Raw genomic sequence first — 71,941 nt, forward strand, 5'->3', positions numbered from 1 at the left:
CCTGGGATTGCCACGACCCAGATGTAGGACCTTGCATTTGGCCTGGTTAAACTTCATGAGGTTGGTACGGGCCCACCTCTCCAGCCTGTCGAGGTCCCTCTGGATGGCATCCCTCCCTTCCAGCGTGTCGACGGCACCACACAGCTTGGTGTCATCGGCGAACTTGCTGAGGGTGCACTCCATGCCACTGTCCACGTCACCGACAAAGATGTTGAAGAGGGCCGGGCCCAACACGGACCCCTGAGGGACGCCACTCGTGACCGGTCTCCACTTGGACATTGAGCCGTTGACCACTACTCTCTGAGTGCGGCCATTGAGCCAATTCCTTATCCACCGAGTGGTCCATCCATCAAACCCATGACTCTCTAGTTTAGAGAGAAGAATGTCGTGCGGGACAGTGTCAAAAGCTTTGCACAAGTCCAAGTAGATGACATCCGTTGGTCGACCCTTGTCCACCGATGTTGTCACCCCATCATAAAAGGCCACCAAGTTGGTCAGGCACGATCTGCCTTTGGTGAAGCCATGTTGGCTGTCACCCACCACCTCCTTGCTCTCCATGTGCCTTAGCATGGTTCCCAGGAGAATCTGCTCCATGACCTTGCCAGGCACAGAGGTGAGGCTGACCGGTCTGTAGTTGCCCGGGTCCTCCTTGTTCCCCTTTTTAAAAATGGGGGTTATGTTCCCTCTCTTCCAGTCATCGGGGACCTCGCCAGACCGCCACGACTTCTCGAATACAATAGCCAGTGGCTTGGCAACTTCATCCGCCAGTTCCTTCAGGACCCGCGGATGGATCTCATCAGGTCCCATGGACTTGTGCACCTTCAAGTTCCTCAGATGTTCTCGAACCTGGTCTTCAAGTACAGTGGGCGGTGGTTCATCCTCACAGTCCCTGCTAGTTCTTTCCACAGCTTGGGTGGTAAGACAAGAGGCTTTACCAGTGAAGACTGAGGCAAAAAATTCATTGAGTACCTCAGCCTTCTCTATGTCCCGGGTAACCAGAGCACCAGTATCCTTCCGGAGGGGGCCTATGTTCTCCTTGGACTTCCTTTTGTCCCCTACATACCTATAGAAGCATTTCTTGTTGCTTTTTATATCCCTTGCCAAATTCAATTCCTTTAGGGCTTTAGCCTTCCTCACTTGATCCCTGGTCACTCTTACAGCTTCTCTGTATTCCTCCCAGGCTATCTGTCTCCGCTTCCACCCTCTGTAGGCTAACCTCTTCATTTTCAGTTGGTCCAGGAGCTCCTTGCTCATCCACGCCGACCTCCTGGTCTTTTTGCCCGACTTGTTCTTCGTCGGGATGCACCTCTGCTGAGCTTGGAGAAGGTGCTCCTTGAATGTGGACCAACTTTCCTGGGCCCCTTGTCCCTCCAGGGCCGCCTCCCACGGCACTTTGCCCATCAGGTGCTTCAAGAGGCCGAAGTCCGCCTTCTTGAAGTCTAGGGTACAGAGCTTGCTGAATGGTTTCCTTGCTGCCCCATGGATCTTGAACTCCACTGTGTCGTGGTCACTGCAGCCAAGGCTATCCATAAGTTTCACATCGCCCACCAGTCCCTCCCTGTTGGTGAGCACAAGGTCAAGCATGGCACCCCTCCTTGTCGGCTCCTCTATCACCTGCAGGAGGAAGTTGTCATCCACGCATTCCAGGAACCTCCTGGACTGCCTGTGCCCTGCCGTATTGTCTCTCCAACAGATGTCAGGGTGGTTGAAGTCCCCCATGAGGACCAGGGCTTGTGACCGCGAGGCTGCTCCTATCTGGCTATAAAGCGCCTCATCTGCTCTGTCCTCCTGGCCAGGTGGCCTGTAACAGACTCCTACCGTAACATCCCCTATCCGTCCCCGTCCTCTAATCTTGACCCATAAGCTCTCTGTCAGCTCGTAGGAAAATGCTTGAGCCTTATTTTTAGCCAAGGAAAAACAAGACCAACAGATTTATCACAGAAAGCAAGCACTGAAGCAGAAACAGAACCCTCTTCTTAAGTCTCCCTGTGAGTTTTGACCACTAGATGGTGCTTTCAAAAAGCAACAAGTGAAAAATCAAAATACCAGCCATGGTCAACATGCCAGTACAGAGAGAAAAAAGTCTAACAGATGTAACTAGAAGCATATCCCATATGGCATTCAACTACCAATCCTAAACTTCTGCCATGACAAGGCCACTTCGTGGTTCTGTGATTAAGAAAGGAAGCCTTAACACACACTGTCATCACAACAGTCACATGACCCACAACAAAGTATTAATAAATATTCTTAGCTCTTAATTGCTTCCAAACAAACAATACTGGGGCATGGAGAGAAGAAAAATCAACTAGTGCAGCCTCTGGGCAAGCAGATGTCCTTTTGAGAACATGAATTTATTACACTGAAAGGGACTTAAAGCTATCTCTATTACCACCTGTCATATTCCATCCAAGGAGAACACTGGATCACTGGGCTCAGTGGTCTGGGAAAAGACAAAAAAGTAGGTGTTTGTCCTTGCGAAGAGACACAAATTAAGAGAGCTTTGCTGGTTATTTCCATCATTTAGAACCTCAAACAAGCAGTATCAAGAATTTAGCAATCACTTTAAAAACCCATCTAACCCTGCTCTACAGACACAAACCTCATCTGGTTGGAAGCTTCAAGTGGTGTGGCTTTGCCTTGTGCTTTAATCAGGAAATGAATAGAACATGGTACAGGAAAAATATATACATTTTAATTTCAGCCTTTGTCTTATCGTTTGTTTAAGCTCGTCCAACTGAGACTCCTTGCACTATACGCCCCTGGTGGCATTCCATTTGAAACAAAGGCATATTTCAGGGAAGTACCTCTCACAAAGAGGTATTGATGAACCAGAAATCAGAGTCTGGACAAATGACCGTTTTTCTACAAACACAGCTCTATTGTTCCAGCTTTTTTTCTCCCGGAGAATAAATATTTCATTATTCAAAGCAGTGGCTGAAAAGCAAATGACTCCTCCTCCTTCTTCCCCCACTGTTCTAGAGAAATTCAACTCAACCGTTTCCCTGACTCCTCTCTTGCAATAATTGTAATAATGTTTTAACTTTTTTCTTGTCCACAAATAAATTACTGTGAAATAGAAAACCACAAACACTAGTCTACTGCTCCTCTATGGCTTCAATCCATGAAAGCCCAAGCCGGTTATGACGTATACAGTGATTTCTGTGACCATTTGCCCACCACACAGTAGTTCCAGTTTGCTCTTTGCATTTTTATCATCTGTACTTAACTCTGGGTCACGCCCTGCCACTACCAATGCCTTGATTTTCACTAACACTGTCTCTTCTGGTTTGGCTTTTATTCCCTGCCTCTGCCTCCTCTGCAAGGAGCTGCTTCAGGAGCCCCCTGTCAGCTCTATCACAGATATGAAATAAAGGGAGGCACCGCTTCTGTCTTCTCTCCAGCCTTCGCAGATTTCAACACCTGATCTGAGTCAAGACCATAACACTTGAACTCAGCCTCTAAACATCCGCCTTCTGTTCCCCATCAACCCCTCTGCACCTGGATTTACAAAACAGGCTCAAGATGCAAGTAGGTGTGGAGGGACATTTACACACTGATGCCCCAAATCCACACCCCGGCAAATATGGAAACAAAGCAGATGAATAGCTTCTTCGTGTCCTGCATCTCAAGAGAAAGCTGAGGGGAGGCCTTATTGCTGTCTTGAGCTATCCATCCGGTACAAAGAACGAGCTAGGCTCTTTTTGAGAGTGCACAGTGATAGTGTGAAAAGCAACAGACACCAAGGCCAAGACAAAAAAAAATTTATTAGCTACCTGGGAAAAACCTGTTACCATGAGGGTGCTCAAACACAGGGTAAGGTGGCCCAGATCAGCTGTGGAACCTCCATCCTTAGACATGTTCAAAACTCAAGTGGTCAGGCCCTAAGCACCCAAAACTAGTACCATCTCCTCTGGGCAGCAGTTGGACTAGATGACCTCCACACATACCTTCCAACCTAGATTATTTTACCATTTTCATGCTCAAAAACCTCACTGTTACTGGCTAGAGCTACTCTGGATACACAGAATTTCTACGACTTTACTCCAAAACTTCTACAGGGGCAACATTGAACAACAAACTCCTCTTCTGCAGAAGGAAGATTCGTTAAGGCTTCCAAATATTGAAATGTAGACATGAAGCATTTCTATACAAGACTTGGGTACACTTCTTAATCCACAGCACACAAAACCCCCCCAAAAAGTTGATATTCATGCACAAAGAACAAAACAAACGCTTTCACCACAGAGAAAGGAGAAGTTATATTAACTGCAAACTGATCAAGCTTTGCTATGCCTTCCCACTAAAAGAACCAACATTCAAAAACTGCTGGTGGAACTACAGTGCAACAGGGATGGTTCATTAAATGACATATTTTCCTCCCTAAACGTGCACGTTTGATTGGCTGATGTTCTATCATTTCTCCCGGATTAATAGGAAAATGGGACAAATTGAAGCATAACAGGTCACTGCTCCCAACATCATCATCCTCTCGCCTGTATTTACCACAGTCTTGCAATGAAACTAACAAGTTTAAATTTCCCTTGGCAAAACATTCAATATGTTATTCAAGGTTCCCAAGAGGACTTGAATATTAATGTACACCATGAGAGACACTTAATAGCTCCAATTAAACCACTCAAGATTCAGTAATGGACAAGGCCCTGCAGAAGAAGAGCATTCCAACAAGGAGAAAAACAGGCAAAATGTATCATTACATGACAACATCCACACAAGACCGCAGAAGATCTTTAAGATTTCTGTGCTAATCAACAGTGTCCGCTCTCCACTCCATCACGAGTCGGGCCAACACATCTCCATCAGCAATTCTCTCCATGCTACTATTCCTGTCCGATTTTGGTTTCCTTGTTAGTTCATAAGCACAGATGGGGATACCTAATAATAGATTGTTTCTAAGCAGAGATGTCAGCATGGGATAGAAAACAAATTTTTCTCCTTTATCACTCCTTTTCAAGCAAAATCAAATTGAGCTCAGATTTCCCAATTCTAGATCTTAAAGGACTCCAGATTCCAGATATAAGACTTCACTGCATTCCAATTAATACACCTGGTCCATCTTATTCTCTAACTTAAGAACAGAAAGTGTATGCTCGTGACTGCTTTCGAATAAAAAGGTGGAAACAACTGCATTGCTCCAGCAAGTTTCCCAAAAAGAAAACTGAGTTAACTTAGATACAGCATCTGCATAGGATTGTTGTTTACGCAATTACAACAATGTTTCACTGTAAAGTTATAGGGAAGAAACTGCAGTTTCACGAAAAGCGAACTATTCATCAGTGTAGGAGATGGAGTGCCACATTTATGCAAAGTGAAATTAATTAATTAATTCATGCCACAGTTATGCAAAGTGAAATTAATTAAATTCTCCATAGGTCACAGATATAAGCAAGATAGAAGCTAAGTACTTCCATATCCAGACAGCTACATTTGAGAATGTATTCATCTGAAGAATGCTAAGCAACTAAACTGAGAGGATTAATAAAAGACAAGTTTCCTCTCCAGCAGGGAAAAAAGAAAAGATACCTGGAAAATAAAAACAGACCAAACGCCTATCTCAAAAGGCAGAAGAACACATTTCAATAACACAAAACATTAGTTGTTTTCTCCAATGGTTTAAAACCAATTTTCTAGAGTTACTTTGTATGCAATATCAACAGTGCTACATACATGATACTTGAGTAAAAATCATTTCCTCCTTCTGCTTAATAGTCTTATTTTAACACAGCTTTTTGACATTATGCTGTTCCGATTTACATCAAAACTATTCAACATATGAAAGAAGTTCTAAGGCTAGTGCATGGCACTCACAAAAAAACTTGGACAAATATACACATGATTACTCATTTGAGACCTCTGGCCTGAAAGAAAAATTACAAGCATGCCATCAGTAGGGGAAAAAAAAGAACCCCAACACATTTCCAGTGTCTATAGATAGGTTAGCTATGCATTTTATAACTTCAATTCTCTTTAGAGCTTGTTGGAGCTCTAATTTTTGAGACTTATTTTCCTCTAGTTTTGAGTAAAATAGAAAAACATTCTTGATTTTCTTTAGAAATTTCTTCTTCATCCTTGTCCTGGTATTTGTTCACCTCTTCAATATAATGGAAGAGGGCTAAACTGAAAACCAAATGAACAGAGAGCAGTCTGGAGACAAAAGGACTTTGAATTTGCTCTCTGTTCCAAAGCAGATGCCCTGCCCTGAATAAATGATTGTATACATTCAGGCCTACAAGCCGCCTGGTTGCTTTAAGCCCCGGGACAGCTTAAAATAGGTTGAAGAGGAACAGGGAAAAACCTACCATTTCAGGAAATGGTACCAGATACACTATTAAAAAAGATAAAGTAATACAAAATTAATATTTGAATAATTACCTGCTGTATTTGTGAAAAATTTTAAGGCCACTTCGACAGAATGGGCCAAGTAAAGCTACCCACCAGGTATTCCAAAAGCACTAGTTACAAAAAGATACAGCCTTACTTGCTAATGGCTGTGGTATCTAAAAGGGATTTTGATGAGGGAATTGCAGAGTATGGATGCGTTTCTTACATGAGTGGAAGAAATGACACCCACTAGGATGCCTGGACCATGTCCATGTGATGGAGGGACTGGTATTTGGTGCAAGATGAAAAAAGGCTTCTGCAGCATTCATGAGAGAAGTTGTCAGAAAGCTTTCTTTACCAGGATTGCTTAAAAGCAAGGAACAAGTCAAGTGGTTCTTCAGATGTACAGCAACACACAAAGATGAAATAAGGACAAGGAAATCTTGTCATGATGTCTGTTACTGTAACAACTGAAGAACAAAAAGGAGTAAGTTTGTGGAAAGCCTACTTCTCTAAATGAAATCTGAAAACGTCCTCTGACTTTCAAAATGGTGGATGATGGCGATTTCAGTATGGAATTCTTCAAGTATATCATAATGCTTACAGAATCAAACACACAGATATACAAACAAGGAATTTATTTTGAATATCTGTCATGAGGATACCGTGGTGGCTACCCCGACACAGGGAAACAACTTCTTGGCATGTGGTAGGTACACTGAGTGATTTTGGCACACCTCCCATCACACCCAACATAGAAGTTAGGACAAGATCAACAGGCATGGCTAGTGAGGGCCCATGGATAACAAAAAAAATCAATACTGGAAGTGCTGACTTATCAGAGTACTGCACAAGGTTGGTATCTGCTCACGGCACCTGAAACACCTCATTGTCTCCACACTCTCTGGACTCACATCAGTGCCCGTACTTTTATCACTGAAGCAGTTCTGATCAATCAGGCTATAGGGTTATTTCATTTCATAGAGGTGAGTGGTAATCACTGTCCCCAACCTCTCCCAGCTTTGTATATCAACAAGACAGTCTATTTATATTACACAGTCATGTGGCAGTGCAGCTTGAACCCAGGATCTTTGCTCTGTACCCCTTGTAAATGTCCTAACAAGAAGGCTGAAGAATCCTGTGTTCCTCTCCCCCACCTTTCACCTTTTTCATCTTTTAAGTTTCTAATCAGCAATTCAGGATTGATAGGGACCTCCTGGGTTAAGACTATTATCCTACTATTGCACAAAGTCAATCCTACAATCTCTTTCATAGACTTACCAAGCTCATCTTAAAGCCAGAGTACTTTTGTGACCAACAGAAAAGGCACTAAAGGGAAGAGTTATGATCAGTTTACCAGAGACTACAGGCATGCCTCTACAGCACCACCCTAGGAGATGGAAGACGTGTTCCGACAGCTATAGAAGGACATGAATTCTTTCCCACAAATTCTAACACTGCTTAGCAAACTTTTGGAGTAATGCTTATTGGTTTTTTTTGGATTACCAAGACATAACCACAGTGAGCCTAGTATGAGCTATTCATCTTTTCTTACCTCTGAGGTAAGGGGAAAAAACAGAGAGAGGGCAGTGGATGGAAGCTAGTCACCTCCTTCAGACTGAAAGGAAATGCATAACTCTACCTAAAAAGAGATTAATAACTATTTATTTTGTCAAACTTTTGCTACTCTACAATTAAGACTACGAATACTCTCTTAACAACCATGTATAAAACAGAACACCCAACACACACATACACACACTGTACCACACCCCTATCAATTATCCCAGTATCAGATGACCAGCTCCATCTCAGTTCAATTAATTACTTGCCCTAGTGCTTACTGTGGTTCCACCCATGAGCTCTATTGATTCTTCTTGCCTTTCAGGTGAAGTAAAGAGAGCAAGCTACACACACAGAGCTTCTGGGATGCGGTGGTAGGTGTGGTAAGACTGTGCTCTTATTAGTGACATATGTTGAAAGCACCAAATAGAGTAAAACACTGCTGGACTAATACATTTGTTTGGTTGTTGTCCTTTTTTCATGCTATTATCTTTTTTATGGTCACATACTACTAACCTTTTCTGCTCTTAACAGGAAAATTACACAAGCCACAGCTTACCATCACATAGCATTTAAGTCATAACTGTATCAAGAAGTCTAATCAGTGCTTCCTACAGCCAGTTATCAAGGAAATATAAAAACAGAGTACATGTAGCCATCTCATTGATTGTTTTACTCTCTCTGCAGTCAGTTTTTCAAGTCACTACCTCATTACAACCTGTAGATAACACATAACAGAAAAACATCACTTAGTTCTGAAAAGGCATCTTGCAATAGGGAGATATGAAATTAGTACTACCTCCAAACTTTTAAAGTATTTAAAAGATACTTATTTTCCCTTCTGAAAATAACTTCATTGTAGCAGCATTTTTAATTGCGTTTTTATGTTTAACAAAGTAGTTAAACAAGCAAGCCCCATCAAGTAATAGGCCTTAAATACATTTTAATGCTTTAAAATGACAAAAGACTTAATAATATTTATTACACACTGCCTTCCTCAAGCTTGAAAGAATCAAATCATAGCTCTTACCTAGCTTCATCACAGATCTAACAACCCTCCAGCATTTGAACCTTCATTTGAATAATACCAATAGCATTTCCATTTGCAGCTCTAATTTCAACTCCTCCAAAATTAACAAAAATATCATACCTTACAAGAGAAACTTATGTATCAAAACAATAATAATAATACAACAAATGTTGAGCATGATTTTGTATATGCAGGCTTTTATATACTTAACTTTTTTTATGAAATAGAAATTAAAACAATTTTGTCAAAACATGAACACAAACACCTATCTTGTTATCACAACACCTCTGTTAAAACCATAATAAGAAAGCAACTGTTACACGGTTTAAAAAGCAACTGAATATGCAAGATGAAAAGAGTAACATTAAAATACAAGAACTACACAGTCACACAGGTTTTCAACTGACTTAAGTCAATCTTAGCTAATCATTAATCAAACAACTCCCCAGAAAAGGTAAAAACCAAACTCCTATTCCATAAATCAATACCTACACCACACCTAGCAATTTTTGTCTGCTTATTATATTCCAACCTTACATACATATCATATTAACATTTCCAAACAGAGTTTAATTCTCCAGAACCACTTTTTATAAAAAAAAAAAAACAAAACATGTTCATCTAGTAACAGGAAGAAAACTAAAAAGAATCTTTACATTGTCCTGCTACAAACTTAAACACAGAGCTGCTTAAATCAGTACAAAAATAAAAACAAAGACCTCAACTCATAAGATCACACACTCTCTGACACTTGACAAAACAAGACACACCTTAAGAAGGAACAAAACCCCTTCAAATCACCCAGAAAGTTCAGTTACTGCAATATTACTCACCCAGGATGCTCAGTTGTTGTATCTAGGTTCACAACAAAACTCTGTATTTAATCATTGTGTATAGACTTGTTGCCCACAAAGCTTCTCACTGCTTTTCTAAGGCCACTGACCCAGCCTCCCTCTATAACTTCCTGTGGTAATAAAGAAAATCAAGGTCAGCTGCTTTTCCAGAAGAGCTTTCTTTCATCTCTTTCACCTGTTTCAATCCTTGCTGTACTTAGTGTCACCTGGTTCGTGGATGACAGGATCTAACAGCTGTGTATCTATTGTCTCTACTCCATTCACGGCTTTGCAAATCTTCACCATATTCTCCCTCTGCTTTTTCCTTTCCACACAGAAGAGTTCCAGTTTCCTTAGTCTCTACTCATAAGGCAGGTGCTCAATCCCCTTAAACACTTTAAGTGCTCTTCCCTGCACCTTCTTTAACTACAGTATGCCCTGTATAACAAGGCACACCGAAGTGGTATGAATGGCTTTAACACTTCTCTGCATTCAAGTGTTCTTAGCACGTGGTCAACAAACGCTCAGGACAAAAACCTCTTCAGAAAGTGACAGTATTGCCAGACAAGGAATAAGAAGAGATGAGATCTCTTTTAAGTTTGTTTACAAATGATTGCTTTGGGGTTTGTTAAAATTTCTGCTCAAGGAAACAGAACATTATGTTTTGTAAACACACAGGCTGCGCAGAGAAAACAGCTGCAGGTGCATCACAGGTTTCTCCCCTGAAGTGAAAAACTAAGTGAGATGCCCCATGCTCTGCTGCTACCCGGGTAGGCATCAGTTAACTAGAAATTACCACTTCACATTTGCAAGGTCCACAAAACACAGTGTAATCACACAGTAGTTATTTTCTGTTGGGAAGCACCATCCATAAGAAATATACCTATGCAATATACAGTTATGGGAGTCCCCTATATAGATAGAAGAAATGTCACGTTAATCATTAACTCTGAACACAGTAATTTTCAATGAAATGTTTTATCTGACCTATGCCGGTCTTCTGAAGACAGGAAACTAGGAAGGCAGAACATGGATAAAACAAGCAACTCTGATGTGCTGACAGGAAAGGTAGAAAGCATGGGGATGAACAAAAAAGCTCCTAGAAGTGACATTCTCTCCTGAGTTAGTATTAAATAGTATACAGTCATTAAACTCTAAATACTACCATCACTGTGACACATGTCCAGTACAACATTCCACGAAAAAACTCTTAAATTAATTCTTTTACCAAGGTCTCATAAATAATTTTAATAAAATTCCCCAGGTAACTGCACCAATCGCTACTTTTCAGCATTGCTACTTTCACAGCAAGAACAGCTTTATTAGAGTTGCTACCCAAAAAGAATACTCATATGCAGAAGATACCAACATATTTCAGGGAAGTCTGAACAAAATTTACACTTGGACCAAATCTAGGCTTAATCCCACTATTAACCTAAGAATGACTCTGCTCTATTTGGATTTTACTCAATCAGTTACCACTGGGATAAGAAGGTAGTTTAGATATGCAGAGGACCCACCTATTTATTACCTACGGTCTTCAATCGGCATTACAGTTTGAAATTTATTTTGCCTGGAAGTAACTAGAACTTGGAAAACAACAGTGGTTCTGTATGCTTGATTCTGAGACATTGAACTTCAGAACCTCATTTTTAGAGGCTCAACACTTACCTCAAAGCCAAAGGCCACTACTAGCTTGTAGGATTTGAGCTTCACACGCTGAAGCCTAACACCGAATTTAATGCTAACTAGATGTCAAACGGAGCACGAGATTTAATGATTTTATATGTGAGAAACAGAAGACCTTTTAAAAGGCTCTATAATGAAGAACATGAGAAGTTCTATGTCCCAAATAAATTGCATTAATTTGAATGAAAGTAAAGCTTCATTTTCTTTCACAAGTCATCTTTACTAGAATGGAGATCAATTTAAAGCTTACGTTCAGTTTTCTTAACATGCATTTCATTAACTTATAATTCAAATTTCATTAACTTTCTTGGTTTGTCCGATGAAACTGAAACCTTCACTTTCATTAAAGAAGTAACTTGATTTGTCAAGTCAGAAAGACTGCCTGAATTTTTTTTCCTTTAAAATTCATTACAAAAGCTTTAATGAAAAAAGCATTTCCCTTGGTGGGTCCATAAAAGACTTTGGAGCTTATAACTTAAAGCAAGTAGGAGAAAAATTTGGATTTTCAAAAGTGTGTGGCAGGTAGGGGACAAATAGTGCTTTTTCATAGAACTTGGTTGTCTGTCAACCGTGGCATTATTATTATATTTATTACATCGTATTTACTTTTACTTTTATTATATAATAATTGAATAACAAGGGTGGGGGGTGGGAAATCCACACACACCCAAAACACACACACAAAAAACTAATTACAGAATTACCGTTCGTATTTAAACTTTTCAGGTGGCAGCTCAAGTGGCTATTTGCAGGTTTTTCCCAGGGTGATGATGACACATATAGGAGCGTTATTTTCTTTTTCAGCTCTTCTTCTCCAAGTACTGACAACAGCATTAAGGAGCTGCCCACCTTTTCCTGAAGAAGAAAATGATCATGTATCATTCGTGCAGCCCGAATCAATCAGACAACTGTAATTAGCTCGAATTAAGTAGAGTCGAGGAAAAAAGGCTTGGGAGTCTTTGAGCACTTGTACTTTGTTTTTGATCAAAGTCAGCTGGCAAGGAAAAAGGAGGAGGCCCGACGTTAGGTCACGGCTCCGGCGAGATACCCTTCAAGCTTTACGGCAAGCGGAGGTTCAGATTTCCCTGGGGAGCTGCTTTGTGCCTGCTAAACCTTCTACGCTTCGCAGCGCGCACCTGACCGCATGAACGACACCGTGCGCGGCTGCCAGCCAACACGAGAGGAACCCGCGGAGCCCCGAGGAAAACAGGACAGCGGCAGGGAGCACCTGTGCCACCCCCGCGGGGGCAGAGCCTCCTCTCGCCGTCCTGCTGCCGCCGCGGGCGGGCCCGGCGGTGCCTCCCGGCGCGCCGGGAGTGATTGGCGGAGGACGGCCCCGGTCCCACCCGCCGAAGGCGGGCACAGCGGACTGGCCCCGCTGGGAGCTCCCCAGCGTCCGAGGAGCCGGGGCAGTGCATGGGGCGGGAGGGCAGCCGGGGAGCTGGACGGCAGCGCTCGTTGCCGGCGAGGGACCTGCTGGCAGCATCTCGACGGCGGCGCCGGTGTATGCGTCCGGCGGGCGGTGGGGCGGCAGCGCGGCGGAGTGGAGCGGGGGCAGAGCCAAGTGATGAGAAGTTGAGGGAGGACGGAGCGAAGGTGCCCTCTCCTCTGCTCGGCCGGCGCCGCAGGGGCAGCCCAGCCCCGCAGCAGGTGCAGCAGAGCCCGGACGGAGGGGACAGACGGGCCCGGCGCCGCGGCAGAGGGGCTTCGGCTGGAGCAGCGCCTCGGAGCGGGCCGGACGGAGCCGCGCAGCCCCCGCGCCCGCTCGACTGACGGAGAAGAGCTGCGAGCGGAGCTCCGAGCCGCGGCGAGCGGCTCGTTACCAGAGGCAGCAACGCGGAGAGACGGCCCTGCAGGGAGAGCGGTGAGGGGGCGCGGGAGTTACCCGCGGGGCAGCGGGAGGGCGAGGACCAGAGGGTCCGTGTCCGGGCGGTGGGTGAGGAGGAGGGGGGCTGTCGCTTCACCTTGGTGCTTTTTCCAGTTCCCCCTTTCCTCTCGCTTCCCTCCCTGCTGTAACGCCAGAGGAAGCCCCGGGCGCCTTGCATCGCCCCGCGGCGGAGGGTCTGGAGGAGAGCGGGCGGCGGGGCGGGGAGCCGCGGGCTGACTAGAAAGCAGCCGCAGGGCAACGGGCGGCCGCGGCGCCGCGATGTCCGCGAGCAAGGGGAGCGGCGCGGAGGGGACGCCGTGACCGGGGAGCCGCGTCCTTGCGGGGGTGCCGCGGGGCGTCGTTTCTGGGCGGAAGAAAGGACACCTCGTTACCCGCCCTTACCCTGAGGTGAACCGGGGCTGCTGCCGCGGGGCCACGAGGGGTTTGGGGGCGGCGGGGAGCGCGGCCGTCCCCGGGAGCGCCCTTCAGCGCGACACCTGTGCGGCGTGCGCGGCCTTTGGGGACGGGCGGGCGGCCGCCCTCCGCCTCAGGCGCCGCAGCGGGGAGAGGCGGCGGGTCTCACCGCGGGCGCTGCGCCTGGAGCAAGTTGAGCGCCGTTTGTCCTGGGAGGAGGAGGAGGAGGACGAGTCCGCGGCGCTGCGGCGAACGCTGCCGCCGGTGCCGCCCCTCAGCAGCGGGCGCGAAGTTGGGATGATGGAGCGAGCGGTGACAGAACGTGCCGGCTGCGGGGCGCGCGCGGCGGCCCTTGGCGCCGCCGCCGCGCGCGTTACCTGCCGACCGGCCGCCGCGCTGAGGGGCGGGAAGGCGCTGCCGCAGGCCCGGGGGGGCGGCCGGTGTTGTTCAGACACCGCGCTCGGTGTAGTTCGGTCCCGGCGTTCCGCCGTGCTCCTCCTGCGGCACCGGGCGGGAGCGGGCCCCGCGGTGTCGCCGCGAGGAGCCGTCCCCACGTTACGTAAGTCGCGCCGGCTCGCGGAGGCCTCGTGCGCGTGTCGGTGCCCCGCCGCGGGCGCGGAGCGGGAGTGAGGGGAACGTCTCCGCCGGGTTGGGCCCGGGGCGCGGCGGGCGCTCCGTGCCTGGCGGGGAACCGCGCTGCGTGATCGCCGCTGCGCCTCCGCTCCGGGTTCCGAAGGAGGAGAGCGGTGGAGCGTGGCCTTGGGAGGGAACGCGGCGGGAGAGCTGCGGCGTTCGGCCGTCATTAAGCGGCGTCTTGTCGTTACGGCTCCGGTCCGTGCTGGGGTTGGCGCTGCCTGCGGAGCAACGGGGCATCGTTCAGCAACGCGCTGCTCGTCGTTGTCGGGATGAGCAGCAGTGGCGAACTTCGGTGGTGGAGAACCCTGGAAGTTCCTCACCCCCCAGCAAGCACCTTGAAAGTCGCAGTTTTGCTTTTCATATTTTGACTTTTTTGGGTATAATTCACTTAATACCACTTAATTGCTGAACGTTTAATCTAATAACTGTCTTGGTTGCGTTTCCTATCTTGAGCTGTCTGCCTGGTTTTCCAAGAGATGATCACACAAGCTCACCTGTATATGTGTCAGCTGAGTTCTATAGCACCAGCATGACATAGTATGCAATTAACCCTTAATTCATGTTTCCTTGTTTTTGTTCTTTTGTTTTCGTCATTGCTCCAGGCCAGACACTGGATACTGCAGTGACTGTTTTTTAAGAGCAATTAACTAGTTCGTGCTAGAGTGTTACGTTATTTCAGGTGGCTTTCATGCTATTGTGAAAATATTTGTTGAAATACAAGGAAATGAGTATTTGGCCTGAAATACTTGCGTTTTGTTTTTCACTTTTGCACAACATTTACCATCAACAGAAAGTCTTTGCAGGAAGCAAGGGAAAAAAAAACAAGATTAACTTTTTGTTAGGTGTCTATATGGACTTGAAGGTGAGAATCATGTTAGAGTAATTTGTAATCATTACTTAAATTTTATGTTGTTAGAGCACTGTAAGCAGTTGGGTTGTTCTGAAGCAGGAGTTGGATGGAGAAACCTGTAGCAGTAAGGAGGGTGTGAGGAGAGGGCATGGGAGACAATCCCCACATCCTGGTTCTTTGCAGGGTGGTGTCACCTGAGCTCTGACAGAGTCCTCTCCTTGCCTGTGCAGGTGGAGTGGAGAGCAGCTGACTCAATAAGGAAGTGGTAACGAAGCAGTGGATTGCATTTGCACACTGGTTGCAACTTCAACCTAGAGGATGGCTACCAGCTGTTACAGTTGATTGGCAGTCATTGTAGCTACAGCTTGGGCTTCGTCTGTGATAGAGGCAGGAGAACTCTGTCATAACTCCGAATTGGAACCCTGTGGTGAACTTGGCTGGTTTAGTTTTTTTTACAGAAGTTGAAGGTAGTCAGAACTACCATGTTCATGAAAATTTAATGCTGTATTTATCATGTCTAAAAGACTTAAGAGGTTGTTATCCAAATCAGCCCTTGGAAATGCGAACTGTGTTAGTTGGTTCTATTGGAGGAACTGTGTTGGGTTAGTAAATGAATGCTGTGGGTCATGATAACGTGGTCTAATTTGTAAAGAAAAACTAAGAGAACCTGTCGTAATTCAGTGTTGTGTATGACTTGCTGCAAGTCGACTTGGTTGATTTCCAGCAGTAGGTTTTATTTCCAGGAGTGGAAATGCAATGAAACTTAACAAAGCTGTCTCAGTGGTAGGTGTGTTAGTAGGTGCGCAGACACAGGGTGAGGAGGTACCATAGTAAAGCCTCATCCTCCATCAGACAATGTCACTGAGGGTGGCTTTGTTTATGGCCTTTTGTGTACCTGTTGAGACTTGTGTGGAGGATGTTTTGCTGCAACACTCCTCCTACCATTTGAGGAATGTTTTGTAATTAATTATACTGCTAATTGTAACAACAATGCCTGTGCTGACTTTTTCCTGATTGACCTACCTGAGCATCAACTGCTTTACTTCTCGATTTAAATGCCAAGTGATTTGTTGCCTACACCTACTTTCCTTTGTTTTTCACTTCAGGCTCTTGAAAGAGTTTATTTCCATGTGGCTGTTAAAGTCAGGTTGCTTCCTTTAGAATAGCACTAGGAATTCAGCTCAGTTTACTTGATCTTGAGTCCCTTGTCAGTTACTTCCTAGAAAATGACACTATGGTATTAAAAGCTATTGAGGTGTTTGTTGTAAGATGGCCTTCAAGAGATGTTTGCTAAATGAAATATATTTTCTCTCCAGTTCCTAACTTTTAAACACAAATGCCTTTATTTCTGTTTCAGTACTAGAGGGATACTGAAGCAGAGAAGAGGATTGCGCTTGAGAAATGCTGATGCATTAGAAGCATTTGAAATCATTCACTACCTTCTGTGTTGGGATTTTTATTCTTCAAAAATTTTCAGTGTGGTTTTATCTTTTTTGGTGTTTTAGAAAGAATCTTTGGGCTGAAGACTGATATTCTGATGCAGCTGAAAGTGTTTCTGTAGAGGCATTGTAGAGGGCTCTTCTCCCTCTTTTCCAGGAAGTAAAATAGACCAGAACTGTTAAATTGAATTCTCGGTCCTCAAGTGTGTGATGCTTTTTCCATTTCCCCTAGGACAACTTGGAGTGAATTGCCAAGACTTATGACCTCAGGTTTCTTGAACAAGGGTTAAAGACAAAATATTGGTAGTAATTTATGATGCTTGGAATGTTTATCTTAAATCCTCAGTGTGCAAGGTCCTGTTAATAATCCTTGTAATGAAGAAGTCTTGAAATTGTCTGGAGCTTTGTGAAGAAAACCTTTTAGGAATTGATCACTGCTGTTTTTCATTGCAAGTCCATTAAAATATTTTTCTTCATAATGTTTTATCATCTAATAGGAGAAGAATTTTCAGGTCTTATTTTTGCTGTTATGTAGTCCAACTGTGCTATTGATGAATAATTTTTTATTTTGCTAATTACATCAAAGATTTTTGTGCTACAATTGTTGACTTGGAGCCATTGTGTTGGAATAGTAGTGAGCTCTTTCTTTTGGAAGCTTTTGAAAGTTTTGTTTTTTAAAATAGAATTTTGTGTGTATTATTTCTTAAATATGGTCAGAGTTGACAACAGTATGGTTTTATGTAATAACTTAACTGTTTAGCTGTTAGAAACATTAAATGTAACAGACTAGACCTGGGACTAAGGGATGCTTATTAGATCAGTGCCAAGTCCTGAGCGTTTGGATCATTAGAATAATTTTTAGAAAAAGAATAGCTCCTAGCCCAGTTCAAAAAGGTGTTTTGGTATTTGAAGAAGTGATGGTCAATGGAGAAAATAGCGCCAGACTTTGCATTTCTACAAACAGTAAATGTAACAGTTGTGATTTAAGGGATTTGAAAGACAATGTAGATAACTGTTTAGTAAATTAAACAGTGTAGAGTTGCAAAAAGTAGTTATAATCTAATTTATGACTATTGCTCTTAAACAGCACTGTTCTGACACACATAATTTTGTTTGTTTAGGAGAACAAGTATAGCTTTTCTGTTTGCTCTATGCTGGTTGTTGGTTTCTATGAAAGGATGGTTCAGCTTCATGAGACAAGTGAAGTGACATTTTCCCTTCCTACTTGATAACCGAAGGGAGAGTTCATGGGAGATCTCGGATCAGCTTTGGGTTGTGACCTGCGTTGGAAGTGGGCCTGTGCTTTTGGAAAATCAAACCAAAAAATTAGGAAGATTGTGTCTCCTTGTATTTAAGGGGAGGTAGCAGTGTGAATGTGAAAGGTGGAGGACCTGCTGAGTTCCTTAGTTTAAGGCACTGTATTCTGTTAGAGAAATTTTCAGCCATACATAAACACCAGTCTTGAACAAGTTAGTTCATATGTTTGATACACCTGAGGATTGACTGCATAGCTGTAGCGCAGCCTTCAGACATGCAATTCCAAAATTCAAGGCCTCATTAGTGAAGATATTGATTAAAATCTAGTTATGTGTGCTGAATTTAGTGACTCTTCACCCCTTCTCCTGCGCTGCTCGAGTTGGAAGTTATTTGATTTCAGTCAAACGGATAAGGCTTTGCAGTTTAATGCCAAGGGCACCAAATCATTAAAAAAAGGCATTTAAAGAAGAATTGCAGAAACTTTCAATGAAGGGGAGGCACTAGCATTAAATAAACCATGGCCAGTACTCATGTGGTGTTACTTATTTGCCCTTAAGGTTCTTCTCTGGACATGAGTGGTGGTGTCACAATCAAAAGTTCAAAATGAGAAATTCTTGATTTCAGAGGATAGTCGAGTATTTCCTAGTTTACACTATGAACGAGATCAGAGAACCATTATCTCTATGAAAGAAATGTGGGTTATAAGAGGAATTTTGGCCAGGACACTGCTTTAAAAATTGAAATAATTTAAATAGCTTGTAGATGCACAGCTTTGGAGGCGAGGTGGGAAGGATGGCTGAGCAGCCCACACGGCTGTCACACCCAGAAGTGGAGGGGGATGTGCTTTCTGCAAGATGCACTGCCTGGAGAGGGAATGTGCTCTTCCGAATGAAGTTGTCTCTCCTCTGGCTGCACCTGTCCTTGAACCAACTGAGAATGCAGATTCAGTTATTCATTTGCATCTGTTTTGTTTCATGGGAAATCATGTCCTCCCTCGCCCCACCAGAGTTTGATTAAATATTTTTGTCTAAGGTGAGACATGGGAAATAGAGGAATAACAATGCAAACATAGGAGATGTTGTGCCAAATACATAAACGTTTTGTACTGCTGGAAATTCTATGATTAAATATTACTTCAAGTGAGCTTTTAAATTGGTTTCTTCCTACTCATTTAAGCAGCTGTTACTGAGTTGTGGTGGTAGTCTACATTGTACCTGTTTGTGGTTAATAAGATTTAGCACTTTTAAGTGAGACAGTTATTAGGGAAAGTAAATGCTGGATGCAAGTTAAGTGTTTATTTTGTAAGTTTACTTGGGAAGCCACTTCTGCCAACTTACCATAGTATAAACAGGTGCTGAGAAGTATTCTTTTTTATAGCAAGGGTGTGTTCAACTTGGACCTTGGTAGGAGTGTCTTGCTTAAGAGCACTCGGGACGAGGCTGCTGCTGGTGAAGAGCTTGCAGATGAGGTTTGGCTTCGGCAGCACTCAGGACAGCATGTTCCATAGGCAGCGCTGCCTCTGCAGGAGTTACCCTTGGGGTAATGCAAGGGTTCACCAGCTCTGGTGCTTACAGAGCCGGTAGGTCACGACTGCTGCGTAGAAGGGTCTCTGGAAGGTCTTGTAAGAATTTCCACTCAATGCGGAATTATTAACAAAATAAGAGCAGGTAAGCTGTGGTTATTTTCGTCCAAGTCCTGAGTACCTCTAAGGACGGAGGGTCTCCATCTGCTCTGATAACTTTTTCTGGTGCCACACCACAGGTGCAATGGAAAGTATTTTTCTTGTGCCAGTCCGAACTTTTTCAGCTGCAATTAATGGTCCCTCCAGTAATGGCAAATGCGTGTCCAAGGAATTTGGTTATGAAGCTACAGGGCAAGATCTGACAAGGTGGATTGGCTAACCTGGAAAAAAATCCACACTCTGATCACTCCAGTCTTGTTGTAAAGAAGTGGGTAGGGACATAGATGTGTACATGTAGAAGCACTCAATATGTATCTGACTGGTTTAATGTTGATTTGTTTTGGTTTTACATCCAGATCATCCTCTGTGAATCTTTATCTTGACCCTCTGCAACCTTTAGATCTGTGTCTCATTTTTCCTTAATATTTGTAAATTAGCAGACTGTACTTAAGTCTCAGGTTGTCTATGGAAATTCACAAACCTTATTTTTAGACCCTTTCCTCTCTGAAGTTATAATCCAGCCTTAGTCAACTACTGATACTCAAAATAGGCAGAAAGTTTGTGTGTTTAAATATATTTACACAGCTACTGAAAAAAACCCTGCATCTTTTCTTGCTCTTTAAGTGTAGTCTGCACCTTTCAGAAGGTTCCTGAGTTGATTGCTGTCTCCTGTCACTGTGAGTGATGTGATCTTGCTCTTAAAATCAGAGCCTGAGGATTAAACTACATATTGAGAAAAGCTGTTAGATATGGTATTGTAACCTTATTTTAACAAGTGAATTCTACTAGGAGCTAGTTCAAAGTAGAGACTACAAAACACAAAGAGGCAAGCAAAAGACATAATATTCTTAAAAAAAACCCTACCTGTAAATTTAAAAACGTAACCTAATGGTTAACAGACTGAACAAGTGGAATGTTGTTCGAGTGTGTTGTTGCTGCGTACAGTCTTGAGCAATTGGATTATTTTAATTGAGCTGAATGAGAGCAAAACATGATTAAATCAAGTATTTTAACTTTATTCCAAGTTCTATTTCGCATGGCATGAACAAACCTGCTGTAGTTTCACTTGTGGTTCTGTTTGTGTGGCTGGTTAAAATGTCGTTATTGGCTATAGGATGAAGTCAGCAATGGAACAAAGAAATTCGTTCATGCTTCTAGGTGTCATGTGGTGGCGTGACCAGGGAGAGCTTGTACCAAGCTGAAGCTAGCTGCAGTGAGAAGTGAAGCATCCCCAAACAGTTACTAAAGTTACCCAAAGTCCCAGTAAAATGTATTGAATTTGAAAAGTAATGTTTCAGATCCTGAGGCTTGTTCAGGAGGCAAAATTCATGCTTGTGTGATGGTGTTACATAAGCATAGGCTCTGTTTGTTGCACCAACAGATTAAGCTTACTACAACATTGTGCTTGGAAATTTCTTGCAGCCCATATGTCAGAGTCATTTCATCAAAGGAGAAGCCATTGCTGTTGAATGTGTTTAAAAGCAGGTAGAGCTGGTTTTTTTCTTTTTTCCTTTATCCTTTCTTCTTTTTCATATTTAATTCAGCCAGTATTTCAACCTGTCTTTTGATGCTAATGAGAAGGAGAAGGCTTCCTGGGCAGCTTCGAGCCTTCAGTGGCATCTTTGTCTCCATCAGCTGCTGTGGTACTCGTGCCCCCTGCTCTCTGCAGGTAGAATGTTTTCTTCTTTTTCCTTCTGCGCTTACTCCTGTAGCTCTTGACTGGGCAACATGAAACCTGTTGTGCTAAGTTATTCTTTTACTGGGCTGTTCTGGACAATGGAGTTTCACGCAGCAGGAACAGGGCCAATGGTTTGTGAGCCAGGAAATAACATTTTAAACAGCATGGATGTCTGTAGGTAATACGGAGTAACTTGTTGACTTCTCTGTTAATACCCTCCCCACCCCCGGTGTCACAAGGTTGTTTTTGGTTGCTTGCTTTCTGCTGCAGAATGACTGCAGCAGGTTGAGAAACGTTGCTCTATGATCACAGTACTTGGAGGAAAGATCTCCACAAGTTGAGGGGAGGATGTGTTGTTCATCAGACGACCTTCTCAAGTTGTTTTACATCAACTAGACACGTATCTCCATAAGGAATATATGTCTCACTCTCAAATTAATGGCTTTTTCACTATATGTAGTCAGCATCTATCTTTCCAAGACGTTGGAGGTGGAGCAACCATGGGCAGCAAGGAAAAGACCTGCATAATAGAGGGCGATGCGGAGAAATCAGAGTCCCTTGCACACTGGCTCGGGTTGTGTTCAGTTGAAGGTGCACAGGTTTTGGAGCAGGGTTTTAATTTCTCAGGTTTCTGCCCCGTTCTCCCTTTCCGTCCTGAGGTTCAGGATGGCACACCAGCTCCCTTGCAATGCCACGTGCGTATGTGGTCAGCTTTGTGCTGGCTCAGGGCCCCAGGTAATAAGCACAGCCTGACCGGAGCTGTCCTACTGATGTGTCTCTGCCGTCTTCCCCCTTGCTCCCAGTTCTGGGATACAACGCTGGGGCCGGGAGCCTGTTCTGGTCTTGCTGTAGTGTTTTGGACCTAGGCCAGCAGCAGAAGGGATGGGATGTTTTTTTCATGCAGCCATTCTAGATCTGGATAAGCCTTACAGAAGAATTTGCAATAGCAAATTTTTTCATTTGCTATGAAAATATTTTCAATTTGTTAACTGAGTCTTAAGAAAACATTGACAAGTAGACCAGTATTTGCAAATGCTAATCCCTGCTGCATAAGGTGAAAGATTTACAGACGATAAGCGTTGTAAACTACCCTGTTTGAATTGCTCAGTGCACAGCAGGACAGATAACTTGCTCTTCTTGCTCTTTTTACTTTTGGTTGGGTTATTAAAATATATTATTGAGGTGTTTAGAGTTGTTTTAATGAGCCTATTTGATAGGTCTGCAAACATTAATGTTTCATAGGGTGTAAAATCTTTATGCAACTCCTGCAGTTAGCTGGACTGGATCTTGAAAATGAGTACTGGTAAAAGAGACATTTGATAAAGTATATATTTTCAACTGAATGCTGTTTGCTCAGTTCCAGTGCACAGTGTTCAGATACGTAAATCATGTACAGGGGAATGTACCTTTGCCCTGTTGTAACACTCTTGGTGTTATGAAAACATTCTATTGGCTTTTATTCCTTGGCTCTCAGGTAAATCTTTGTGACTGATGCTGTCAATACTGCAGTATCATAATCTTAAAGTATGTGGACCTTGCTATGGCTTATAAATTACTGAATTTAACAGAGGGAATGTATTACTGTAATAACTTGAAAAATGGGATATAAGTTTAGCATCTGTTCAAAGAAAAGATAATCTTTATAAGCCTTTCTAGATATGACCATTCGGTTTCAGACCTGTAGGATGGTTTTCCATCACCATGAAGAGTCATTTGAAGCCAATTTTTCAGAAAACCAGTGGCAAGGTGCTACCCAAGAATATGTTACCTCAGTCACTTGCTATAAATTCATCTTAATGGGACTTTATGCCTTGCGTAAGACTTCGGTTCCCATGTAACTTCTTAAAGATCTATCTGGTAGCATGTCTACTTAAAATTTTTTGTGTACTAACTTTAAAATCTCTATTTTTGAAAGAAGAATACGTCTTCTCTTATACCTTGAGACCTTTTCAACGAGGATTTCTAAAATCACTTTTCCACAACTCTAGTACAAAAGCTTAGGTACAACCCTTTCATCTTGGTTAAAACCTGTTAAACAAGTAAGTTTTTACTAAAAGGTATTTCATAAATTGCATATCCTCTTGACTCCCTCTTACCTCCTTTCCTGTTGGCGTAAGTGATAAGCAAGTCTCTGACAGATGATGACAGGGACATCATAATGACCGTGGATCTTGTCTCTTTTATCTGTGGATGTGACGTTTGTGTACCCAATAAAATGCTTCAGTCATGCGATAAAAGGATATACTTGTTTAAGAAATTGTGCAAAGTAAATGCAGAAGCCTGCCCTTGTTCATGTGTGTGTGATAGCTTACTAATCGTTTCCACTAATTTCTTAATTTACTCATTTGATTGAAATAGGAGGCTATAGTTGCAAGCCAAATCTAACCACTTATCTAAAACGTTGCAACACAAAACCCACAAATGTAGCATGCTCTGCCTCAGCAATTAGTAACAGGATGTGTGATAGGAAAAACCTAGGAATATAAATCCGGAAGTTGTGCAATAAGTGTTACCAGAGCCTTTTCCTAGATAGTGGGATGGTTCGCTGCTCCAGGGCTCTGTCTTCACACATTTCGGGTGCTTTTGTGTTTTACAGCCTGTGAGTTGCGTAGTAGCAGCTGCTTCCTCACTTTAAACTGCAGTTTGCTGCCTGAAGTCACCTTGTGGGGCTGATGTACTTGAATGCTCCTACAGGATTATGGAGTAGTATTTCCTATTACCTACAGAGTATGTACAGTACGGCAAGCAGTAGTACAGGGTAAGTACATACTCTGGAGTTGCCAGCTCAAAGGGTTTAGGACTGAAGCTGTAGTTCCAGTTTGAAGAACGTTGTCTGTCTTACCGTTGTCTGTTATGTCACTGATGAACGTCTTCCTGTGTCTGTGATAATGTGATTGACTTCTGAGACTTGCTGTTACGTATCATTTGGTCAGTGTGTTTCCGCACTCTGATGCTCAGCAAGCAAAATACTGATGTGGACTGTTATTCAATCTTCAAGAATGTTTTGAGGAGGACCTGAAAAATTATTTGTATTGTTTGAAGAGATACCTCGGAAGATGTCACAAACAGAAAGACAGACCTATTTTTTTTCTGTTCATTCTTTCTCAGTTTTGAATGAACGTGCTGCATTCATGCTTGTGTGTCTGCATATATTTTGTCTTGAGTATCAGCTGCTTGTGTGTGGCTGGTGTAGCTAGGAGTTGGTTTGGTTGGTATTTTTATCACTGAATTGTCATGTAAGCAGTGTTGGAGAACCTTTTATTTGTCTTGGAGTATTTCCTTCCTTTTTCAGGCTTATATGTAACTCTAAGTGCTTTTTGTCAGCTGTTCCTTGCTATCTTAGCCTTGATAAAATGCTTTGCTTACAGGACCTTTGGTCTTGCAACTAGCATTGTAGGGCTTATTCTGTATTTGTTTAATTGAAATATTTACAAGCCTGTGAAGGTTGGGTACCATGATTCATCTGTAAAACTGAGTTTAATAACAGCTAAAGCAAACAAATGTGCACATAAAATAACTTAATGTCAATGGGATTTTGAGTTGGAAGGGCAGAACCGGAGCTTGACTAAATCAAGTAATGCATCAGGTAACAATCTGAGGTCTGTGCTCATTTCGTTCTCCCTTTTTTGTCCAAAAAGTATTCTGTGTTTCTGCCTTTTCTTCCAGTTAGCTCAGATCACTACTGTGAGATTTTGCAGAGTTTACAGCTCTAGAAGCAGGGTTTGTGTTCCCCCTTCTGAAATACTGAGGTTTGCCTATTGAACTGATGGTATAGAGGGAGGACAACACTGTGAGCAAGATGAAATAACAAATCTGCATGTTCGCAGAACTCTGGTGACTGTTTGCAGTACGCACCGTTTGCTGAAACGTGTACAAATCCCAGTTTCCCCTGTTTTGGATAACTCTACTCCTCTGATGCACATCCTTCGTTTTCCATTCGATTCTAGTCATTTCACTGCTAATTAGTATCCATGCTTGGCTTCGTCAGAGGTGGAAGTCCAGTTAGAATCATAGAATGGTTAGAGTTGGAAGGGACCTCAAAGATCATCTAGTTCCAACCCCCCTGCTATGGGCAGGGACACCCTCCACTATACCAGGTTGCTCAAAGCCTCATCCAACCAGGCCTTGAACACTTCCAGGGATGAGGCATCTACAGCTTGTCTGGGCAAACTGTTGCAGTGCCTCACCACCCTCTGAGTGAAAAATTTATTCCTTAAATCTAATCTAAATCTGTCCTCTTTCAGTTTAAAGCCATTGCCCCTTGTCCTATCACTACATGCCCTTGCAAAAAGTCCCTCTCCAGCTTTCCTGTAGGGCCTCTTGAAGTACTGGAAGGCTGCTATAACATCATCCCAGAGCCTTCTCTTCTCCGGGCTGAACAGCCCCAACTCTCTCAGCCTGTCTTCATAGCGGAGGTGCTCCAGCCCTTAGATCATGTTTGTGGCCCTCCTGGACCTCCTCCAGCAGCTCCATGTCCTTCTTGTGCTGGGGACTCCAGAGCTAAACGCAGTATTCCAGGTGGGTTTTCATGAGAGCAGAGCAGAGGGGCAGAATCCCCTCCCTCGACCTGCTGCCCATGCTGCTTTTGATGCAGCCCAGAACACAGTTGGCTTTCTGGGCTGCCAGTTGCTAAGTCTGCTCTGTTCAGTGCCTACTGGTGTTTGTTCAATTGTCATGAGTCATTGGAATCCTTTGGTAAGGTGAGAGTGCTCAGCAGCTGGGAAGATGGCTCCTTTGCTGAGGGTACAGCGCTGCTCTTGAGCACAAAGGGCACCTTCCATGGCAGAAGTCCTGGTCTTCTGCCCAAACCACTCAGGTCAACTCAGCAGACCTTAGTGCATGTAAAGAAAGGCTGAAAGGAAAGGGAGAACTTGAAAAAGCTCATTGCGTCATTGAACTCAAATCTCTGTAAAACCTGGTTTGCAGCTTTAGAAGTCAGGAGTGTTACGTCTTACGAGTGAAGGAAAAGGACTCTCTATTGTGAAGGTATGTGTAACAGCCTAAGAGCTGTTGACTTGTTTAAGTAGTGATAAGTATTTGTGCGGTTTGGATTCCACCTGGGTTGCCTACAGAGGTGCTTGAGAACCTCTTCTGTTCTAGATCTCACTGCAGTGGAGGAAAACACTGACAATGGTGGTGCTGGCTTGAAAATGCTGATTTCTGTGAGATACAAAAATAGTAGGCAGGCAGCCATGGTAGAAAGCAGAAAAACCCAAACATGCCTGTAACTTTTAATTAGAGTCATGAGCAGATTATTGAAGATGGGCAGTAAATCTGATCTTTGGTATGCTTTCCAGTACTGTAATTAACTGTTACATTAATTACTAATTGGAGATATTTTAAAACTATTTTTAAGATGGAAATGTAACTGTAGTATTAGTTCAGTTTTAAAATATTAGTGGAGATACTAAGGTGGTTTAATATAATTTATATCAAGATAAGTGTCATTCAGTTTCTTTGCATGTTGCCCAGTATCAGGCCTTTGTGAACAATGAGGGGAAGGATCTTCCCCCCCTTAATTTGCCCTCTGAAAAATCACCAATTTCTATATAGTCATGCTTCATGTTCTAGATCCTGCTTGGTCTTTCTGGGTGCATGGAAAAATCCTTTTTTTAAAAAAAAAAAAAACAACTGGGATTTAGACCTGTTTTGGTCAGCTGAAAACATAGCTTCACCAGTCCTCTGTGCATCTGCTTGGTGTTCTGTGACACTTTAAAACTCTTACTTTCCCTTTCATTTGAAAAAAAAAAAAAAAAACCAACAAAACCACTTGCAGGTTATTAAGTTGACAAGGAGCTGTTTGAATAGGTTTAATGTTTAACCTGTTGGTATTTCTTTAGTCTTTAACTTTTTCTTGCTGCACTCCAATAGGTGAGCTCTTAACAGATGGCAGCTGGTTTCACTTGTGTAAAGCCGCTCTGCATCTCTTTTTTTTTTCTCTGTACCAGTTTAAGCTTTTAGGGCTTCTTGGCTTTGATTTGGTGATAATTTCATGGGGTGTTTTTTGTTTGTTTTTTTTTGATTTTTCTTTTCACCTTCTGTTATAAAAGGGTGTTATATACCAGCTCAGACATGAAAACCATCTTATTGAATGCAGGCAAATCAGAAGCAGAAGGACTTACAGGTAGAAAATGGTTTTATATTGTTCAATTGGTGTGTTGTTGCCCTGCTGATGACACAGAGCACCTATATCTTCCCCTTCTCCTGGTCTGCGAAATGGGACTTGTGGTTGTGATGAACTGGCTTGCGAAGTGCTGTTAGGTATTGCCCTTGTTCCTGCTAAATACAAACCTTCCAAGCTCTCTGCCTCTGACTGGGAGGTGAAATGATGAGGCTTTGTCCTGCTGGTTCCTGCCAAAAGTTCAATATGAGGTCAATTCAGCTATTTCCCCAGTAAAAATGTCACTTAAAAGGCACTTCTCTAATACTATTATATGTTTAATACCTCTACGGCTTGGCAGGTCCTGTACATATATTTTCCTGTCCCTCTGGAAGATGATTGCGTTGACAAGGGGGGTTGCATTGTACGCTTTGAGAAGTGATTATTTTATTGATCTGTGCTGAAGGTAACACAGGATAAAAACTCCCTGGGGAAGCGTCTTGCACCATCTCTTGATGCTGACAGACCTCAAGAGGAGAAAAAATAACGTTTGGTAAAATGTGTGTAGCTATATTGACAGATTTCTGTGTTAGCTAGGTAATACTTGATAGTACCTTCATGAAGAGCAAAATAGCCAGTGCAATTCCTGTTTAAAATGTTGTTGCTGGATGAGGCTGGGGATAGGAAGCGGTGGGGTGATACCATCATGATCCCAGGCAAGTACTGCTTCGCTTCACATGGCTTTTGGTGGCATGTGCGTAACCCAGGCTGTGGAAAACACACCTTGGGGCTAAGGTTTGGATCTTCCTGCGCTGTGCTCCAGGCCTGTTTTGGGTCATGAGATCAAAGTACGGCCTGCCATGCCTGCTTCTGGCCACCTGTTGGACCATGAGTAGCCCTTAGGCTCCTGGAACTTTTGATTTATACCACTGATGGAAATATTAACTCTTCCCGAGTTTCCCAATCCTATACTTCGATTTATGGTTTTGTAATATTGCTGTTGTTGACAGGAGCACGGACTTAATACTGTGGGAAGGCTGACAGCATGGGGAGATGTAATCAATATTGGATTTTTTCCAAGTTGGATTAATCATTTTTTTTGGACTTATGCAACCCTCTGCTGAGGCTGGAAGCCAGTGAGTTTTATGGATGGGAGCCAAGTGGGATGGTGAGCGGGGCTTAGTGCTGGCACGTCCTTCCAATGGGAGCTCCTGGGAGGGCAGCTGAGCTCTGTGGGCTGCTGTGGTTTTCCAGAAAACCTCCAGTGAAAGCGAAGGCCTAAACTAAAAAGGCAATTTAATGCCTTAAACTCTCCGGCAGGCCAGGCCTTCATGCGGGGAGGTAAGCTGTTTATCATCTAGTAGGAGTGCCTTTTCCAGCTTTATTGGAGAGTGAGTAGGATTGCTGTTTAGTTGGATTTAACTGCTATTACTTGCTGAGGAGGACATGTTTTAGGATGATCTCGAGCACCCTAGTTGAAGCAGCTTAAAAACCAAATTGATCTCTCCTGATGTCCATGATAATGGTGCAGTATAGTGACCATATCATGCTACTGGTAATAATTGCAGCAAATAATTTTCTCCCTCTTCCCCTGAAGTGTTACCTCTGTAAAATTCAACTTTATGCTTAGAAACAGTGAAGCCTCCGAGTACTTACCAGAACGTTGCATCAGCCTGTGGATGTGATGGTTGTGTGGAGATCTCAATAAATCCTCCACATTGCCATTTTCCTCATTACTTGCCCATGGGTGCCATAAGGTCTTGCTGTGCACCTTTGTGCTGTGGGCTTTGTCTTGGGAAAGAAAAAAAACAAAACCCCCCAAAAAACCCTGTGCATCTGCCCAGCCTTTTTTGTGTGTACATACTTGTGTGCACACAATGCTGCTGGTGATGAGTAAAAAATGATAGAGTTCTCTAAGTGATGGTTGTTCATCTCCTAGGGTGTGGCAAACACTTTCTGAAGGCAAGTGTGGAGGAGGCTTCAAAGCCTTTTCTAAAACTTTTCACGTGTGGAACTTGATTGAAATAGTCAGAGTGCATTGTGGTGGTTTTCCAGCTTTACTTGGGCTTGGTGCACGCTTGCAGATGCTTCCAAGTCAAGCTGCTTGGAGAGACGAGTAGGAGAAAATTGAGGCATCTTCCAGCAAGCTCAATGTTGTATAGTAGTAATACCAATGTGAGGTGATCTGGTGGTGAGCTGGTAGCCTGCATAACATGAAAAGAAAACCCAAACCAGCAAAAGTAAACCAAGTCCTGAAAAATCTGTGTGGGAGGGTTCGAAGTAGACTGCCAGGAGATAAAGCCTGAGCGGCAGCATTCTCTGGTTTTGTTGGGCTTCTTTATGAAGGACACTGCAACAGGCTCAGATTTCACCATGGATTGGTTTGCTATGACAAAAGAACAGGTATTTTGGTTTGGCTTGGATTTGTTAACTCTGTCCTTAGAGAGTTCAAGTGACTGAGGAGCTTTCTGACCTGCCCTCTCCATACATTCTTCTGGTGCAGATAGCATTTTATAGGCTTTACTCAGCAAAACATGGGAGGGAGAAGTACTTTCCCTTTCCCCAGCCGCCTGCTGCTGTCAGGAGCTGTGTATGTGTTGGTGATGGCAGTGGGGCTTCCATTATAGGTTAGAGTGTGTGCTGGAGTGCAGATTTAAGTAGGTTCGGAATCAAGTACTTGTAAAAGTGCCTCAGTGCAAGTTGAGATGTTCAAGTACGTACTCCTAACTGCTGTTATTTTACTCATTCTCATACAGAAAGTGTAATTTTTGAAAGCTCAACATAGTTAAGTTGGTTTGACTGTAGGATCTTCCTTCCAGATTTTGATTTTCTACCCCTGTGTGTCTGATCAATGTTGATACTAATAAACATTGGATGAATTTGCATGTCCTTTTAGGAGAAAAAATTTTCATCTTCTCTATTCGCGTTGGCTTATATGGAAATAAAATGGCAGAAAATGTTATCCTTAAATCGGAATAGAGAGTTGCAGCTTGAAGGACAGCTTGAAAGCTGTGGGTGACTATCAGACAAGACCTTGTGGTTAGAGGTGCTCTGAACCACATTAACAGTCATGGGAAGTGTGGGGATCTCAAACTATGAAATTAAACTGGTAGTATTAGAAGTTCCAGATGAGGGGGCAAGACTGCTTTGTGTCTATGAAAGAGTCAGCTTATATCCTATGCTCTGAAAGTCACCAGTGCATCCTTTGGGTCTTGTGTGAATAAATATGGGTTTTTCATCTTTGGGTCTTGATCTTATCTTCATTTGTTTAATGTATTACAGTGATAATAATGCAGTTTTGTTTTTAAATATCATCTCAAATGTGGCAGGATCCAGCTTTCAGAGCTGACTTGAAGATCTTAGGGCTGTTCGTTGGCACATACCGTTCGGAAGTGGTGCATGCGGTATCGGTGGACAATACCAGCCTCGTTGTCTCAGTTGGTTTTCCTGCCGTTTAATGCTGGTGCTGTATTGGTACCTGTGTTGGAAGAAGTCTCTTGTCTACCCTTAATGCCAGATGGCAAGGGAGAGGAGGGGAAAAGGCTTATCTCAATGCTACCAAATGCACTCTGAAGCTGAGTGGCTTTCTTGTTCCCTGTGACAACTGCCAAGACATCTTAGAAATGGGGAGATGTGATTAGCTTTCATGGGGCAGCCACACAGTAACTTCAAACTTCTCAGGAAGCATACCAGCCTGTTTTCTGTTGATGTAATGCTTTCGTTTCTCGTTTCAGCTATGAAGCCGTACGCTCCAGCTTTCATTCTCCTGTGGAGTGCCGTTGGGATGGCGAGGGCTGCCAAAATCGTCATTGTGCCGCCAATTATGTTTGAAAGCCATCTTTATATTTTCAAGACTCTGGCCTCAGCCTTGCATGACCAAGGTCACCAGACAGTGTTTCTCCTCTCTGAGGGCAGAGAGATTCCTCCATCTAATCACTATAGACTCCAGCGCTACCCAGGGATCTTTAACAGCAGCTCCTCGGATGATTTTCTTCAGTCCAAGATGAGGAGTATCTTCTCTGGGAGATTGACAGCCCTTGAACTGTTCGATATCCTGGACCACTATTCCAAGAACTGCGACTTGATCGTTGGCAACCAGAACCTCATGCGTGCCCTGAAACAGGAAAAATTTGATCTGCTCCTGGTAGATCCCAATGAGATGTGCGGATTTGTTATAGCTCACCTTCTAGGGGTTAAATACGCTGTCTTTTCCACTGGCCTCTGGTATCCAGCAGAAGTGGGTGCTCCAGCTCCCCTGTCTTACGTTCCAGAATTTAACTCGCTGCTCACAGATCGCATGAACCTATTTGAGAGGATTAAAAATACTGTTGTTTATCTTATTTCAAGATTTGGAGTCAGTTTTTTGGTTCTGCCAAAATATGAAAGGATAATGCAGAAACACAAGGTTCTGCCAGAAAGGTCCATGTATGACTTGGTGCATGGATCCAGCCTCTGGATGCTTTGTACTGATGTAGCACTGGAGTTTCCGAGACCTACGTTACCCAACGTTGTTTATGTGGGAGGAATCCTGACCAAACCGGCCGGCCCTCTGCCAGAAGTAAGGTTTGCTGAGCTTTACAGTAATTTCTACGGTGTCTGGTTGACCTCATATGATGAGTGGTGGTTCTTAAGCAATGGATTTCAAATGGGATCTATGGTCTTCTGTTTTCGATGGGTGAAATAGACCCTTGAAGTCACGGGAAGTAGCTTGGTGTGGTGGGAAGGGAACTATGAGATGCAAACACATCAAAGTGAGGCTTTTGTGGTTGCAGAAAGTATCTTTCGAGTAAGGTGCTTTATGGTTCAGTAGAGGTAAAAACAGCACATGCCGTCTTCGAAGTTGTCTGTAGCTTCGAACCAAGTGTGGGTTGAAGTTGGAAGAAGGGAGAAGGAGTTAATACTGCTTATGCTTAAAGATAACAGTGATAGGTTATACTATGTAATTTTATGGTATTAGTGTTTTTATGGGGATGTTGCTTCCCTTGGTTTGGTAGGTAAAAATATCTTTAAAACTAAGTGTATATAAGGATGAACAAGCTCCATATAGGCCAAGAAGTGGAGATAATGGGAACTGACATAAATGGCACCATTACTGTACTCGGACATGAATTTTTACTGTACGCTTACTGGCCATCAGGTACTGAAATTCAGACTGAAATAGTGAGTGACTGGATTCATTCCAGAAATCCTGTCTGGGCAGAAAAATAATCAAGTTGGATTACTTCAGTGTTCCATGTCACCTGTGATAGCTGGTATCCGAGACAGCTTCTGTTCAGCAACACAGTGGAGTGACAGGCAGCAAAAAACTTCACAGAAAATCATGCCATTTACACTTGTATTTATAAATATGTAAACAATTAGATCTTGAATTGGAGATGATTATCAACAGAAGTTTCTGCCTGGATGATAAATAAGTACGCAGACCTGCAGTGCTCAACAGGTTGTTTCTGAAAATGCCATGTTCAGCCTTGGTTTTTTGCATGGAAACTGCCAGGCCCACTTTTCATCTATGTTAGCCTGCAAATTAGTTGTGGAAGCCTGAGTTTGTCGTTTGTTTATGGGATGTTTTTTTTTCTTGTGTTTTTTTCTTTTCTTTATTTCTTTGCACTGTTGGTTGTGTCTTGACTTAACAGCACCTTTTTTCACCAACTCTAGAAACATCAGACAATTGTCAGATTAGGGCTGCAGGATGTGGCCAGCTGTGCCAATTCCCTCAGCTGTTTTTTGTTCTTTCCCCTGCTCAACTATAAATGCATCTGAGCATAAATGCAGGCTCTTGCATGGCATTCCAAACATGCTAGTAGTTATATCCAAACAAATACTATTGTCTCTTCTCCAAGGCTTCATCAGAGATAACTGTAACAGAGATGCTTCAAACGGGTTCTTCCCGCGTGTACATAAATGTATTTGTGTTTAGAGAGCATCAAGCTGCCCAGATACCCTGAGAAAGCAGCCTAAAGGTAGCTCTGTGCTGTCTAAAGAAGTTCAGCCCTATTCTCTCCAGGAAAACCTTGCTGGCTGGGTTGTTTCAGCTCTTTGTTTTCCAAACTGACATTTTCTTGTTCTGTGAGAAGAAAAATGTCTTTGTTGCATGATGAATTTGGGCACTGCGTCAACACTGTCTATTTTTTGTGTCTGTAGATTGGTCCTTAGGGTAAAAAATTAACTGTCCCCAAAGCAGATACTTTCTTTGCTGTAAAACGGAGTGCAAGACAATGAAAGGAGTAGTTTTCTTTACATATTTTGCTATAGGGATGTGTATGTGTATAGATAAAGAGATCTACATTTGTACACAAATATATGAATCTATATTTGGAGCCTTTTGAGAAGATTGTTCTGTGTACTTGCTAAATTTACTCTGGAACCATAGATGCTAACCAGTTAACAATATCTAACGATGCAAGAAGGTAGAACAGGAAGTCAAAGGTTCGATATAACCAGACTGTCAGTGATGCTGAAATACACCTATAGGTAGAATAGTTGTGGGCCAATACTTAATACAGCGGGAGGATAAAAACCCCTGTAGTTATTTGTGAACTGAGACATTATTTACTTTCTCTCCAGTTGTATCGGGCAATTCATTCCAAGAACGTTCTAAGTGTGGGATTTGATCTAATGTGAGACACAAAGTGAGTGCTTTCATCTTTTATCATGTAATTTGTCTGTGCCTAAACTGTTAATGCATAATCCACACTGGGATGTGTTGTAGGTAAATTATTGGGCAATCAGTTTGATTTTACTGAGCAGTTAGATAAAATTTGTAACTGTTGCTTTATTGTGTCAGATAAAAATTGGAGAGCTAGTGCTGCAGCTGTGTTTAGCTACTGCTGCATCTCTAAGGCAGGAGCCTTGGCTAATTTATTTTCTGCAGCTTTTAGGCTGCTGCATTAAGGTAAGACAGAAGCAGAGCTGGTTCACATTTCTGTGCCGGGCTGGAAATGGTGATGCTTCAGGAGCTGTCTCAAACAAGAGCAGTGTTGCTGCCCAGAGATGATGATGAGAAGAGGGGTATGTGGCTGGACATAACAGCTTTAGCAGCTTAAAGATACTATTACAGGCCATTCAGGTCTCTTCTTCAAAACTGCTTATAAGTAGCCTAGTCTACTTGATCTGGTAGAAAAGTGCTAGGAAAAATCTTTGGGTTTTTTCCAAGTCCAAAATACCTGCTCAACACAAAATACCTAAATTAAACTTTTTTAAAACAAAACTTAACCACCAAAACAAACAAGGGATGCTCTGAAAACAGGGACTGCAGTGAGAAGGCAGCAAGTCTGTCCTGGGAGGGCCAGCCACAGCAGGAGCTGGATTTCAGCCTTGGCTGGGCTGTAGCCCTGGCATGTTTGGTGGTCCCCAGGCACCTCAGCCCCTGCACTGCTGTCTTCTTGGGATAAACGGTTAATTTTTAGGAGGAGAGAGGAGGGTGAAAAGGGAAAAATTTGTTTAACCAACTCAGAAATCCTCTGCATAGCTGAAAAACCTCTAGTGTTCTGCCAATAAGTAGTGTCTTAAAGGTGGAGAGTAATAATTAAACAGAGGAGACGCAAGTTCAAGGCCTTTTTAGGTGTTAAGGGGTGGCTGTTGTTTAATTGTAGGGGCTATGGCAGCTCTGTTTTGTGGTTGTTCAGAGTCTGCTCCTTTTACTTAAACTTTCTTTAAAGAAAAGTTAGAAAAACACAGCTTTAAAGGTAGCACGTAGGAAGGGGTGCTGAATATGTCATTTAACAAACCTGACTCTTCTGCACTGTCGCTGTCCCATCTTTGTTGGTGTTCTGGTTCATGGGCAATCAGAGGGCTTTATAAATCCACCCATCATCCCCACTTAACTGCGTGCGGGTTCCCTTTGTGGAGTATTATTGGTGCAAGTATACGAGGCTTGTTTTGGAGGCTGTTAAGCTGGAAGCTTTATTGTCCCTGCACACCAAATGCTTACTGGTGCCTGATGGGAGACATCGAGTCTGTAGCAGGGTTTGGCCTTTTGGAGGGCTTTGAGTGACACGCTGTGTGGCAGGACGCTCCGGTTGGGGACCACAACAGTCGTAGCCGGTCAGGCTGCTGGAGCATGCGGAGTGTCTGCGCAGAGCCTGTGCCGTGCTGGCACTATGCTCGGGTCCCTGCAGGGACCGTATGTTCGCTGTGCGTCACCTGGGAAGGGAACTGGCCTTACTGGGGTGTGTCCTTAGTGCCAGAAACCTGCAGTGGCTGAACAAGTGGTTAGCTCGTGTGGCAGGCGTGGATTTCAGCTGAGCTCTGCAGCAGTTACCACTGCAGCACGCTGCCAGTGTGCCTTGGGCTTGCAGCCTGCCCAGATGCCTCCAGTCCTCCTTTTTGCTCTCCCTGTAACGCAGCGCCCCGATGTCCGTCTGTGCTTGGCGCAGTGTCCCTCCACGCGCTGGCAGCGATAGGTGTGCTGAGGAACGGGAGCCAAGAGCCGGCAAGGAGAGGAGTAGAGTGGGTCCTTTGGAGGTCACCTCTCCGCCTGGCTCCCTGCAGCGCCTTGCGGCATGGGCAGCTAGGAGACCTCCTTGGTGTAGCAGGGTTAGTCTTGTCCTTTACAGATCAGCAGCACCTCAGTCAGTGACTGAAATTGCTGATGATGGCACATTTCCTCCTGTGCTCTTCTGATCGGTGCTGCAGGTGGATGGGGCTGAGGGGAACTCGAGTCACTGTGTTTCGTCGGGGTGGAAGGTCTGATGGTGGCTTTGCCAAGCTCAGTGTAGGCGATAGGCACCATGCAGTTGGGAGTTGTCTTCTCTGGGAGCTAGCGTGCTTTTTGCTGGTTAAAGTGTGTGTATTTAGAAGGTGCTTCCTGCATAAATAGTGTGCTCTGTAAAAGATGAGGAGATGGTTCATGCGGCTGCACCCTGAACCTGTAAGTGAATAAAATCTTACCTGCGGATGAGACAGAGCACAGGGTTTGTGTAGTTAACTCCAAAAAGCGTCCTTTGAATTGCAGAGAGGACTGTGTGAGCAGAATCGACCTTAAAAGATGCATAGTTGAAGACACACTGAATATCAACTCGTGAAGGTCGTGGCTGACTTAAACTATGAAGTGTGTGGTGTTACCTGGTAGTATTTCTCAGAGAGCTGGCAGTGGCCATTAGGAGAGTAAAAGACTCCTCTGCCTCTTGCTTATTGCAGTTCTCCAGAGCCATCTTGTGCAGCCCAACAAAGCTGGCTTTTCCAAGTAACACGCCTTTTAAGAAACAATGGGGAAACCTCTGCCATGTGACTCGGTTGATAGGTAGTTAGGCATTAATCAGCCTGATAAGATATGTCCTTGAATCAGGGTAGAAACAGGATGGGTGCTGCAAGCCTTGGGAAACACCCTGTCCTAGTTGAGGAGCAGATGGGGCTCTGGAGATGAGCAGGTGTCTTCCCTGCAAGAAAAGCTGCTAAACAGTGTGTCAAAAGGACTCTTTTCCATCAACCAGGTGATGATGGAGGTGCATTTGGATGTAGGTTGGATCCTGTGGTTTGGATGTAGTTGTACTTGAGATCATCTGTGTCAGTGTTGACCAAAAAATAAAAAAAAAAATCTCAAACCAAAATGCTATATACTCTGTAGTTTCTATGTTGAGCTGCTGCTTTTTCACATGTGCAGTTTTTGAAGTTTCATCATTATCTCTGTGTAACACCATTTTTTTTCAATGCTCATCCTGAAGGTGGTACTTCGGTCTGAATGCCATTTGTCATTGCTAGGAACAGGGAAACAAATGATGGTTTGTTGTTCATTCTGAGTAAATGAAATCTATGCTACAAAGAGTGTTCACGTTGCAGAATGAGAAGCTGTCCTTTCAGCCATAGCTGTCAACAGACAGTAATTACAGTAACTTGCTCCTCCCTGTAGGTCTCTTATCTAATCTTGTTATTATGTAGATCTAGATTTATGTAACAAATCGGTGGCTTTGAAATATCTTCACTGCAAGTTTTGTGTTTTTTTTCTGGGACTTGCTGACTTTTGTATGTTTACTAGGCATGTGTTAACTGATACTGGTATTTCCCTTTCAAATTAGGTGGAAGAATAAAGACCTTTTATTCTTGAAATCAGCATTTTCTCCTTCGTTCCAATTCAAGGACCCCATCTAGAAGCTCTTGCAGACTTCAGCAGTAGATTTCGGCACATAGCATAGCACTGTCATTTTCTTTTTTTTAAGTCTGGGGAACAGTTCTTATAGAGCTACTTTTGACAGTGAATTTCTGGTGACGTGAAGCAATTCTAGAGCTGTTTTAAAATGCATGTGATGGTCAAGTGTAGAGACAGAATGTCTTTTAAGGATGATGAGGCACTGGGTAAATTCTGTGCTGATCCATATGATCATGTATTTTGGCTCTGAAATATAATTCCACATAAAGCTGCTTCTGCCCCAACAGTCTGTTTTGCTACACAAGTAAGAGTTGTGTGAGCTCTTCAGGTACCCATAGCCATAAAACTGCTGTAGTTTCCAGCCTCAGATGGCCCAGTATGGCTTGGTTCATGAACCATGTCTCTTCCTGTTGTACTGCTGCATTTTAATTTCAGAAATATACATGATTCAGCGTCTACCTGTGCAGCGTAAGACACAGGGAAAAGGATGCAGGGCTGATTTCAGAAGTTGGTTATCTCTGGTAAAACTTGGTCAGGAAGGCAGGTCTTCCAAGCAGACATGCCAAATGTAAGGTGGCATCCAGCTATCTGATGAGTGAGCACCAGACCTTTTCAGCAAGCCTGTGCTGTCCATCCAAAAAACCAGTGTACTTGGTTCATGGAAAGAAGTATGAGACGGTTATTTAGTCCACTCCAATGATTGTGTGTATTAGGATTGGAGAATGGTTAATATAAACTATATAATTTAATGGAAAGGTTAATGTAAGCTACTATTATGAAGAGGCTGTCTGGTATTAAATATTCTAGTTCATCATTTTTGTATTGGAGTGCACAAATGAAGGAGACTTAGTCACTCTGGTTGTGTGCTGATATTTAACTGTGAGGGTCACTTGCAAGTTTTTAAGACAGATTTCTGAGTAGGACAAATAATGAGCTAGTGCTTTTCCTATGGTCTACTCTAGCACACTGTAGAGTAATTCGAGATTATATGGAGAAACAAAACATAGGAACTTATTTCCAAAGGCTTACTTTTTTCTGTAGTCTTTGAATGTGCTTGAGTTTGAACACTGTTTGTGTAGTCTGAGACACTGGGACGTGTTCAAAGCTGATGTTTAAGACCAGACAGCCTTATTATTAATATTACTCAAGTAAAAAAAACACCTTTGTAATCAAGCTGACTGTTCTTTCAGATGTCCTAGTTGCTTAAAGGTTATTTAAGTGAAATGGATAGCTCGTGTTTGGCTAGTAATCTGCTTGGGCATTTATATACTCTGTGCCTGGCTATCCGTGTTAGACAGCACCCACTGTTTTGGGGGGTGAGGTGTCTGTGGCAGGGGCCTCCTGGAGAGCATGGAGGCTTCTGAGTAAGACATGAAGGTGACAGATGGGGAGAAGGGACAGTCCCATGTCTGTCTCCCTGCCCCAGTGTTAGTGGCTGGGAGCAGGTGGTACGGAACCTATTCTGTGGTGGGGCTTCAAGCACCTCTAACCTGACCTTTGAGGAGCGCTGAGTAAATCAGTCATGTACCTTCAGCTTCTCTGCCTAAAGTAGTAATGCCATTCTCCTTAAAAGCTTACCTTCAAGGAAATCCTAGTTTCAAGGAGGCAATTCCTGTTTGGCTGAAACCTGCTGTACACCAAGTTCTTCAGTGCCCAGGTTCAGTGGATGTACTTCACAGATGACCTGAAGTGAACTTGTCTTTCATATCCTGACAGTGAGCTGCTTGTAGGTCGCAACAGCACCTTGAACAGAAGTGTTGGTGTTACCAATGTCATCCTAATATCTTTATTTTTTTTGTTTGTTTTTTAAAACTTCGGGGTAGAATTACTTTTTAAGACGGCAATACCCTTCTGGAACTGAATATTAACCTTCACCCGCTGTTTTGCAGGTTTCACCTGCTAAAGAGGTGAAAAGGGGGAATTGCTCAGTGGGTGCTGGTGTGGTGCTTGGTCTCTCCGTGCTTTTTCAACAAAGGTGAGGGGCCATGCATGCACCTGGATGGGACGCTCCTAAGATGTTGAGTGCAATTCTGGTCACCCCAGTGGAGTGGAGGTGCAGAAGAGGAGGTTAGGGAAGCTTTATTGAAGGATGTGAGATCTTAACACTGAAATGGAGGCGCAGAGCCAGCTGATTTTAAGCTGCTTAAAGGAGAGGTGATGCCTGATGGCCTGTTTAAAATACATAACTACTATGTAAAAATATATATTGTGTGCATACATACATGCATATATATATAGGGGGGTGTGTATATGTATAGATATATATATTTAAAAATATCAAAAGAAGAGGGAAGGGAGGTGGTAAGCTCCAGGGAGAAAAAAACAACTCTTTGATCTGAAAAGGAAAGGAAGAAGAACTTGCCATTTTTAAATCAAAGCTGCGGGTTACAATTATATCTGCTACTATCTGCAGGGCACAGGTGTCATACTGGAACAATGAAAGGAAAAATTCCCCTAAAAATCCCTCCTAAAATCATTTTATAATGTGGATTTATGGATGGGGCTGTAGGTCACTATCTGTAATGCAGAGGTCTGGATTTAAATTTCAGCTTTTCAGTTTTCTTCTTACTGTATTCACTGCAATTTAATTTGACCTGATGTTCTGTAGACAGAATAAGTAAAAAAGGTCTCCTTACTTAAAAGTGTCTGTTCTTAAGTGTTACTTGTACGGCTTTTCTCTTACAGATGCAACTACTGGAACTGTAGGAGGATTGGCAAAACCTCAATGTGCATTTACATTTAACAATCAAACCCTTCTGTGTATACTAGTGAGTTACGTGACAAGGCTTCAAGCTTAGCAAAGTGAATTTTTGGGGTATTTTTCTAACAGACTATTGCCTCTGGGGTAACATCAGCCAACTTTTTAGTCTGAATCCTGGATTTGAGGATATCTCTGCTGCGTCTGCTACTCTATGCAGCGATTTTGAATAACCTCTCTTGAAGGTTAAGCTTCTTACTTTCGACTACCTTCCATTCATTTGCAAGGCGAGGCTGCTTTCCCAGGGTGCTTGCCAAAGGTCCAGTGAGTAATGGATTTTTGACGGCAAGTGTTGCATCGGGAAAGTCCTTGCGTGGCAGTTTTCTGGTTGACCTCTAGTTTTAGGCAGACTGTGTTCTCGGAGCCTTCATTGGATATGCCTGTAACTCTAGAGAGGGCTGAGATGCAGGAGAAAAGACAAAGGCTTGTGGTGCTGTATTGCTTGCCTGCATTTCTGAGTCTGAATTTAATTCCTCTTTAAAGTTAAATGGACCTAAACATTCTCTTGGTATTGCATGTCAAATGGGAAAAGGCAGTGGAGGTCAAGGGTAAGAAAATGCAACTATTGAGACATTGAAAAGGTTCAGAGGGCTTAGAAGACCTTTTTTCATTCCAGGTGCGTTTTGTTAGGCCAAATATGCAGTGTATATATATACTGGGTAATTAGTGAGAAATATGAAATGAAAAAGTCTATTTCAACAGGAGTGAATCTGTCTAATATTATTGAAGCAGCAATTGATCAAAAGCGTTGTTAGATTAATATGTGATGACAGTGCACTTAGTCGTGCTTGGGGTCCTAATAGAACACAGTTCAGGTCTTTCAGTTAGTTTCTCAACTGAGAGCGTTAGTGTGGCTTTACCCAGCAAGAAAGTTTAGTCCAATCCCATAATCTGAGTATACTTTTTATAAAGTCTGCACAGTGTTGGCTTTGGAATTGTCTTAATCTATGCTAATATAAACTACAAAATATGAAAACTAATATCAATTAGCTGCACGGACTTTGCATATGATAGATCTCATGAATAGAATAAGATGGATCAGCATTTCCATAGGCTCAGGTCAGCCAACATCAGTATGTGCAGGGAAGACAAGCTAGAAAGCTGGTTGAGACTGGACAAATACTGTGCTTTTTCCGTTTCGTTTTTAGAAGTCTGTGTGACTTCAGACAGCAGAATGAATGGAGAAGAGAGGGGAGCAGACCAGAAAAAATAGATTGAGTTCAAGTTCACAACAGAGGAGGTTGGTGGCTGACAGTGACTTGTACCTGAGGAAATAAAACAATTAACCTGCAATTAATATGAAGGGGAATAGTGGGGTGGGGAATGATCTTATCCTGGTTGGGAGCAGCATGGCTGCTGTTGAGCAGTCTGAGCCTGATAGGAGAAGAAACAAACCCTGTGTTTGCCTCGTGGCTGTGGTTTTTAAAAGGCAGGAATTCAGTTAGTGGAAAAACAACCTTCAGAGGGTGACATGGACGCTGGTTGATGCAGAGATGTTGGGCTGAGCTGGCAGAAGGCAGCCGGATGTGTCGAGTCAGGGAGGTGTGCGCTGTCCTCTGCTCGGTGTGGGTGGGTGTTCGCTGTGGTGTCCATGTCCTTTGCTTGTTAGTGGAAATAAAAAAAACCCACCCCACTCTATTTTTGCTTGTAAACTGATTTACCACTTCACAGCAAGCAAATCCCAACAGCATGCTTTCCCTGAAGCAGTGGCGTTTCTCTGGGTTCGCTGTAGGCTGATGTGTTAGGGAAAACTCTCAGATGGTACGTTAGGGCCCTGTTGGAGCAGTGATAGGGAAGGGTTGTCTAACGGCATCTATGTCATCTTCAACTGTGTGTGCTGAAATGTTGTTTTTAGTAAAATCTGAAATGAAGTTAAAAATGTATTAATATAGCTTTTAAATATTTCATGTGAGAAGTACTATTTAGAAGAGTCTAGAAAAGTTAGGATGCTAATAAAAAAAGGCCTGTTCACCTTTCTGTTTATTTATCAGTGAGTCTCTCCTTTCTGAAGATGGCTTCGTGTGGCTTCTTATTTATTTATTTGGAAATAGATCTGGGTTTGTCTACTCGAAGCAGCATTTTGCAGTAGAAGTTGCATAGTATGCCTGTGCTCTCCATGGGGGAATGGTGGTTTGAGACCATATTCAAAGAACAGACACTTGTGCTATCCCGCATTTGAATCGAGCAGCTGAACAGGGAAAGCTTCGGATATTAAACCCGGTTATGTTTGTACTTGTGTACTTTGTTTATCTGAAACAAAGCTCAGTATTAGGCACCACTGGTTACTGCCAGCTGGGTCCTCGCTCTGCGGGCACAGCTGTGCATTTAGCATCTAAGCCTGCTAAGAATAGCTAATTAGAAAATCAAACAGAACAAAGCTCACATAGTAGGGTGGGCACAATAGCATTCCTGTCTGTGAATGGTAAAAAGATTTATTTTATTTTTATTTTTTTATCCCTCCCCCCCATGCCTATAGTACAGATGAGATGAAGAAGTGCTTATTTTCCTTATGCAAGCACAGGGAGAACCTCAGTTGAAGACCAGTGCATATTCCAAACCTTTCACTCTTCAGTAACAAAATGTCATGGCAATCATTACCTACAGGCAGCCGAACTCGGAAAAGAGACCAAGGCAAGGTCATTGTGTCTGCTCCCGTACACAGCTCTGGAGTACATGCTGCCCCCCTGGAAAAAGGAGAAGCCTGTTTAGGCAGAGTGTGAACAGTCTATATGACCAACTCACGGCAGCTTTTTAAAAGGAAATGTGTAACTTCTGAGAGGGGCGAAATGGCCACCTGGCCAGTCTGCCACGGGGAGAGGTGCGTGCCCAGGGAAGGCAGGAGCAGGCTCTGTCTGACCGCCTTTGCTGCTCTGTGCCAGTGCCATACCTCTCCGGGACATGTGTAAGGGTGATTAATGGTCACTTAATAAAAAGATTTAGAAAGCGTACCTGATACGGAATACCGTTGAGGACAAATCAGTACTTCTTCTGGGACTTGATGTGCCGGGATCAGTCCGTCAACATCAGTGAAACTAGAGATGGGAATGAACAGGCAGGGAGCTTCAAAAGACAGTTCATTGTTCCAGTCTCTTTGTCTTCCACTGTTTTGCCCAAAGAACATGCATTTCCATAGTTAACATGGAAATGGGCAGAGGCCTGACAGGGTTTGGCACTGTAGGAGTTGCAGCTCCCTCGAGCATTTCATACCTTAGCATGGTTTGATTTCTTTCTTTAAATCACTGGACTCCATTGAAAATGGTAATTAATTCACATATGTATTTGATGTTTTGTTGGTGCTTTATATAAACTTGTAGTTGGATGAAAACCACAATTGAGTTCAGAAACAGGTTTTCTGTCTTTGACACGGGCTAACCCCATCTGAGGTGGTACTGTGCCTGGTGAGAGGCTGGGCAAGGAGGGGAGCCATGCGTGGAGCTGTAGGTGCTCAGACTTATCCTTCAGAGGAGCCTCGCTGCTGGCTGTGGAGATGGCCTGCAGAAAACAGCCTCCCTCCTTCCTCAAGTCATTTTGGCAAATACCTCTACTATCCCAGACTTTTCAGCTATGTTTAAGCCTTGTAAAATTTGTGGAAAAATCCTGATATGCAGCAATGTGTCCAGCTTAATGCTTGATTTATGTCAGCTTATTTTCAGTGTGAATTTACAAAGAGGAATAATTATGTTTTCAATATTTCTTAAACTACAAGTTATGTGAGCACCTGATATAAGTTTTTTTTTTTCAAAAGTTGATGGAGAAAAGGGGGTTACAATTGTTAGGAGTTGGATTCCTAGTTTGGAAGGAGAAAGCCAAGGCTCTGTTTCTAAGCTGCTGGTCAGTTTAAGTTTGCAGATTAGCCTCAGCAAAGCAGTATTGTCTGCTGGCTGTGCTAGGACTGCAATAAATTGAGGCAGGAGTGCTTATTTCTCCGTAACAAACTGAAAATACTTACTTTTTTGGGGAAAAAAGTGATCAGGTGCTCTCAGTCATGGAACGAGAACCATTTAAAGCAGTGCTTGTCTTTCCAATGTCTATGTAAAGTCTGAATTAACTTCCAAAGTCAAAGGTGTTTCCTTCTCACTTTGGTGTTGAGTTGAAGTTTGAAGAAGAGTTTGAGGAAGGCTTAATCATGTAGCTTATCATGTAATAACCCCCCTCCCCAGACGTTTGCTGTAGGTTTACACTTGAAAAGTGGTAATTACAAATATTGTGTATCTTTTCCTTACATTGAGAAAAGGGCACTGAATTTGCAGTGAAGCTGACAGTTTTTTAAAAAGGGCACAAGGAGGTCGCTTTGCTGCTGCAAGCAAGGAGCTGTAAAATGCTACCTGAACAGGGAATGCCACTTCTAATGAAGGCAGCTCTAATGACTCATCCTGACTAAGTGCGTTTTCATATGATGTGTAATCAGATCAGTGAGACAGAAGGTGCTAGAGGTCAAAAGTGTAAGTGGGTTTAGGAAAAAAAGGGGTGAATTCCTAGGGAATGAGCCTGGATGTCTGTGAAGCTCCTCAGGGTGCAGTGTAGAGTGGTGGTTTCATTGAGGCTGGTACATGGGGAGTCGGGGCCAATACTGCCTTTGTGAATGGAAGGGCAGGAAGGTGCCTGAAGGCTCCAGCGGCTGGATGTGCTGAAATTGTTGGCAAGTTAATTTGTCCTGTGGCATCCATGTGTTCTCTTCCACAATTGGAGTTCCGCAAGAATGGCTCAAAGCTTGTATTTTGCACTGCTTGTCCTGCATTAGAGTCACTGCCGTGTGCTTCCTGAAGTAAACGTGAGGAATGTGTATGCACGCATCTAGTGATGCGCATGGCCATAGTAATAATGCTCAAGTGTTGTCTTTCATGTGCCAAGACCACAGCCTGAGTTTATCTGCTGTGAGAACTGCTTCTATACCTGTGTGCCCCATGAAGAACTGGGAAAGCAGAAGAAAACACGGAGTCTTTGTGCTATGGCCCAGCTAGTTGTACTGGGATTTTCAGATCTACTCTGAAACACAAAACCTATGAATGCTACTCACTTGGATTCAGTTTCATTAGATCTTCAGTTTAGAAAGTCTATACTAAAAAGCTATCAGGAGAAATAATTCCAAGATGAAGGAACTGTAGAAAAACGGACTCCAGCAGGTCATGAACTCAGGGAGCTCTAAAAGGAGACAGTGTTAAGTCCCCTGTTCTTCATTTGCTCATTTCTACGTAACTCTTGAGTTTTTAGCAGTGCTTAATGATCCCCCTTAATTAAGGCTGTGTTATGCTGGGAGTTACACAGATGTATTTGTGGAGGACCCTTGTCCTGACAAGTCTGTAGCTCATTTTCTGCAGCGCATGGGTGATACTGATCTCCAGCACCTGTCTGAGGAAACAGAATGGAAAGGGGCTGTGGATCATAAGGCAGGTGATTGTTACTACCAGCATGATGTAAAGCTCAAGTAAAATTAGGACAAATCCAGGTGGGGGAAAACACTACCTTTCAGTTGATGTCAAAATACAAGCAGCTGAGTTGACACTCTTCTGAATCTTCTCAAGGTTGGCATGAGATGTTTTTGACCCTGAATCAAAATTATGTCTTTACTGATTTAGCGTCCTAAAAGAAACCTCAGGGACTACTTCAAATTCTGTTGCTTTTGATTTGGGCTGGCCAGGCATCATCCAGCTCTGGTGTGGAAGTGGGTGGAGGCTGTTCTGTCTGAGCAAGTCCGTGCCTGTTGCACTTGTGTGGGACCAGGTCTGATTTGTGCCTGAGCAACTCTGAGAATGGCCAACCTTGCTTCACTTGTCTCTTCCTTGTGTGGCCCTGTCTGTAGGGGAAGCAGGTCTGATTTCTCAAGTGGATGAAAATTTTTCCATGAAGACTTCTGGGGCTTGGATCCCAGTTGGACAGCTTGCGAGTGTGCGTTTGTGCGTTGCTGCACTTAGGAAGTGGGTCGGGAGAGGGAGCACTTGGATAATAAGCTTCAGTTTAATATGAAATAAACCAGTTAGTGTTCTGTTGATTTTTATTTTATGTAATCCCATTTAGTATGGCAAACAAATTTTGTCTTTGAAGCCTGATGGCAGGATCTTGTCTTGCCTGTCAAGATTTCACGTTCCCCTTTGTACACGTTGCGTTTCACTGAAGCAGTGGGATGACCTTGGAAGGGAAGGGTTGTGAAAGTTTGGCTGTGAAATCAGCCGTAATAACGCAAAGCAGGTTGCTTTGCTGTTGCACAACAATAAAATGCAGAAGCCTGTTTGTACGGTGAGTCTAATTCCATGTTACATACTGAAGGTCCGTTCTTTTTTTGCTCTACATAAAATTCTAAGTACATAATAGCTGTATGTTATTATACATGGAGATTTTTCAATGCTCTTTTAGAAATTCCATTATAAGGAAATATTTTATACCTCCTCTGTGTAATGATGTCTAAGTCTTCTGTGAATACATCAGTGTTGTGAAGACTCACAGGTTTTCTAATTGAGCACAGAGGAGCTGTAACCTTGGGAGCTGTTCCCCAGCTAGAGCAGACTGAGCTACAGGAGCAGACACTGAGTGTGTGACCAAGTGTAAGTAGTCACAGGTAGGACTTACTGATGCTGAGAGAGAAATATTTGAGCAATAAGGCCAGGTTTTTAGAAGTGTTTGTCCTTATTAAAAAGGAAATGTGTCTCCAGCTGGGCTTTGTGCTACATCATGACTGTTTGGGCCCCACAGTTCAGCCAGTTTTCAGTCCCACCTCTGGCCGTTTCTGTGGCCAAGACCTCATCAGTTGGAGTGTGGGCCTGTGGTGTGAGGCACTGCTGAAATCCTTACTTAGGTCCAGGTAAATAACATCCACTGCTCCCACCAAGCCTCACTAAGCCAGTTGGCGCACTGTAGAAGGCTATCAGATTGATCAAGCAGATTTTCCCTCTGTAAATCCATGCTGACTGATCCATTCATCGTGTCCTTAAGATGTTTGGAAATGACCTCCCAGATTATTTGCTCCATCACTTTCCAGGGACCAAGGTGAGGCTGAGCATCTGGTTTCCACGATCCTCCTTGATGAAAATGCAAGTGACGATTACTTTTTTCTTTCTCATCCCACAGTCTACAGGAATCTCCTCCAATTACCCTGACCTTTCAAAGATAATCAAGAGTGGCCTTGCTGTGACATAGGCCAGCTCCTGGTCACCTACTGGCACATCTATTTTCTATGTAATTTTAAACAACACATTAGAAATAGTTCCAGATCTGACTAGTTGAAACACTAAGTAAAAGCAACTACAGTATAATTACAGTTGCAGCATGCTTTAGGTCTTTAATTAAAATTCAAGGACAGACTTGAAATAAATCACAAAACCACTTGGCGACTTTGATGTCAAAAGTTCAGCCTACAATAAATGATTCAGCTTTCAGGCAGGTCACGGACGCTTTCCCCTGCTTTCCCTTCTTAACCATCCCTCCACAGACATAGAGGAAGAAAAAACTGGAAGTCAAGTACACTGGAAAAGGATGAAAAAAAATGATAAAATGTGTGTTCTAGAGAAAATGGAAGTCCCTATTTCACTGCATAGCAGGGACTGGTGTACAGCCCCCAGGATAATGTGCAGGTTTGCGCCACGGCTGCTGGGTTTTGTGGCAGCTTTGGTGGTTTTGTGCTCGGATCCGACGGCGCAGTGGTACTCTGTTATGGTCTGGCCGGCTATTTATGACCAGGACAAGAGGCGCATTGTGAGCGGGGCTCTTCATTTTCCTTTTACTCATTTTCTATTGCTGCACTGGTGTTGAGCACGCTTACGCTGAAATTCAAGACCAGAATTAAACCATATCATGCGAGGTTTGAGATACTCTTCAGGAGACTGACATAGACCTGTATGTCAGTGGAATAATTTTGCAGTTTTCACTGCCACCAATTCCATTGGAAAAATAGTATTTAACTCCATGTTTGCCAAGGCAAAGAGTACACTGAGGCTTTTAACTTTTTCCTCCATCTTTTCTTTTTTTTTTCCACTGAAGCCAAGTGACATTGTTCTTGTGTCTGAGAAGTGTTTAGCTGGCACTGCTGCTTGCTCTTGTATACTAGGATGGCTTTTCCTCTGACCCTGCAGAGCTCTGCTGTCCTGGCAGCTGTCAGTAGCGGGGTCTGCTGGCATGCCTTGTCACCAGTGACACAAACCTCATTTCCATCAAGTCTGCCCTGGCATTTGGATGTTGTGGTCTCCTTTGCAAGTTAAGTGGAGCATCACGTGTGAAGGAATTATCTGTGGCTGGACCCAAGGCACCGAGGTGTTCAGTGCAATGGAACACTGGACCAGCTGTGGTTGTGCGGAGGGTGTTCCCACCAGTGACCGTGTGTGGGCTGAGCATCTCCTGGCGAGAGCCCCAAGCCCCTTCTGTGCAGCAAGAAGCTGTAAATTGAATCTCACAGTGTGGTTGTCAGGTCACCTCCAGGAGATGGATGCTGGTTCTGCTTTCAGAGTGTTTCTGAGCAGCTTGGTACTGCAGACCTTGGCTTTCGGCATCGATGCCTTTCTTGCCTGAGTTGAGGCAGCCCTTGAATTGAGGGAGTCAGCAAAAATTGCGTTGCAAGAGGCTCAATTTCAGAATAGTTACAGGAGGAGGATGAGCTGAAGGATGTAAAGGGCTTTGACCTCTTTTGCATTTGTGTATATTTAACGTATTACTGGTAACTTTCTGTGGAAGAGGCACAGTTAGGTCAAAATAAGATCAAGTACATAGATCCAAGAAAGAGGGACATCCACCTTGTACTTGCCATACACATGCAATATTGTTCCTTTCTCCTTGAAATATTAGAGCAGTGGAAACAAGGTGTTTTTTGAAGCTCTAGCTTCTTTCAAGCTGTGTTTATTTTTTTTATGTAGATGAAAGAAAAACAACCCTTTTGAGGGACTCTCACTTTCTTTAAGGCTAGAAATCACACAGTTAAGTCCCAGACTGCTTCCTTATGTCCTGTGCTGTACTTCCAGGCTGATGCTATGACAGATCTGTTTATATTTTGCTGAGTGAAAGTGTAATGTGTTAACTTGTGAATGTGTCAACTGACCAGTTGAGAACAAATTGTCTTAGGATACTGATTGTTAATATGGAAACTAAAACCTGGGAGTTTTGCTGCTCACAGCCTGTACCCTGGATTCTGAATCACGGAGTCATGGTAGTCAGGGATTGCTAAAATGTTCATGACTTGTGAGATTTGGCTTGTGGTTGGTCCCTATGTTACTTCACTCTTGTTACTGTGTAGTGTTTGTTTAATCTGTTTGTGGTTTACCTGTGCTTCTGAGATGCTGAGTATAAATTTTCACTTCAACAGGATCTCCAGATGTGGGTGAATGGTGCTAACGAAAATGGTTTCATCCTGGTCTCATTTGGAGCTGGAGTGAAATACTTGTCGGAAGATATAGCTAATAAGTTAGCCCATGCTCTGGCAAGGCTGCCTCAGAGAGTTATTTGGAGGTAAGTGCAATGATAGAGGCCCTGGGGGTGACGTGAAGCATGCCTGCTTCCTCTTGTGCCATCTTGATCTGGAGTTGCAGAAGCTGGAATTGAGACAGTCTGGGTTGCACAGAGGACGTGACTCTTTCGAAAGACGCTCTTTGTGGAAATGTTGCAGTCCCCTGGTAATAAGGAGGAGCAATGGTTTCTGTGGCAGAGTGAGGCACAGGTTATACCCTTATGCCGAGTTTATATCCTGGAAGGATTTAGGACAGTGAAAAGAGTCTGAGGTTATAACATGGGTGACATACTGTCATCATTTCTGATGAAGAAGCCACCCTAGGGAGCAGGAATGACATTCTGCTGATTTAATCTTAGGTTTTCTTTCTGCTTTATCATCTTTATGCTCCCTTTTTTTGGCCTCTTCTCTTCTATGTGTAAACATAGACTTTCATAATTGCTTTTCTCACTTTTCTTTTTCTGTGAGAAACTGGCAAAATAAAAACCTGCAGAAGAAAAAAAAGAGTAATAAAGTAATAAACTGTCTTGGCTTGAAAAACATCTTGAGTGGAGCTCTTACTGCAGAAATCCAAGAGCTGTGTAGTCAGTTTAGCTTTACGTGGAGCGTTGCTCCGGAATACAGTTCAGAGGAGCTCACACAAGGAATTGCTGCCCTGTCAGACTGTGAGTTGCATTGCTCCATTAGTGACCTGTGCCCCACCACCTCTTGGGGACTGTTCTCACCGCTGTGTGTAACTGAAATAGGGAACCCCACTAATGAACAGGGACATGGAAGTTCTTCAGGCTGTGGCATAGAACCTTTGGTAATTCTAGTGAAGATCTCGTTAGGGTTTTTTAGGGTAGAGATGATATACATTTGTTTCCTGTGAAGCCTGCAATGCTGCTTGGCTTGTAGTTAATTGTTAGTCCCAGTTGATCTTACTGCTTTACTTCTGTTTTATCCTTTTATCATGTTTTCCCTGGAGTGTTTTTCTGTAGGAAGTATCCACTTTCTGTAGTAAATAAATCAATTTTAATGGATGTTTCTTGGGGATGGCTTTTTTAATGCCAAAGTACCAATCTCAGTTGAAATTTTCTGTTAAAATTTTTAATTTTCCTTGCTGGAATTTCCTTACCAATGCTTTTGTATGTTTTTTGGTTTGTTCTATTATCTGCTGAATGTTCTTTTGGTTAAGGGAACCCACCTGCTGTTTGTTTCCATCATGATTTGTGGAAAGACATGTAGTCCCTGGGACTAGGTGTAAGCTGTGGTCTTTGGGAGAGCTGAGCAGGTGGCTCTCAGTCACCCCAGTGGGAATGTGAGATGGAAAATGAAATACCTAAATCTGAAATTACAAGTCCCACTTTTTTGTTCTTGGGATCATGGACCTACAATCTGTGTTGGACACAGGTGGTTGTTATACTCAACCTTGCTGCAAATTTAATGTCTGCCACTTCTTGGCAGTTGTATGTCATGACGTCAAATCAAGGAAATCTTGGTAGTTCTTTATAGCCTTCTGATTACGGAGTACTAGTTAGAGCCAAAACCAGTCACATAATTTATTTGCTTTTATATAACTTAGCATAAATAATGTAGGCTTTTTTGAACTTATGGAACATACAAGCCAGTTGGAAAGATCTATGGCTTGCTTAATTTGGAGTATGTGAGTGATTCTTCATGAAGTTAGTTTTAATGCTCTCTGATAACCAGAATGTTTTGAAGCCATTTGATGGACTTGTCACACAACAACTCTACCCTCTAGTAGTCACAGGTAATTTTTTCCCTCTTTCTTTTCTGTTTAGAATATAGCTAACTTCCTATGTTAAGTGTATATAACATCATGTAAATTAGTTTGTACTTTGAGCATGTTATGAGCTAAACTTTTCCAGCAGCCTCAGGTGAGCCCGAGATGGTGCAGTTGGGTTTTGGGCAGTTGAGCAAGTAAGAAAAATACACCCATCTCACAGTGTGATCCTTAACTCTTCATCAATAGCTTCTTACCTCTCAAGCTGAGCTTCCAGCCTTTCCCTTCCTGGTATTAGAAACTCCTTTTGAAAGAAGATGACAGTTACCAAGAGCTACAGGAGATGGGCCAACTGGAAGGAAAGGGGTAGGGGTTGTTTTTTTATGTGCTCATGAGGGATGTTCTCCATGGAGTTACTTATCTGGTACCAGCTGGAGTTCTCAATAAAGCAATGGACTCTGAACCGTAGAGGGGTTGTAAAACCTGCTGCCAGTCACAGTGGTAAGTTACATACACTTTGAGAAGGAGCTACGTTGCTGTTGTGTTAATACAAAAACGTTGCTGTTGTGTTCATACAAAACATGGCATTTCAAGCCAGACTGCTAGGAGACCTAATGATGAAAACAAGAATTTGGAAGTTACTAGCTATTTACATCATCTTCATTGAGCCTATTCTATTGTCTTGTGATAGTGAGTAAACAGTATCCCTATGCAACTGCAAATCTGCTGAAGGCTCATGGATGGTTTGGCTTGATTATCTGGTTTGATTTCATCAATTTTGTAGGTCTAACTCAGTTTGCATTTGATTTCATTGTTTTAGGTTTTCAGGAAACAAACCAAGGAATTTAGGCAACAACACAAAGCTTATAGAATGGTTACCACAAAACGACCTCCTTGGTGAGTAGCTATTTTGATCATATATCGATTATTCTCTCTTGAGTTCATGCTGCACTTGGAACAATGTTCTCGTGAATTAGCAGTCATAAAGCTAGGATAACTTCTGTAGTGGAGGTCATAGAACAAGAATGTAGAAATTGTCAGAATTTCAAGATCATAAAATACAACACCTTTATCATGTTAATTATCCCTCCCTGGAAGTAACTCCATTTTTTCCTTAGGTTAGTAGGGTAGAAGGACACAGTTACGCAAGAGACTGTGTGGCTGCATAAATGGGAAAATTTTTTCACTAGGCTTCTATACCATGGAAGTTATGCGGCTTGAGGGGAGAAAAATAATTATTAAAGACAAATAAGTATGAGTTGTCTTGAATCTGCTGTTTTAAGGAACTGGTGATGGTAACTCTTAATTTCTCAGTTATGAAGAAGCATATGGTGTTCACCAGTCTCTTCCTGAACAGTCATAAAACTGAGCATACGAAAATTGTTAACGTGGCATCAAAACAAGCCTTAGGAGTCAGTACATACTGCTGTATATAGACACATTTATTTATTTTGCTCTGGAGAAAGCTGTACTGGAACTTGGACTTTTGTTCCAAATGGATAATAAGGTTTCTGTTTAACCTGAGGTACTGCAGGTTCTCAGGTGCAGAGAATGAAACTTGATGTTCTTTCATCTTGTGGTAAAGACTATGTTAGAGTCTACATATTTTACTTTTTTCTTTCCTTCCCTGTTGAAGGGTAGCTAAATACATGGCAAATCCGAGGGGCCACAGGATATTTGATTGTCTCTGGGATACTTGGATGTTTGTGTGTTCACCAAGCAACTCCAGTGCTACCATGGGTGCTGATGAATGCGCGTGCATGAGTGTCTGTGCACTTCAACTGGAATGTTTATCCTAATGGAGTGATTAGGCAAATGACTTTTAAAGCAGGTTGATTTGTTTTGGTTACTGAATTGCTCAGGGGCATTCTCCTTTTTCCGCTATGCAGGATTGTTATCATTGTTGTCAGATCTTGCTAGCCTGAAGTGAGGCACGTGAAGCTTTACAGAGAATGTAAAATCAGTTTTCCTGTCATTCAATAGCTTGTGTTCATGTGAATAATGAGGCAAAATGAGTGCTCTTAGGCTCATCTGTACTGCTAAACTGGTTGTAGTCACCACCTGCAGCTACTCAGCAGCAAGCAATGTATATGAATTACTCGATTAATTTTACACAACTTGTATCCACAAGACTTGGCCTTGCATTGCCTGTTCCCTCGCTCCTAGTGTGTAAGGAAATCATGTAATGCATGTGGAATTTCAGTGCAGTGGGTTTAAGGAGAACTTGAGAACAAGTTGTATTCATTTTTGCCTTCCTGAATTGCAGCCGTGGAAACATGGTGATAAACATGTTGTACCCAGTTGCTTCAATAACTGTACATTAAGGAATGTAAGTGTTTTTAATCTTCGTGCCTGTTCTGTTTTCAGGTCACTCTAACATTAAAGCTTTTCTTAGTCACGGAGGTTTGAACAGCATTTTTGAAACCATGTACCATGGAGTCCCAGTGGTGGGGATTCCCCTTTTCGGAGACCATTACGACACCATGACTCGTGTGCAGGCCAAAGGCATGGGAATATTGTTGAACTGGAAGACTGTCACTGAGAGCGAGTTGTATGAAGCCTTAATAAAAGTTATTAATGATCCCAGGTATGGAATAAGCAATTGCTCCTTGCTTTTAGCTTAAGTTAGTCTTATGAGATAAATACGTATATACAGAACCTTTGTTCAAGGGGAAAAACAAAGCATATTGGGATTGATTTTTTTTTTTGTATATGGTTGGGACAAGTCTTTGGATAGTTGTCCCATTCCACAAGATGATTGAATTAATTAGGTTTCTGTGTAGGTGCTGAGCTCGTTGCACAGTGTACGCAAGCTCATTTGTTTTTTGCAGCAGTTGCCATGTGAAGGGCAGAAAGGTTATAGAAACAAACCTGTCCTGACTTATTCCTTGTTGCAGACCAGTGTGTCTTTGTGTGTCTCAGTTGCTCCATATTAAGCAGTCTGTCTGTTGTGCTGCCAAAGGGGCCTGGAGCAAAATACACCTGTAGAATTGTAGGGTGGCATGTTTGGATTGTAGCTAAATATATCAATGTAGACAAAAAGGACTCTTGAAGTCTCATGATTTGGTTGTAAAAAAAAAAGATGTTTTCCTTTTCTGGCCAGTAATATCTCTCTTAGGGTCGGAAATGTAGTTTGTTTGTTGCAATGACAATTTTCTAACAAGTTATGATGACTATGAGGACTCCACTCTGTTCTTTCTGAATTTTTTTTTGTTACTCAGGTGGAATAAGTAAAAACCCAATAACTAGGTTTTGTAACTCTTCCTAATTCCAGCAAACAAATATGCTCAGAGATAGTAAAGTACGAGCAGAGTCACTTTAAAAATTTCTTCCAAACTTGTTTTCAACATCTGTGATGTTCAGACTATGTCCAGATGAAAAATAGTGACATTTATTGTATTGAACCAATTGTAATTTTGGAGTGTGGTGCCAACAATGCTTCTCACTTTGATGGAAGCGAAGTCTTAAAGGAGTTCTTACCTTGGCAAAGGAGGAACCTGTAAGGTGCATGGAACAGGACTGCAGCCAAGGGGATTGACTTTACAGGGATCTCCATCAGTTGCATCACCTTTCCCTTGTGCAATTATCCTTAGTAGAAAGGCAAGTCTTGAATAAAGAACCTGTTGACCTTGCAGCTGTGGTGAGGAGGGGAGAGGAGGTATTTGACATGGTTGGCTGCTGGGGATGGCCTGTTGAGGGAAAAATACAAAGGTTTAGGTTGAACTCTGGACCCAAACAGAACTAGTCTGTTGTGCAAGCAAAACCAAGTTTCTAGCTTTATTCTGTGCTTCTCTGCTAATTCAATTGCACAACAACACGAGTGGAGTGTTAGGTTACGTTGCCACTTTACAGTGGGGCGGGCGAATGTGTCTCACTCCATAGGATTCGTTTTGGCTTAGTTAAGATGCACCTCCCTCTTCGTCACTTAGTTGGAGGGTGGATTTCTGCCTGTAGACACAGGAGCCTGCTCATCCTTGAGCTGTAAGGACTGATGTAATGATGGATGATCTGCTGTGTCCAGCCCTCTGTGTGCTGGTGGTGGTGAAAGCCCTGCAGTAATGCGCTGTTTGACCCGAAGAGGCTTAAGTATGTTCATGTGTTTGCAGACTTGCATTGCTCAGAGCGCTGATGACTATTTTTCCTTTTTTCCCTTCTCTTTGTTCCCCACAGCTACCGGCAGCGGGCCCAGAGGCTGTCCGAGATTCACAAAGACCAACCCGGTCATCCCGTTAACCGGACTGTGTACTGGATTAATTACATCCTCCGTCACAATGGAGCCCAACATCTACGTGCTGCTGTTTACAGCCTCTCTTCATATCAGTATTTCTTACTGGATGTTGCCTTTGTTGTACTAGTGGGTGCTGCCTTACTTTATTATGTTTTGGCCAGGATAACAAAATGTATCCGCAAACAAAGCAAACATCTTTGGTCGAGTGATGACCATAGCGCCGTTAACGGACATTACCAGAACGGGATACCCAACGGCAAGTATAGAAGAAACGGCCACATTAAGCATGAAAAAAAGGTGAAATGAGCCAACCGCCCCATGTAAAGTAGTAATGAATCAGATCAGTAATCAGATTTTATCGCTGTAACTTAGTCTAACAACTACTTAAAACCTCAGTAAGCAGTTCTAACACTCCCCTTCAGTATGTAATATTATGTGACAAAATTCTATGGAAGTAAGAAAAGTCGTCAAAAGAAAAAAGCAAGCACAACCTAAAATGGCAAGTATTTTATTCTTAATACTGATGCAGAGAGGTTATTTTGGCACTGAAGTTTTTAGAAGCCTTAATTCTCTGAAGTTATACAATGATGGTATTTATGATTTTTTAGTTTTTAAAAACTAAATGTGTGTCCCAAATGAGGAAAGGTTTCTTTTTATTTGCAGAGTTTTTTCCTTTTATTTTTTTATTATTTTAATATATCCATCTTGTAGCTGAGATCTTTAGCGCTAGCTCTGCTTCCTTTTTTGAAGGTTCAACATGTTCAAGAATGCTGTGTAAAACCAATAATTTTTCCCAGTCTTTGTGCAAGAAATAGCAAGTTGCAGATTGAGAACACAGCCATGAAAAAACAAACCAAAACAACAAAAAAACAACAAACAAAACCAAATCTTGAAACGAGCACTGAAGAATAATGGCAAAAATAGGTACTCTGTTTACTGATAAGCTGCATGACTCTTCTGCTCGCTACCGATACTTGGGAGACAAGGGTCTCGAGCAAGTCTACAATGTCTTAATTTTTAATTTAAACAGGTTTTTATTTGTCGCCTTTCTCTGCATATTTAGTTTATGCCATGAAAATATTAGGGAGTTCTCTTTCAGTTGAAAATATGACTCTGTGGGAAGTAGACTTCAATAATTAAGAACAAAAAACCAAACAAGAACAGCAACAACAAGAAATTAAAACCTAGTTCTGTACTTAATGCAGAAGGCTTTGTAATGTCCCAGAGCTGTGCAGAATACAACTACTGTTTGGGGTTTGTTTCTAAAACAAACAACCAACACCCTCCCCTACCCCGAAGTTGAATGTCTTTGCTATTAATTCTCATTATTATTAAGTTTCTTTCGAAATGGCTATGTCGTAGGTGTTCTCTTTCAACGGTTATATCTGGAAAAATATTACCTTCCAGTAGTCTGGGCCACGCAATCCATGTTTCACCTAGTTGCCAATAGGAATTGTCCGAGGTGGGGCGGGAGGCTGCTCTGCGGGTGGGTGACCAGCCTTCCTTCCGAGGTCTGACGGGATGCGTTGGGTGAAGCCTGGTCGCCTGAGCTGAGCTTTGCGGAGGTGGTGTCTCCCCCTTCCCCTGCTACAGCCCCTCCCTGCAACAATCTCTTTCAATCATTGTCGCCGACGTGGGACGCTGGCGGTGGTGCGTACCGAGGGCGGGGATGCGGGGCGCTGGGCGTAAAATCACAATGGCTCTGCGGAACCAGGGTTGGCAACTATGAGGTTATTTCCATGTCATTCTGTTTACTTGGAATTTGCACTACACATGTTGTGAGTGTACGCTTTATTTATTTGTAGTTTGGAAATCCCATGCCTGGAAGAGAAGGGAAAGAAACCCATTTACCTGGTGTTGTTCACTAACATGGGAAGAGTTGTGATGATTACAGGATGCTGAGATCATCTTCATACACAGTGATGTGATACTTCACTTACCATTCCATCAGGAGCCTCTATCCTATAGCAATAAATAACAGTACAGATATGTTTCTAATACACAGTACAGCGACTTGTACTGCTTTCTGAATACTTGAAGAAAAGTGTTATAAATAAGCCTATTAGCTATACCTTTTTACAATCTTGCAGTTCCTGGCAACTAGAGGAGCACGCAGAGGCGATGAGTGGTGGGATAGTAATAGGACTTCGAGTGTATGAATGTCTTGGTTTAAATGTGTTTTTTTGGCATTGAAGAAGGTACAAAAGCACTGACCGGATGATTAAGCATAATTTAATCTCCACTGTGATAAAACTTAAGCAATAAACATGGATTTAATAGAGAAAGTCTGTTGTTGGAAGTATACTTTTATTCAATTCAATGTTGTTTATTTTGAAGTACCTGGGGGTGGGGGGCTGTCTATAAATGTGGGTGCTTATTAGGATATAAACATTATTTCTTCTCAGTATGTACCATGATGCATGCTACATATTGGAAATCAAAAATTATCTTTTGTGAATGTAGATCTATTTGCTCTAAAAGCGTTGAATTGATTGAAAAACAGAATGCTTAACCGGATTTCTTTAAGGCAGTTAATATTTTTTGAAGTTGATATGAACGTTCCTGGAAAAATGTGTTTTTTCTATATGTGTTCAGTTATACCCCTTGCTTAGAAAGCAAAACCGAAGTCTTTTTCACAGCGATATTGGATCAAGTGGTTGGTTTCTGAATAGTCTCTTTAGATACGAACATGGTGCAATTCAGTTGCAAAGAGGAAGCTGCTGCTTTATTAATGATATTACCAGACTTCTAGATGAGCCTGTTCGACCTAAACTTATAGAAATACCTGTTTTCTTCCAAGTTACGCTTGGGTAAGTTCCAACACGATCTGATATTGCAGTTGTTCTTTGTTTCAGCCTCCTGCAGTAAGAGGAACCTGTATTAGACACAGTGGGTGGATAATGGTTGAGGGGGAACAGTTTTGCAAAATGTCTGGCAGGAGGAGAGTACAACTGGTGCAAAATAAGTGACGACTTTGCTCTTCCTGGGGCAGGTGTGCAGGACTCCCTTAGCAGCACAACATGGCTGTGTAATCTGCAGCCTTCACACAGCTTTGAAAATGGGCTTCACTGCTCTCCCGAATATCTGTATAAAAAGAAAAGTAACTTGGAGCAACTGGGAGAAACTATTTTGTGGGCACAACCAGCAGGCAAGGAGTAGCCACAAGAACTATAGAAAACACGTGGTGCTTCCATAAAGGTTTTCAAAGAGACACTTGGGTGCTTGCCATAGGTTTTGGTATTCTGATTTCCTTTGAAGAGCTCAATGGTTCAAGAAGAAAGCAGCCATAAAACTGAGGTGCTTCAATTAGCACCTAGGGAAACAGGTTCTGGAGATGGTTATCAAGTTTCAGAGTTTCAGGAAATCAATGAATGTGCCAGCAGTTTTTTCTTATTCCCCAGATGACTTGCAAAATCCAGTTTTCACTACTATTGTGTTAATCTCTTTTGGTTCTTGAAAGATAGCACTTTTTGTGAAGTCGATTATGTTGTGATTTTATTCTGTGGCATGGTAACTCTGCAGTATTTGCTTTGGTGATTTTTTTTTCAGAAGATATCAGCACTCAATGAATGTTGGGAGTTTTTGTGTTACAAATGGTTCCTATCTTCCTTTGCTTTACAACACTAGAGGGTGGCTAGTGGCTAACAGATGAGGTGTGATTTTTTTTTTTCTCTGACATAATTTTCAGCATAAAGATATTGTAATTTTTCCTGCAATGAGATGATGTAACTTTTTCTTTGAGATGTGTTTCTGTTTTGGAGGGTGGGAGGAATGTGTTTTTCAAGATGGATGTAACAAATCCGATTTTATACAAGAAATTGCCAGTGTTGTTTTAGCTTGTGTATTGGGATACATGGTGGACACGCTTGCTAGGAGTGGGCTGTATAACAAATACTTTAATCTGTGGTTCCCTGGAATGGTCATTATCTCTGATTTCCAAGAAAGAAGGCAACATCTCTAGTAAGGTTCAATTATGTAAATATGAGTGAAGAGTCTCTGAGGTTGTGTTGCCACTCTGTATATGAAAGGTCTAGGTGTGTTACAGAACAAGAGTGAAAGCCACTCTGTTGCACTTGAGTTTTGTAGAGTGTACGGGTTTTGTTAACAGTTCATGAGTAGGATGAAGATCTTGTTAAGGGAAGGAGAAGGGAGGAGGAAGTTAACTCAGAAATTTCATGTTTGTTTTCTGTGAATTGTTTGGTTATAGAGCTATAAAAAAAACCCTAAACGAAGTGTGGTGTTATTTTTCTAATTCTGGTCCAGCAGCAGTGGTAGGAGAGAGGTAGCTATAGTCAGGAAGACCAAAACTCCTTCTTGACATTTAGATAATAACATTTGCTTGGGAAATGCAGGAAAAAAAAAATAGCAGCCCCCACAACACTCCTTCCCCCAGGTATATTTTGGTACATATTCCAAATAGGCACTGTGGATAACAATGGGATAACTTACCTCTTTGCCATAGCAAAACAAATGTTCCGGTGTTACAAGAGGAAGAATCTAAGAGCAATTGGTGTTGGTGCTCAGCCAGCATAGAAATGGTCCAGATTGTTGAAGGAATGCTAAAAAGGAATGTTTGCCAAGACACTTGTAACTCCAGACTGTGTACTAAATCACCAAACTGAGGTTTTACTCACCTGTTTCATCAATACTATTTATTACGCATCAAACAGAGAAAACCAATCTTAAAAGAAACTGAATTTGTCTTCCAAGACAGTCTTCTGCCATTGTTTGGTAAATATTACAGACCAAAAATAGTGTTACTTTATCCTAATAAAAATTACACTTTTCAGTGGTATAGAAATGATTTATCTAGGAATGTGGGTGTGTTTGCTTTTTTAAACAAAAAAACAAAGCATGCGAAATTTTATTTCATTGCAAAATAGCAAAAATGGGAGCATGTCATTCATCTGTATCTTCTTGGTTACTCCATAATGAGACAAAAATTGGTTAGAGAAGGAGGTTTGAACAATAGTTAGTGCTATCACAAAGTATTTGCTAGAATTTAACTCTTGTCTTCACATGTTCGTTGTGACTAAGAATACCGTAGGTTTATATTGTTTAGGTATTATAGATGAGTTAAAAAAAGGACAGATGAGCAATACCAAAACTTCCTTCAGATGTCCTTGTGAGGCAACTGAGGAACTGATCCTTAGAAGGAACAGTGTGGTATGTTTCAGCAGGAATTGGGGAAATCTGGGTTGAAGGATTTATTGATTGAAGTGTGTCAGATTGGTGTTCGAATCACGAACAGGAGCCTTCAGTGAGATCAGAAGTGCTGTTGTGTAAGTGCTATGCTATGAAAAATAAAACAAAATGCATCAACTTAAAAACAGCCCAATTGCGCTGTGTTGGAAGGTTAATTGGCTTTTTAATGTTCGTATCATTATATGTTAATGAAACAATTATCTGTCCAGGTGTAAGATCTGAGGTTGGTGAGGAGTGGTTACTGAAGCAAGAAGCAACACAGACTGTAACTTTTTGTGGATGAGCATGAGGATTTTTAGGAGTTAAATAATCTTAATGCACACCCGGTAATGTTTTTAAACCAGATGTTTGAACCAGGTGCTCAGGGTCCTCTTCTCTGTAATACTTGTTGGTTTATGATGCCGTAGTTAAATGTTCATAAAATGAATGTTCATGAATGACCTTCTTGTCAGTGTTAAGGTTTATTTGATTATTTCATTGGAGGTGTCCTGCTGTCTTTTGCCTGATGGCCACCATAATTTTCATGATTCACCTCAAACTTAGCGTTGGGTATCTCTTGTTTATAGAGGGTATGGTCAACATTCAGCAGTCTCAAGTGTTGACAAACCCTTCAGTCCTTGTTTGCAGTACTACCCCATCTTGGTGTATTGCAGAAACAACTAAAGAAAACCTCTTACCCAAGTTCTGCCTTCTTCAGGGAGTTTCTCTAGAGCAGATTTGGAGACCTTTTGGCTTCTTACCCAAGTTCTGCCTTCTTCAGGGAGTTTCTCTAGAGCAGATTTGGAGACTTTTTGGCTGATGCAGTACTTGAGAAGAAAAAATTTTGAATGCTGGTCTATAATAAGGTTTTATATACTTCATTATCTGAGTTCCATGGAGATGTTATACTATGTTCCTGCATATTTTGAGGATCACCTAGGAGAAACTCAAGGTAGAACTTCTAGTTATCTAAGCGTTTTTGTCTGTTACGTAAAAATAAAATCTTGCCAGAACTCATAAAACTGGGAGGTTACTTCTGTGGACTGTGCAATATAGTAGCTAAATATGCAGGGATGAACAGCTTCCTCCTTTACAGAGAAGGCTTTCTTCAGGGAATACCAATTGGTGAAGCTGAGACTGGGAAACCATGGAGAGGTAGGGGTGAAAATGAAATGGTTCTTAATCAGGAGGAATTCCTTGTCCCACTGTGTTGCACAGACTGGGCTGTGCAGTTTAATCATTAACTTGGGAGAAATGTAAGCAGCATTTTAGTGTTTTTCTCTGCTGGTGTTACAAGAAAATGCAGAATTGCAGCAGTTTGAAAACAGAAGGGATAAAGATGACGCAGGAACTCTGTCCCTGCTCAGTAATTTGGGCATGAAGGTGAAATAGAGAGGAGACTAGGAGTCAAGTCGCTGGTTTGGGATGAGCTGTGACCATTTGGTATAAGAATGTTCAGCATCTTCTTTGTCTTATTGCATCTCTCAGCCCAGTGCTCGGGGATAAACCAATGCCAGTAAACTGATAAGTTTCTCTGATTGCTTGTGTTTTGACCACTCTTAAGAGATGGACAAAAGAGTTCGAGAAATGAACAAGGAGAGGAATGGAAGGTTTTGGGCTGGAGGAGACATGAGAAGGAGGTAAAGAGAAGATGTGTGTTGCACCAGCATGAGGCTGGAGTAACCACTGCTTCAACAGAACTGTAATGTGATAAACCTGATGTAATGAGAGAATCTAAAATCGCATGCGAAAGCAGAATTCAACTCACGGACATGCCTTTCCAATGGAGCTCTCAAGAAAATTATAGAGCAGCACGCTTAAAACTGATTCATAATTGCACAATATGCAATTAATCTGAGCTGTTGCCATTTAATCCAAGGCTTCAGCAATAATCAAGAATCATAGCATGGTTTGGGTGGGAAGGGACTCTGAAAGATCATCTCATTCCACCTCCCCTGCTGTGGGCAGGGACACTTGCCACTGCACCAGGTTGCTCAAAGCCCTGTCCAACCTGACCTTGAATGCTTACAGGATGCTTTGGGTTGGAAGGGACAGCCTTTTGTTGTGGCAGATGGCTGCAAGTTGTGTGGTGAATACATGAGGTTATATTATGGCTGTGAGGTTCAACAGTTGCAGATCTTACTGTCTGCTCAAAACATAAATACTGAACCAGAATTGGGAAGCAAGTTTTCCCTGTTGTTACTGCAGAACTTGGTCCTTTTTCCCTGGTGTCTCAGGTGTTGCTTGGTTGGAGATAAATCCCTAGGCTTGGCTTTTAAGTTTCAGTTACAGGCTGAATCTGCAGTGATATCGTATCAGACTTTCAAGATCATGAATCAGTTTTCACATGGTGAGTTTGGCCTGCATGCCAAACCCTCACAAAGTGAGCAAAGAGGTGCTAGATCTCCACTTTGGATGCTCCTGTATTTTTTATATTTTTCAAGTTCTTTGTGGAAAGATGTTATGAATTCATGGGGCAGCTTCATAGGAAAAAGCTCCCATTCAAAACACAAACTACTTGTTTACTTCTGCCAGTAGCTTTTGGCATTCCCTGGCCTCCTCTGGATGTCTTCTCAGATCACACCAAAGGAATCTGGGTGATGCCTTTTGCTTTTGTGGGTGTATTTTGGCAGTGTGACAGCCTGCTGGTGACCTCTGGGCAACTCTAGAGTGAGATGCAGCTCTTCAGGCATAGCTGGTGCCACTTTGCTGTGCAAGCACTTTGATCATAGTGCCCAGGACAACCATGTGTCAGCATCTTGAGTGAGCAGGTCAAGTGAGCACTTGTCTTTCTCAACTGTTGATCAGTCTTCTCCCTGATTTCTTCTAGCTGTTTTGTGAGGGGAAAGGGGAAGAATGGATAACCCAGGGCAGTTCTTGGTGCAGGTAACATCAGCTACGGCTGCTAGAAGGTAGCTCGAAGGAGATGACCATGCTGAGCTTGGCAAGGAGCTGCTTCTCAGAGTTACTGCTCTTTAATCACTCTGGAGACCAAAGGCTGCTTATGTGGGAAAGTGACCCAAGGGTTGTAGTCTAGGGGGGAGAAGGATCCACTTGGATCCTGGTGATAGTTCACCCTCTCTCTACCTTTTCTTATCAGTAAACTTTGTGTAGGTAGGTGTAGACTGTGTAACTTGTTCTGGAAGCTATTTTGAAGGGGCTTCAAAGCTGGAGTAGCTGGGACAAGGGACTGGTGGTGGCAGGAGGCAGCTGAGGCTTGCTAGAAAGCGCATGTGTGCTCAGGAGTAAGAGGAAAGCCGGGGAACTTAGTGCTGGATCTTCTGGAGGGATACCTGTCTTTCTTTTGGGTGTGGACCCAAATAACTTTTTGTTCTTATGGACAGCTTTTGGGTAGTCCTGTTTGCCTGGGTGTGGGAGTAAAGGACTATGCTGTTGGCAAAGCTTGACACTTTCTGGTTGTGTAATATAAGCCAACACATGTCCAGCTGCGTGGCTTCCCGTGTTGAGGGCACACCTTAATGTCTGCAGTGTTGCTGTAAGAGAGAAAACCAGAGACAATTCTTGAGGGAGGAAGAGAAAGGGTGTGGCCGCTGCCTTCTCCTTTCTGTTTTTCCATCTTATGGTATGATGTATGGGGGTCCTCATGGATCTTATTCATGTCCTCTCCTCTCACCCACATCACTCCCTTGTGCTCTTGGCTGTGATCAAATACTGCCACAGATGGTCCTGACTGCTGTTCTTGAGCTATTTAGTGGGTTTTAGAGCTGTACCATTCCATGCAACTTATTTCATGTATGTGCTTCCCAGCTTGTTGTCCCACCCCTATTAAAATGTGATATTTCTGTGCAGTGCCTTGCCAGATGCATCTTTTCTGGGAATTAGCAGCTTATTTGTTTTCTGATCTTAGAAAGAAATATGTTAATGTTACTGCTGTGCTGCTACAGCTTTCCCCCAGTGTCATTAGCAGCCAGGTCTTGTCGAGGGTGATGCAGGAGAAGACAGGTGCTGTGTGGGAGCCCTCGAGGATGGGGTGCTGGGAAAGCTGTGCTGCAAATTCCTGCTGGGAGAAGACACCCCTTTTCTTATATCAATGTTTGGGAACGTTGGCTAAGTCCCAGTATGAGAGTGAGGGTAAAGGAGCTGTGAGCATGACAGGAGACTGCCCAGCTGTTCAGGTCAAGTTCAAAATATCATGGCTCTGCCTGAAGGGCTTCAGGAGAGTACTTATGTAAGTGGCGCATCATTTCTACCCCTCTTTCAAGATTCATTTCCCAAATATTTATCCCTCTGACTGTCAACTGTCAATTTGAACAAAATTCTAGACCAAGTTACCTGAATCACCGTGATCCTTGTAAAATGAAGGCAGAGTTGTAGGTCAGCCTTCAGTGTCGCTTGGAGAACCAGGTGTGAAGAGAGAGGCCTTGTAGCTTCCTTCTGCTTCAGAAATTTCTCAATACGGAATAATTAGTTCTCACGCGGGAACCTCTGCAAGAGCATTGTGTCCAGTCCCTGCCAAATAGAAGACCACAAACAGGTATGTCATGTGTTGTGTTAGATGATTATCTCTTTCAAGATACCACTCATGCAAAGCAAACCAGAATCTTTCTTATTTACAATCTTTCATGCATGTGTCAACCTTTTTCAGTTCAGTTGAGCTGAACACCAGTGTTTCTGCAAATACCAAAACATTGCTCTTCTCCTCACTGCCTTTGTGTTTTCTTCATGCTTCACCTCGCTCCAGAAGATATCTGGAGACACTATGACTTCTCAGAAAAGTCCCTGCTCAGTAGGAGTCCACCTCCACCACCTGAGAACCAATGCTGTGAAATGCTGATGTGGCATAAAGCCCACAGCTTAACTGAGGTGTTGGATCTTGCGTCTGTCTTGTGTGCTGCTTGGGTTTTGTGGCTAGATGGCTACAGCGTAGGATCGGTGCTCTGCTGAGCGAAGCTGAGACTAGATCAGTAGCTGAAAGGAGCTTGGTGAATATCCTGCTCCCCAAGAAGGGCTATTAAGAAACATGCACAGTATAAAATCTTTAGATTTGCTGGACTTGCAGGAGGAAGGAGTCATCAGGAAGGGAAATTCTCAGTGGGTGGAGGTGGAGGGAGATGGGGTGGATAGGGAGTTATGGTATCAAAGGTATTTATGGGAGTTGATGTTCCTTAGATGTCAAGAAAGCTCTTCTGCAGAGATCAGATGGGCTGCAAGATGGTAGCTTTAAAGGCTGAAGAGGTCAAGCCTGACCAGCCGTTTAGGGTCAAGGTTGCCTTGACCGTGTCACCTGAGTGGTGTTTGAACACTGCTCTTTTCTCGAGGTGATGCCAAAACCCTTCATCTGGGGGATGGTGATGACGATGGGTCAGTCTTGTTCCTCTGAGCAGCTCAGGCAGGGCCAGGACAAGTTGGGTTGTACCTAGCCGTGGGGACACGCGAGACAGGAGCTGGCTGGCAACTGGGAAGCGAGTGCTTTGTGAAAAAGCAGATGTGTTGGCATTGAAGGTGTCATTTCAGGAAAGGAGAGGCTAGTTCCCAGCTTCTTCACTCTGGCCAAAAGGTGGAGGCGGGTTGGAGCTGAGATGATACAGCAGCGCATCAGAAAAAAGGACTTGGGAAGGTGTTTGAGCCAAAGAAGGATGTTGAGACAAAACCAGATAGGTAGAGCTTGGCCAGGAGAATATTTTGGCTTGAGATTGTAGGATTGAAAAATGCGTTCTGCTTCTCAATTCCTAGGTATTTCTACATTTGGAAATGAGTTGGCAAAAAAAGCTTTCTGTGCTGCAACAGTCGGCTTCTGTGTTCTGTAACAGAACCGTTGCTTCTCTTACCTGTTTCAAAAGAACTTTCCTCAAATGTGTCCTGTTTTGCTTTTAAAAAACACTTGACACATGGTAAATCTGAATGAGACTTACTGATCAGCCTAAGATTAGGTTTTTCTTTGAACTCGGACTTTAAGGCATTTTTTTAAAAAAAATTGTGTGTTAATTTATTTGAGTTAAAAATAAGCCTTTCTTTTTTTTTTTTGGAGGAGGTGAGGTGAGGAGCAAGACATGTAAGCATCCCTATCCACATGTCTGCATCCGTGCATCCTTCCAGCCCTTCTGTCCGATGGCTGGAGCTGCTCCTTTCAGTGGCTGGAACCACCGGCATCTCCGGGGCGGTGGTTTCCATTGCAGGGCTGCTTGCCCCGCAGGCAGCCTCTTCGAACCCTGCTGCTTTTCCCCCTTCTTCCTTCCCCCCCTTGTCCCTCCGCTCCCCCGCTGCCGCCGGCCTTGGCCGGGGCTGCGCTGCCACCTGCTGTCGCGGCGGCGGGAGGCACCGGCCGCGCCGGGAGCTCCCGGGGAAAGGAGCTTTGCTTCTGCCTTTGGCGACCGTATTAGCGTCAAAAACCACTATACCAATTAAAAAAAACCCCACAAACAAAATAGTAAAAAAAAAGTAAAGCAGACAGACATTGCTAGCATGTCCTGGAGAGCTGGACTCGCCGTGTTGGAGGAGGTTTTTATTAGGTGTGTTGTGCCCTTTCCTGTGTTGGCAGCTAAACACCCAGTAACGGCTTGTCCTGCCTCCTTCTCCCCGTGGGGAATGGGGTAGAGAATTAAAGGGGAAAAGGGAAGGACACTGGTGTGTTAAGAACCATTTAATAATAACAATAATAACTATTATTTTAAAGTAATAATGATAAAATTATAATGTATTGACATATAATAATAATATATACAAACAAGTGATGCATTGTGTTATTACTCACCAGTAGGTGACAAACACTTGTCCCGTCCCAGCAAGCAATCCCAAATCAGGTAAGTTCTGACACCATAATCCCAGATGAGCGAGAGGCCTGAAAAGAGAGCAAGCTCAGAGTCTGAGAGAAGAGACCTAGGGGAGTCCCTTCAGAGAGATTTCCCCTTCCCCATCAACCCTCATCTCTATACTGGGCATGACATTGCGTGATATGGAATACTCCATTGGCCAGTTTGGCCCTAAATCTGTGTTAAAATGACAAGGGGAATTGTGGGCCCTTTGTCCCAGCCATGCCCCCCTCAGCCTGTTGTGCTGCTGCACACCAGGAAGACATGGGAAGCTGAAAGATCCTTGATGTTTCAGCACGAACTATATAAACATCAGTGTGCTACCAACTTTTCTTCTTGTATTGTAGAATCGTAGATTGGTTTGGTTGGAAGGGACCTTGAAAATCCTCCAGTTCCAACCCCCCTGCCATGGGCAGGGACACCTTCCACTACACCAGGTTGCTCAAAGCCTCATCCAACCTGGCCTTGAACACTTCCAGGGATGGGGCAGCCACAGCTTCTCTGGGCAACCTGTTCCAGTGCCTCACCACCCTCATGGCAAAAAATTTCTTGCTTATATGTAATGGAAATCTCCCCTCTTTCAGTTTACAGCCATTGCCCCTTGTCCTATCACTACGTGCCTGGACTGAACCCAAACCACAGAGCTGTTCCAGCTGTTAAAAACAAAAGCTACCTCTATACCAGCTGAAACCAGGACAATGTCGCTGTTAAATAGTTCAGCTGGGATTTGAGCCCTGATATCTGAATTTAATGAAGTGGAGCCTTCCATATCTAGGTTATCTTTCTCTCAAAGGATCATTGCGGTACGGGAGATTTGCTTTCTCACTGATTTGGCGTATTCAAATTGATGGGGTTGTGCAGGTGTCTGAGGGCAGAATTAGGCCTTTGCTGTCACCAGACTCATAGCTGTTAGCACACCTGACTTTGGAGCTGAAGGCTGGTGAAAGATAAAGGTAATGTTTATTTTTCCTTGGCAGAATATGAAATGACTCTCTTACAAGAACTCTGCCTGGCAAATGCTAGTGGCTGTTTTTGAGATCTTGCTGGTTTCTGGGGTGGTGCTATGTCTCCAAGGAACGAAAGAGCCTTTTCCCTCGTCAGAAATCCTGGCAGAGTTTTGCTCCCAAGTTACTGCTGCTCAGGGTGAACTTCCAGGACGGAGAGATGAATTAAAACCATCTTTCTGAAGCATAAACCAACAGAATCACTCCTGTTTCCAGCCTGCGTCTTCCTAATGAACCAGCCTGTGTCAGCCGTGACAGCCACTGTTGACCTGCAATGTGCCTGGTTGTGGTTGGGAATGGGTGCTGCTGAAGTGGAAGTTTGGGAAGTCAATAACACTGACTCCAGCTCTGCAAAACTAAAACAAAAATATCGGGTCCCTGCTGCAGCCCTGCCCGGGCCTTTCTGCCCAGCGCCGGGGGTTTGCTCAGAGAAGGCTGTTTCGCAAAAGGCCGGATGACACCGAGTGCTGTCTGTGACCGAATACAAGGCAGCAATTCAGTGAGATGTTGCTGTTGGTGCCATGAAACACAAAAGCGTGATTCAAGTGGAGCAGCCGGATCTCGGGGGTGAAATTGCAGCCCATGTATTGAGCTGAGGACGGGGCCTTGTTTTGCTCATCGACTGCAGCTCCGCAGTGTGGTCAGTTTTAAATCTGCAGAAGAGAAAATCTGGATGTAAACGCAGCTGCGAAAAGGGGTTACTGATGGCAAAGAAATGCGATACAGAAATACAGCCAGGATGTGCAGGCAGAGGTTTATTTTGGATGGGGGAATCATGTCCATGCACACAAGCACAAACCCAAGTTACCAGTTAATTTAATCTACCAGGTGCGATGCTGTCTCCTTGGGCAGGGTCGACTGGAAGGTGTGCAAGGTTGTGTCTTACCCCTTGGTTGTGCTGCATCCTCGCTCTCCGCAAAGGTGTGCGTGTTTTCAAACTGTATTGTCACCCCTTTCTTCTTTTTATTGATGAGCACCTGGGTTTCCTGGGTGAGAACATGTGCGTTGTCTCAATGTATTTTCCCTTGCTGTCAGATGTAAAAATAGTGTAGACTGACTAGTCAGGTACTAAGTTCTGGAGGATAGTTACTATTTTGAGACTTCACTGTGTTGTTTTCCTCTGTCCTTAGGAAAGATGTAAAAAACGAATCATGGAGTGGAAGTGACTGTATATTGCAAATAATATTTTGTTCCTGATAAATTAACATGCTCAGCTCCTCAAGGCAACTTTGAAGGTTGTTTGAAGCATCGGTGGCATTGTCGAATTGCTTTTCTGTGCCATTCATCTTCAACCCAAATAGTTTCAGCAACAATTGAAAGAAACAAAAGTGAGTTTCATCCTTTAAAGGCTCAAGAGGAAATATGCTTGGCTGGACCGTGCTTATTATGAAGTACCTGGGAATGTTTTGGTTCTTAGAGATGCCCTCTCAAAGAACAGTCGTTTCACACCAAGACAAAAAGGCTGCAATACTTTGGTCAATCTATTGTAAAACCACATTAAGCTGGTAACGTATGGACAGAGTTTGCTGCCTCTCCGAAGGCTGTCCTGACTGCTGCTGCAGAGCTCGGCAGGACCAGCGTCAGGCTGCTCTCAGGTGGTGCAGGACAGCAGCCTGCGCTCCGGGCCGGGATCTCAACAGCCAGGGTTTGGTGAGATGCCCTTTTTGAGAGAGAAAACCTTCCATGATTTAACTATTCTTCTGATATTTTGTATGCGTTTAAATCCACGAAGTGGGGAGAAGGTACTCTAGGTTTTCCAGCTTAAGTGGCACCTCAGTCTTTAATCAGCAGAGATGAATCAGACCATCACAGAAGTGATGGCCTTTAATTCCAACTTCTTATTTTGATTTAACCCGTATACAAACTATCGTGTCATATCAGTGCAGCTTATGTTGAGACGCTTCATGGGGCAGATATGATTCCCCCCAGGACGCGTTTCCTCCTGATTTTGTTTGTAAATATGTGGTTTTGCTTTAGCAATGCTTTTTGCTTCAAGCTTCATTAATTCTGTGGGATGTTCACCCACACCAGACTGTGCTATTTGACTGCTTATATATAGGAAAAATGATGGCCAAGATGAAAACACGTACTAGGTATATCCTGAAGCTCTAGGGGCTGCCTTCTTCTCAAACCGACTTTTAGTCTATTAGAAAAGCTGCAGTGCGAAGACAAAAGCTGCAAACTTCTGCAGCAGGTCTGTTGCTGCGTTTGGGAGAGGACAGAAGGGTTTGAAAGAACACGGGGTCTAATTCTGCTGCCACAGCATTGTTCTGCTGGCCTTGGTGGAGGTGTTAATGAAAGACAAGTGAAATCCTCGCCCTTCTGAAGTGAATTCAAACTTCAGATGTTTTTAGGAGCAGGTACTATCTGCGTGTATTAAACCATGGTTATTACATGTTTGCTACCTGCAGTGGAACTGTGCGGCACCAGATAATCCTTGATGTAGTTTTAAAACTTCTCATAAGTTTTGCCTTGTCAGTTGGCGTTACAATAGGCTCTGGGCTGAAAGTTTAATCTGTAAAAATCTGTGTCAAGTGATTGATGAGTATAAATTGCTGAAAAATACAGACCTGTGAGGCTGGAGGATGCAGAAGGGAGACGTTTGTCTTCCATATTGAGGAACTGGACTGTGAAATTAAGCACATAGTTTTGCAACCTTGATTTTTTGCTGTCTGTTTCTTGGAGTTCTGTTGCTGCAGACATCTTCAGTTTATGAAGACACCCAAAGAGATAAGAAATCCCCTGTGACAAAGACAAAAAGCGCACAAACGGAAAAGCTATAGGAAGGAGGATAAAGAGTGCAGGAGTCAGGTATGGCTTTACAAAAGCTTTCCAGAAACCCAGATGTTATCCAAATGATGTACAGGATACTGTACCTTTTTCACCTTCAGAGAGGATAAAAATATGAAATATCCTGCTCTTCTATACAAGGCAGAAACCATTCCTCAACATGTGTCCTCCCTGCCTTGCCTGGGTACACTAGTAGCACCCCCTCCCCACGGAGGTGGTCTCAGGGGTACCCTTCAGGGCAAACTGGTGGGGGTTAGGCAAGAAATAACAGGTTTAACTTGTGGTGAGAAAGGTTCTGACTAGGTGTGAGGAAAGCCTGTGTAATGTCAAGGCCAGCAAGGTGTCGTGAGAGGTTCTGGGGAGGGCTCCGGTGTTGAGAATAGTCTCGGATTTTTCAAGACAGATGGGTTGGGCTCCTTTCTGCAATGCCATCGGTGCATCTGAGCTTGCTTTGGGGCTAAAGGATGGATTAAGTGACCTCTCGTGGTCCATTTCTTTTTCCAGTTCCTAGAATAAGAAACAAACCTACTACAGACAGTCCTGCTCATGCCATGTCCATCAGTCTGTGCATTAACATCTTCCTAGGCATCAAGC

General features: G+C 43.1%; 1 protein-coding gene across 1 annotated transcript; it reads left to right on the forward strand.

Annotated features, from left to right (window-relative positions):
- The first annotated feature begins 31,025 nt into the window (after positions 1 to 31,025).
- On the forward strand, positions 31,026 to 55,905 carry UGT8 (UDP glycosyltransferase 8). The gene is made up of 6 exons (XM_009983197.2): positions 31,026 to 31,041; positions 31,114 to 31,937; positions 49,505 to 49,647; positions 52,192 to 52,268; positions 53,739 to 53,958; positions 55,542 to 55,905. The coding sequence occupies exons 1-6, from the start codon at positions 31,026 to 31,028 to the stop codon at positions 55,903 to 55,905; spliced, it is 1,644 nt and encodes a 547-aa protein (XP_009981499.2).
- The last annotated feature ends 16,036 nt before the right edge of the window (positions 55,906 to 71,941 follow it).

Source organism: Tauraco erythrolophus, chromosome 5 (genome assembly GCF_009769465.1).
Source record: "Tauraco erythrolophus isolate bTauEry1 chromosome 5, bTauEry1.pri, whole genome shotgun sequence".
NCBI lineage: Eukaryota > Metazoa > Chordata > Aves > Musophagiformes > Musophagidae > Tauraco > Tauraco erythrolophus.

Bases quoted from the DNA above. Each gene is read 5' to 3' on its own strand.
- UGT8 (XM_009983197.2), top strand. The intron at 31,938-49,504 runs GTAAGGTTTGCT...TCACTTCAACAG, and splicing joins CGGCCGGCCCTCTGCCAGAA to GATCTCCAGATGTGGGTGAA. The intron at 52,269-53,738 runs GTGAGTAGCTAT...TTCTGTTTTCAG, and splicing joins ACCACAAAACGACCTCCTTG to GTCACTCTAACATTAAAGCT.